Source organism: Aythya marila, assembly GCF_965140915.1.
Source record: "Aythya marila genome assembly, contig: HAP1_HAP1_SCAFFOLD_171, whole genome shotgun sequence".
Classification (NCBI taxonomy): domain Eukaryota; kingdom Metazoa; phylum Chordata; class Aves; order Anseriformes; family Anatidae; genus Aythya; species Aythya marila.
Window position 1 is genome coordinate 366,268 of NW_028136953.1, and position 71,378 is coordinate 437,645.

Below are 71,378 nucleotides of genomic sequence, written 5' to 3' on the forward strand. Positions count from 1 at the left end.
AAGGTCTTGTGTGCCCCAAGCATCCTTGCTTGCAGGGCAGTAGAAGATGCAGAAAAGGCCTTGCCTTAGTGGAAGCACTGCCCTGCAGGAGCTCCAACATCCCTCTCAGCAGCACACTGTAGCCCCCAAATGCCCCCGAAAGGGCACATTTCAGCTACTGGGAAGGAAATGAGCTCGCTCAAGGTGAGCTACCCGCTCAAGGCCCAGGTGTCTGTGAGGCGGTGTTGGCAAGGAGTCCTGTTGTGTGAGTCCGTTCTTTGTGGGTGCTCCGTCCCCACAAGGCTTGCTTTTCAAGGCCCAGGAGAGTCTTGTGGGCACTGGCCTGGGGTCCCAGGCTGAGCCAGCTGCTGGCTGGCAATCAGGGAGGCTCGCTCGGTGTCTTGGCTTGGGTTTGCGTGGCCAGGCTGTGGGAGCGGGGGGCTGCAGGGGTGTCCTCTGTGAGGAGAATGCAGCAGCTGCCCCATGGGAGCTCAGGGCCGCTGCCAGGAGGCTCCTTCCAGGAGGGACCCACCCGCTGCTGCCCAGAACGCAGAGCAAAAGGATGATGTTTGCGCCTGGGGGAGAGCCCATCTAAGAAAGGGAACAAAAGCTGCTGCCCAGCAGCGTCTGGCTCAGGGAGGAGTGAGAAAGCTCTGTGCAGCCCCCAAGGTCCGTGCAGCAGGAGGCAGGAGGTGCTCCAGGCTCCCAGCAGCAGTTCCCCTGCGGCCTGTGCAGGGAGAGGCCCCTGGTGGAGCAGGCTGTCCCCCTGCAGCCCATGGGTCCCCCGTGGAGCAGATCTCCACGCTGCAGCCCCCCTGTGGCTGGAGGAGCCCCCGGTGGAGCAGGTGGCTGTGGCCTGGAGGAGGCCGCGGCCTGTGGAATGCCCCCGCAGGAGCAGGCCCCGGGCTGGACTGGAACAGGCTGTGCTGAGCCTGCTTTGCCCGTGACGCTCCTTGTGGAGTGATCTCCCTGTCCTTCTGGCAGCCCTTGAGCCCTTGCCAGCCTCTTTTCTCCCCTTGGCGTTGGAGGAGGGGCAGGGAGAGAGCGCTTGTGCTGGAGCTCAGCTGCCCAGCTGAGGAAAACCACCACGGCTCTGTCTTGCCGCTGCTGCAGCACGCTGGTAGCAGCCAGCACCGTCTGTTCTTCGAGCCTCAGCAAGCCCACAGCATCTTCCCAGAAGGGATCCCTTTCCTTCACGCCTCCAGAGGCTGAGGGCTTGTGCCCCGTTTGCAAGCGCTTTCTCAGTGCCCCCTTCCCCAGAGAAGGATCCCAGCTGCTTGGCTTCCCTGGCCCTCTGCTGCCAGGCTCCCGCAGCTGCTATCCCAGCAGCGCAGCAGCCAGCTGACAATGTGCTCACCTGGAGGACAGCTGCAATCTTGTCCCATGGCTCGCAGCTCGCCCAGGGATGGGGATCACCTGCTTCCTGCTGCTTTTCTATCTAATCTCCTTTCCAACAGCCTCCTGTGCCCTGGGATGGCCCTACCTTGGGGTAGGCTGCCTCGCCTTCCTCTTGCTCCTTCCCCTTCTTGGGAGGACTTTCTGCCCTTCCGAAACGAGATGACTTCTGCATGCATTCCTTCCCCTTGTGTGTATTGGCGCCTGAGACAGCAATGGGGTCGTCCCCAGAGCCAGCTCTCAGGGCCTGTGCCATGCTTGGAGGGGCTGCAGGGAACATGCCAGGGGCTGGAGGGGCTGCAGGGAACATGCCAGGGGCTGGAGGGGCTGGATGTGAAGTACTATCAGTAAAGAATTTCTTCCTAACATATATCAGAAATCTAACTTTTCAGTGTAAAGCTATTAGTCCATATCCTGTCACTCCAGGCCCTGATAAAGACCCCCTCCCCAGCTTTCCTATAGGTTGCCTTTAAGTACAGGAAGGCTCTCAGCCTGGCTGAGTGATGGCAGATCCTTCACAATATTATTTGAATTTCACGGAAATAGAACAGACTATCAACTTACTTAGGAGAAGTAATACAATTTCAGAACTATTCAAAACCAAAGGCATTCCAAACTAAGTTTAAGTTCAGAGGAAATCCAAAGAAAAAAACTAATTTTGAAACTAATAATCAGAGACCATAATCTTCTTCAAATGATAGATTTTCCTCCTGTACTGGGTAATTTTGATCTGTCTTTAATGATCATCCATACATGGCTTTGACACCGAGTATCTTGCTTTGCCTCTGCATTAAGTCTTCTTCTCATGTGAGGTAAATGTCCTGCTCTTATGGGATGGGCCTAGGAGACATACGCGCTGTGTCTCATGATGCTTGGATATCATCTTAATTCTGGGTGAAGATGAAAGGTCTCACTGCTTCCTGAACAGGGAAGTGGATGTCTGCAGTTAAGAACCCTCTGTCTAATCTAGAAACATGAAGGAAGGAGTTTGCTGGATTGCAAGTGACAGTGAAGAAAGCCACAGGTGACATATCAAACTGATTAAAATGTTATTTAGCTCAGGGCATGGCTAATGATGTGGAGCTGGAATAGTTTGATGACTGTAATTACACTCACTATCACTGTGACTTGTTTATAGGATGGTAATGCCTAAAGGTCCCACTGGAGCCTGAAACAAGGTTGTGCTGGGTGCTGCACGTGCATATCTCAGTAGCGCTTTGATAGCTAGTGATACAAACAGACAAAACAGAGATTGAAAGGAGAAACGGGGGGACAGAGATAAGAAGATCTTCCTGCAGGTCATTTAGGGTATGAGCCAGGACTTCAGTGCATCCAGCTCTCTAGTGCTCTGCTGGCCCAGTGAGATGAATGGAAAACATTGCAGCCTTGGAAAAATAGTGCTTCTTCTAATTCTTTGGCCAGTTTTGACGATTTAGGACTGTTCTATTTATTTATTTATTTATTTTACTTTCCCCATTTGTGCTGGAGAAGGTGAACTTTTTAAATACCTATTCTGAATTCAAATATCATTTTCATTGTTATGTTTCTGTTTTGTTGGCACTATTCGTAATGACTTCTACCCTTCAGTGGAAGCAAAAGCTTATCATACCATAAAAGTGGAAAGGTCACAGAAAACTTCAGAGCTTTTGAAGAAAGCTGAGGAAAATCCATTCCCTGTTCTAGGCAGAGAGAGTGGCTGATTTCCAGACAGGTAAATGGGCAGGATAAGGCCACTTCATGTCCGCTGATGGCCAGTTGTATGGACCGCGAAGATAATGGACTAGCAGCACAAGAGACAGTGCCAATAATCTAATCCAATACAATCTATTTCAAGTGGTAGAGACCTGATACTCTACGACAATGTGAGGAAGACCAAACTGTCAGGCAAACTTTGAGATGATCATGTTCAGGATCTAAAACTCTTAAGACAAGTGTCAACACAGGAAGGGTGAAATAAAGGCATGAATGCCATACAAGTACTGATAAATCTCAGGAAGTCTGGAAACCAGGGCAGATGGATGGAATAAGATGGTGCTTTGTGTTAGCAAGAAGCAGAGGTTAGGGAAATGTTATGGGTCAGCAATAGAGTGGTTTTGTGCAAATCGCTGCTAAAGAAAGACAGCCTTGCTAGCCTGCTCTTTGCTCTTAGCTCCAGTCTACAGTTATCAGACACATAAACAATAATGGGAATTACGGGAGACTTCAACTTCCCAGCAAAAGACTGAAAGATGATTACCACTTATTCTCATACAGATATACTATGTGATGGATTTCTTCACAAAAGTGAAAAAATATAAGACCATTTTAGACTTGGCTCCTGTACGGGTTTAAATGTAGTAAGATTTGAATAAAGTCTGATCATGAGCTGACTTTTCTCATTTTACATTTCAAGACAGACAACACCAGGCTTAGAACGAAGGTTTTGAGGCTTACAAATGCAAACTTTGAAATCTAAGGAAATGAATCATTGAGTCTGACTAAGCATCTCTGGGACTGGAGTGCAGAGAAGGCAGAGTTAAAATTCAAAATTCAGATGGGAAAAAAGCAATGAGAAAAGGTACATTTCAGAGGTTAAAAACTGCAAAAATAAAGTACGAATGACCCAAAACCTCCTTCACGTAGGAAATTAAACAATAATAGTAAATGATACTTAAGCCACAGAAACCAGGGGGAACAAAGAGAACAAATTAGGACAGTTGCATACTCGAGGCAAAAATAGATCAAAAGTTAATGATGTCTCAAATGCTGCAAATCTTATTTCCTGCATCTAACAGCAACAACAATGTGATATTAAGGGCAGTGACAGGATTCCCATTGCAAATGAGGGTAGGGCACTAGGCACAACATCATCTGAGGTGAAATAAAAATCTACAGTGATTCAAGTGAAAAATGACAAGCTGATATCTACCTAGCCTATTAACAGCATTGGCACACAGAACAACAAGTCATGTAGGAAAAATACATCACAACTGTGCAAATCAGGGATAGTCCCCAGAATGGGAGAGTAACAAATATACTTCTGTCCAGGAGAATGTAAAGAGTGATCCAGACAAGTGCAGGCCTGTTAGTTTGACATCAACGCTGAGCAAAGTTTTGTAGCAAGAAGAGATAAGACTAGGAAAGTAGCGGGTAATGTGGAATTTACAAGATAATTTATTAAAGCTAATTTGTTTCCAGAGAATTTAGTAGCTTGCCTTTGTAGGACCAGTGCTCCCCTACACAGGGGATGAACTACATCTATTTCACTTTCTGTGAGCTTCTGATACATTATCTATGGATTTGGGCTTTGGGGCTGCAAGTGAATCAAGGGAGTTTGCAATTGTTCACACTGTTCGAAGAGGGAATTACCGGCAAAGGAGAGGTTCCCTGTAGTGATTCTCAGAGACAGTTCTGAAACTGCAGCTGCTAAGGAGGCAAAGACTCATGGAGAAATGTAGGCTGGAAGGGACCTCTGAAAACCCAACCTCCTATTCAGAGCAGAGATGACTTCAAATTTAGGTATGTTCAGTATGGACATGGTGGCCGAAGACTAAAAATTACATATGAGCTTTGAGATTTCCAGGTGACATAAAGTTGGGAAGTACTACCGAGCCTGAGAGAAGGATATCCCTTGTGATTGAAATGGTTCAGGTGAAGTGACATTTGATAATACAAAGCAGAGCCATGCTAAGAGATTCTCAACCAAGGGTGGTTTTTTTTTTTTTCTTTTTTTTTTTTTTTTTTTTTTGTCATGTTTGCTATATGGCAGTCAGGAGTTTAAAACAAACAATAAAACAACAAAACCCCATGTTCATGCACTGTTAACAGAAGAACTGAAAAAGTTGAGTGGTTATATGGTGTGTATGGCTATTCTTTTTTTTTTTTTTTTTTCTCCAGTATAAATACACCTGACAGGGCAGCCCTGCCACACATTTAAGACATGAGGCAAAATTCTGCCACTTGTATTCACATTGAACTTAGGAGGAAGTGTTCAGAAGACAGAAGGAACAAGTTGCCTATTGTGTGGAAGGGAATTAAAGGACATCATTCTGCTCAGCCAGATGCCAGTTGAGAGAAAAATATGATGTCTCTGTGAAAATGCATTTCTTGAGTAAATATCAAGGAGAATTAGGAAATGTGTAAGTTGGGAGATACATCTGAAATGATGATTGCAGTTGGCTTATGAGGAACTTTGGACAGGAAATTGGTAGAAACTTCCCATTTTAAGAATAAAGTGCACCATAGATATGAAGTCAGCATTCACCTAAAGAGTAGAGGCCAACTCAAAGCCCCCACAACAAAGCAGTGGACAAACCAGAACACTAACATGTTGTGGTCTAGAGTCACACAGATATACATAAGTTTACTATACCTAAACATCTGAGGGGTTCCTTTGAGAGGCGGAGGGCTTGTGCCCCATTTCCATTTCCACTCTCAGTGTCCCCTGCCTCAGAGAAGGATCCCAGCTGCTTGGCTTCCCTGGCCTCTGATGCCAGGCTACCAGAGCAGGTATCCCAGCATCGCAGCAAACAGGTGACAATTTGAGTGCCACAGCAGTCCTCAATGCTAGCTGGACACTCAGGGCATTTGTGGCCACCCACCTTTGTGAGCTCCAAGGCTGACAGTGACTCTCTGCTGAGCTGCCACAGCTCTCAGGCGTCCCGGTGACAGAGCTTTCGGCGCTAAGCTGACTGCCAGGAGAAAAGGCTGCCGTGAAATGGCTGCTCCACAATGCCAGGAGCAAGGTCTGCTGGGCTGGGGGTTCGCAGGGGAGCTCAGCCTTGGGCCTGGCAACTGCGCCTGGAAGCCAGGGACGGCCTTGGTGTGCAGCTGGACACCTGGGCCTGAGAAAGCAAGGTCTCTTTCCAGACACTTGGCACCATCGTCACCCAGTGGCTGTCTCAGGGGGACGAGAGAAATGCACAACATCTCTTCCTTCCCTGAAAAAGGGACGGATTTGGACCCCAAAGCAAGCTCCTTTCTATCAAAAGCATCACGTCCTCCTGTCTTTCTTGTATTTGGCTATGACTTTAGGAATCCCTGCAATCCCTGCAGCTGTGTCCCCTGCCAGCTTCTTGTGTGCCCCAAGCATCCTCGCTTGCAGGGCAGTAGAAGATGCAGAAAAGGCCTTGCCTTAGTGGAAGCACTGCCCTGCAGGAGCTCCAACAACCCTCTCAGCAGCACGCTGTAGCCCCCAAATGCCCCCGAAATGGCACATTTCAGCTACTGGGAAGGAAACGAGCTCGCTCAAGGTGAGCTACCCGCTCAAGGCCCAGGTGTCTGTGAGGCGGTGTTGGCAAGGAGTCCTGTTGTGTGAGTCTGTTCTTTGTGGGTGCTCCGTCCCCACAAGGCTTGCTTTTCAAGGCCCTGGAGAGTCTTGTGGGCACTGGCCTGGGGTCTCAGGCTGAGCCAGCTGCTGCCTGGCAATCAGGGAGGCTCGCTCGGTGTCTTGGCTTGGGTTTGCATGGCCAGGCTGTGGGAGCGGGGGGCTGCAGGGGTGTCCTCTGTGAGGAGAATGCAGCAGCTGCCCCATGGGAGCTCAGGGCCGCTGCCAGGAGGCTCCTTCCAGGAGGGACCCACCCGCTGCTGCCCAGAACGCAGAGCAAAAGGATGATGTTTGCGCCTGGGGGAGAGCCCATCTAAGAAAGGGAACAAAAGCTGCTGCCCAGCAGCGTCTGGCTCAGGGAGGAGTGAGAAAGCTCTGTGCAGCCCCCAAGGTCCGTGCAGCAGGAGGCAGGAGGTGCTCCAGGCTCCCAGCAGCAGTTTCCCTGCGGCCTGTGCAGGGAGAGGCCCCTGGTGGAGCAGGCTGTCCCCCTGCAGCCCATGGGTCCCCCGTGGAGCAGATCTCCACGCTGCAGCCCCCCTGTGGCTGGAGGAGCCCCCGGTGGAGCAGGTGGCTGTGGCCTGGAGGAGGCCGCGGCCTGTGGAGAGCCCCCGCAGGAGCAGGCCCCGGGCTGGACTGGAACAGGCTGTGCTGAGCCTGCTTTGCCCGTGACGCTCCTTGTGGAGTGATCTCCCTGTCCTTCTGGCAGCCCTTGAGCCCTTGCCAGCCTCTTTTCTCCCCTTGGCGTTGGAGGAGGGGCAGGGAGAGAGCGCTTGTGCTGGAGCTCAGCTGCCCATCTGAGGAAAACCACCACGGCTCTGTCTTGCCGCTGCTGCAGCACGCTGGTAGCAGCCAGCACCGTCTGTTCTTCGAGCCTCAGCAAGCCCACAGCATCTTCCCAGAAGGGATCCCTTTCCTTCACGCCTCCAGAGGCTGAGGGCTTGTGCCCTGTTTTCAAGCGCTTTCTCAGTGCCCCCTTCCCCAGAGAAGGATCCCAGCTGCTTGGCTTCCCTGCCCTCTGCTGCCAGGCTCCCGCAGCTGCTATCCCAGCAGCGCAGCAGCCAGCTGACAATGTGCTCGCCTGGAGGACAGCTGCAATCTTGTCCCATGGCTCGCAGCTCGCCCAGGGATGGGGATCACCTGCTTCCTGCTGCTTTTCTATCTAATCTCCTTTCCAACAGCCTCCTGTGCCCTGGGATGGCCCTACCTTGGGGTAGGCTGCCTCGCCTTCCTCTTGCTCCTTCCTCTTCTTGGGAGGACTTTCTGCCCTTCCGAAACGAGATGACTTCTGCATGCATTCCTTCCCCTTGTGTGTATTGGTGCCTGAGACAGCAACGGGGTCGTCCCCGGAGCCAGCTGTAGGGCCTGTGCCAGGCTTGGAGGGGCTGCAGGGAACATGCCAGGGGCTGGAGGGGCTGCAGGGAACATGCCAGGGGCTGGAGGGGCTGCAGGGAACATGCCAGGGGCTCGAGGGGCCGCAGGGTGTGTGACAAGGCTTTGAGGGGCCTCAGGTCCTGCCGCAGTGGTTGAAGTCGATGCAGGGAACATCAGAGTTGTTGGAGGGGCTGCAGGTAAAATGCCAGGGCTTGCAGCAGCTGCAGGCTGCGTCACAGCTTTGCATCAGGTCAAGACGCATTTTCCTAGAACCATACATTTCCTCCTGAAGGGGCTGAAGAGCATGGAATGGTCTTCAAAATGCACAGAGCAGACCCCAGCAAATGTAGAGCTGCTGCTAGCAAGTAGGTAACTTTATTGTTCCTGTTGTTAATTTTGTTTCACAACAACAGATGCAAATATGTATCTTGAATGAGGGCAAAGGTGACCTTGGATCTGAAGCACACAGGCGTTCGCTAGTGTCCCCCCATCCGGAGTGAATCCAGAACGACTCGGAAGGAAAAATAAAATCCAAACCAGTGCGTTGTGATAAAGAGAGTTTAATAGGGTAGAAAAGGAATAAAAACCAACAAAATAATAAATAATGATACTTACAGTTTATAAGATATTAATATATAAAAATATTTAATGCTATTAAATACTTATAATTTTATAATAATAAAACAATGCCGTACTGTACAACACAGTCAATAAAGTGGATTTAATTAAATAAATAAGAAAACCAATAAATTAAATGAAAATTTTAAAATTTAAATTTAATACAAATAAAACCCATTTGTCCCATTCCAATGAATTGCTATCCCCATCATCACTTCCCATCCCACTGATCATTTGCTATCCCAAAGACCTCCCAGTTCTTATCCCCTTGGCATGCCAGTGCAAGAAGAAGTGCTCTGCAGGCAGAGGCCTTGCTGAGTGACCACCTAAGGAGAGGAATTTAATCCAGAAGGCAGGAAAGAAGAGCAATGCCCCGAAAGAAGAAGCAAGTCTTGTCTCTCAGCCCTTTGGTGTCCCAAGCAGCAGTTGCCATGGCCAAGCTTTCCCAGCCCAGCTGCTGCCAGCATCTCCCCAGCTTGCCATTGCCACCTTCCTGGGTGAGGCGCGCGCGCATTTGCCATTGGCGCTGTTGCCATCCCTGTGAGTGGCAAGCCCATCCCCTAGCTCCAGCACGAGAGAGGGGAGAGGGCAAGCGAGAGGGGCAAGGGCTGAGGAGCGTGGCTGAAGCTGGAGCAGGTGCCTGCAGAGGTCTCTGTGCCTGCCTGGGTGCTGCGGGGGCCGTCGAGGAGAAGCCCGAGGTCGGTCACGGGTGGCTGTAATAGTAGGCTATGGCGTGATCCTTCTGTCGCTGCACGAAGAATTGCACGGGGCCGATCTTGGTCTGGTGGGCCGCCCGCTGCCGCTCCTCCTGGGCCAGCTTCTTCAGGCGCTCCCGCTCGGGACGCTGCTGCGGCGTGATGGGCACCGACTCCTCCTGCTCCTCCAGCGGCGTGGGCGCTGCGTCGCGGCCCGCCCAGGGCCCCACGCAGGGCACGTAGTCCACGCGGGGCTGCGCCGGACGCTGCAGCGTGCGCGGCTGCGTGGGCAGAGCCGGACGCTGCGCTTGGCCCCCTGCGGCTGGCAGGCCCCACACTCTGGGCGCCTGCTCTGGGGGAGCTCTCTGTGCTCCTGTGCTGCCTGGTGGTGCCAGCAGCGCCTGGGCCTTGTGGCCAGCTGGGGGCCGGGGGGCAGCGGGCACAGCGCTGGAGCCTGGCAGCGTCGGCCGGGCCCTGGGCATGCCGCTGGAGGTGGGCTGCGGCTGCACACAGGGCGGCTGGCGCACTGGCCCCAGCGCCTTGGCCCTGGCCCCCAGCGGCTGCAAAGTCTCGCTGGGGGTCTTTGTCCCCGGCTGCTGGCGCTGCAGCGTCTTGGCCCCGCTGGCTTGGGGCCGGAGCCTGTCCTGGGGCCGCACGGCACGGGCACGGGCACGGGCACGGGCACGGGCATGGGCACGGGGCTTCATGGGGAGGGGCTCCGGCAGCAGCCGCGCTCTGCAGAGAGGCGGCGCCGCTGCTTCTTGCCCCCCAGCAGCCCCCGGGCTTCGCGCTCTCTTGCTGGGCGCCCTGGTGCTGTCGCTCGCTGGCTGCTGCCTGCCGCTGCCCGCTTGGCTGCTGCTGCCAGGCAGCGCGCTGTGGCCAGCCGTCTTGCCCTGGCGCAGCGTCTTGGGGCCTTGGCCAGCCTGGCCCAGCAGCAGCGTCTTCTCCTTGCCGGGGGTCTTGTCCGTCGTGGGCCTCCTGTGCTGGGAGCTCTGCGCTGTGCTGGGGGTGCTGGTGGGCGCGGGGCGCTTGGCCCCCCACTTGGTGCCGGTGGGCGCAGGGGCAGGCGGGGGGCTCTGGAGGGGACTGCGAGGGGGACTGGGCAGGGCTCTCCTCAGGGCTGGGAGAAGTTGAGGCCTCTTGAGGGGAGCCAAGGGAGGCTGGGGCAGGGTTCTCTTGCGGGCAGGGATGAATTCCTGCTGGGGGGGCCTTTTGGGGAGAGGCTTGGGCAGGGGTCTCCTGCGGGCAGGGTCGGGGGGGCTCTGGAGGGGACTCAGGTGAGGCTTGGGCAGGGCTCTCCTGAGGGCAGTGAGGAAGTCAGGGTCAGGGGGGCTCTGGACAGGAGCCGAGGGAGGCTTGGGCAGGGGTCTCCTGCGGGCAGGGTCAGGGGGGCTCTGGAGGGGACTCAGGCGAGGCTTGGGCAAGGCTCTCCTGAGGGCAGTGAGGAAGTCAGGGTCGGGGGGGCTCTGGACGGGAGCCGAGGGAGGCTGGGGCAGGGTTCTCCTGCGGGCAGGGATGAATTCCTGCTGGGGGGGCCTTTTGGGCAGGGCTCTCCTGAGCTGGGGCCGGGCTGCAGGCTTGAGGGGGGAGCTGAGTGGCGGCACAGCAGCTGCAGGGGGCTGCAGCGCCCGCCCAGCCTGCACCTTGTCGGGGCGCAGCCCAGGGGTTGAGGGGACCTCACCCAGCGCTCTGGTGGCTGCCAGTCCCTGTGTGCTCGGCTCCTCGATGTCCTCGCAGAGGTCGGGCAGCTGCGAGAGGAAGCGGCTGAGGGCAGGACTGCTGGGCAAATCGGGGAAGGCGTCCTGGGGCTCCACGGCATCCAGGCAGCTGAGCTGCGCCTCCAAGCCGGAGCTGTCCAGATCGGCCGGAAGCTGGTCCTGCACGTGCTGCAGCTGCTGGCTGTCCCCTGCCAGCTGGGGAAAGGCCTCAGTGAAGGCATCGGGTCCCAGCTCCAGCAGCTCCAGGGGCTCCTCAGGCACCTCTGCAAGTGTCGCCGCTGAGGAAAAAGCAAGCCAATGCAATCCCCCAGGCATCCCCCGATGCCAGCTTTGCCATGGCTCCTGGGTGTGGGGCGCCCAGCGGCCGGCTGGGCCAGCCCCAAACTCACCGTCGGGCGTTGCCGTCTGGGTGCTGGCGGTCCTTGGAGCCTGGGCAGACTCGGGGGCAGTGGGGCCAAGCAGCGGGGGCCCCTGGTCCTCGCTGAGCCCCACGGCGTGCAAGCAGGGCTCCGGCAGCTGCCCCCGGCTGCTGCTCAGGGTGCGGGGCGCGGGGAGCGCCTGCGCCCACAGCGGAGGCCCCGGCACGAGGAGTGGGGGGGGGCCGGGGTGGGCAGGAGCCTGCAGCAGGCAGGTGCCTGCGGGGTGCAGGAGCTCCCCTTGGAGCACGGCCCTGGGCCCCAAGCAGAGGGGATCCTGGGGCACCAGCGTCTCCGTCAGCAGGGGCTGTCCCCACTGGGAGACACTGGGGGCACAGGGAGGAGCGGTGTGGGGGAGCTGCCCCACAGCAGGGAGCTGCCCCCCGGCGGGGAGCTGCCCAAGCTGCAGGTGGTGCCCCTGGGCTGGGAGGTGCCCCCCAGGTGGCAGCTGCACCCCGGCGGGGAGCTGCAGCACCTGCCCCTGGACCCCCGGCACCACGTGCCAGACGGTGGCCTGGGGCAGCGCGGAGGGGAGGGTGGGTACCTGCGGGGGCTGCAAGGGCAGCGCCGTCGCTCCGGGGAGGGAGGGCAGCAGCCAGGCAGCCACCGTTGGCGGCACGGCTGGGACGACGAAGGGGGAGTTTTGCGTCTGCGCAAGCCGCGGAAGCCGTCTGGGGAAACCCTCTGTGGGAAAAAGGCCGCTGGGCTGAGCTCTGGGGCGCTGGGCTCGCCAGCAGGGCCGCAGCCCCGGGAGGAGCGGGAGCCGGCTGCTGGACCTGCCATGGTGGCTGGAGAGTGGGGCGGTTGCTTGGGGAACCCGGGCAACGGGGGTTCCGTCCCAACGGCTCACCAGCCCCTCGCCGACATCTTGGGGAGGACTGCAGGCATTGGACCCAAGCAGGCTGCCCAGCGCAAGACTTGGCCATCCCCAGCAGGCTTGCCCTCCCACGCAGCACTTGCCATGCCCACCACGCTTCCACACCGCCTCTTTTCCCTGGCATTTCCCATGCCAGGACCAGCTTTCATCCTCATGGTCATTTCCCATCCTGACAAGTTCACATGAGAACAGATTCCCAGACAAAAGATTTCCCATCAACACGAAGCGTTTCTTCATCCAAAGAGATCTCGTCCCAAAGAATTTCCCTCTCTTGGATGACTTTTCCAAGTATTTCCTTCCTCAGCGAATGTTACCCACCCCTTTCAAGACTTCCCATCCCAATGTTTTCCCATCCCAGGAGCGATTGCTCATCCCAATGCTTTTGCTTCCCAGTGCTTTCAAAGCCCGGGAACATTTCCCACCTCTCTCATTTCCTAGCCCAATGCCTTTCCACGCCAAGGAAACCTTCCCATCCCAGCAAGGATTTCTCGGCCCACTCAGCCTTCCCCATCCCAAGCGTTTCCCAGCTTCACCATCCAACACACAGCTTGGCCAGCCTACAGCTCTAGAGAGGGATTTGGACGATGCTGATAGACACAAGGTCACGGGGATTTGCTGTGCTGATGATTGCTCTTTATTACAGATCAACACAGATCCCCAGTCCCAAGGGTGCTAGGATGAATCTGGCAAATATGTAGATACGAGGCTCTTCCATTTCTTACCGGGAAAGAAAGAGATCTGTGCGTTTCTCTCTCTCCACCTTAGGAAAAACATAGGAAGGGGAGAGTACTAATGAACAGGAGCATGCTCAGCTCAGCCACCACGAAGGAGGCTGCCCGCTCCTCAGCACCTCTAAGCAGCAGCACCTTCAAGTCTCCTCCTGCAGCAGCAGCACATCAGTGTCTCTTGTCCCACCAGCAGGACAGTGGCGTCTCCCATTGCACCATGCCGACCTCCACGCCTCGAGTGCCAGCACCAGTCCTCAATGCGAGCTGGACGCTCAGGGCACTTGCGGCCACCCACCTTTGTGAGCTCCAAGCTGACAGTGACTCTCTGCTGAGCTCCCATGGCTCTCAGGCGTCCCAGTGACAGAGCATTCGGCGCTAAGCTGACTGCCAGGAGAAAAGGCTGCCGTGAAATGGCTGCTCCACAATGCCAGGAGCAAGGTCTGCTGGGCTGGGGGTTCGCAGGGGAGCTCGGCCTTGGGCCTGGCAACCGCGCCTGGAAGCCAGGGACGGCCTTGGTGTGCAGCTGGACACCTGGGCCTGAGAAAGCAAGGTCTCTTTCCAGACACTTGGCACCATCGTCACCCAGTGGCTGTCTGAGGGGGACGAGAGAAATGCACAGCATCTCTTGCTGCCCTGCAGTGCTGCTGTCCTACGCCCTTGGGGGTCTGCGGGATAGAAAAAGGGATGGATTTTGACCCCAAACCCAGCTCCTTTATATCAAAAGGATCACGTCCTCCTGTCTTTCTTGTATTTGGCTATGACTTTAGGAATCCCTGCATTCCCTGCAGCTGTGTCCCCTGCCAGCTTCTTGTGTGCCCCAAGCATCCTCGCTTGCAGGGCAGTAGAAGATGCAGAAAAGGCCTTGCCTTAGTGGAAGCACTGCCCTGCAGGAGCTCCAACATCCCTCTCAGCAGCACGCTGTAGCCCCCAAATGCCCCCGAAAGGGCACATTTCAGCTACTGGGAAGGAAATGAGCTCGCTCAAGGTGAGCTACCCGCTCAAGGCCCAGGTGTCTGTGAGGCGGTGTTGGCAAGGAGTCCTGTTGTGTGAGTCCGTTCTTTGTGGGTGCTCCGTCCCCACAAGGCTTGCTTTTCAAGGCCCAGGAGAGTCTTGTGGGCACTGGCCTGGGGTCCCAGGCTGAGCCAGCTGCTGGCTGGCAATCAGGGAGGCTCGCTCGGTGTCTTGGCTTGGGTTTGCGTGGCCAGGCTGTGGGAGCGGGGGGCTGCAGGGGTGTCCTCTGTGAGGAGAATGCAGCAGCTGCCCCATGGGAGCTCAGGGCCGCTGCCAGGAGGCTCCTTCCAGGAGGGACCCACCCGCTGCTGCCCAGAACGCAGAGCAAAAGGATGATGTTTGCGCCTGGGGGAGAGCCCATCTAAGAAAGGGAACAAAAGCTGCTGCCCAGCAGCGTCTGGCTCAGGGAGGAGTGAGAAAGCTCTGTGCAGCCCCCAAGGTCCGTGCAGCAGGAGGCAGGAGGTGCTCCAGGCTCACAGCAGCAGTTCCCCTGCGGCCTGTGCAGGGAGAGGCCCCTGGTGGAGCAGGCTGTGCCCCTGGTGGAGCAGGCTGTCCCCCTGCAGCCCATGGGTCCCCCGTGGAGCAGATCTCCACGCTGCAGCCCCCCTGTGGCTGGAGGAGCCCCCAGTGGAGCAGGTGGATCTGCCCTAGAGGAGGCTGCGACCTGTGGAGGACGCCCCAGAGGAGCAGGGTGTTCAAGGACAGGTTGGAGCTGGTGCTTAGGAACATGGTTTATTGGGTGACATTGGTAGTACAGTGATGACTAGACCGGACAAATGTGAAGGTCTCCTCTAACAATTGTGATTCTATGATACCTCCAGCACGTCCTCCTCCACCACTTCCTCCTCATCATCCACGGCCTTTTTCTTGTCCACTGCCTCCTCCTCATTCGCTGCCTCCTCCTTGTCTACCGCATCCTCCTCGTCCCCCGCCTGCTAATCCTATTTCTCATTTTCCTCCTCCTTCTCCTCCTTCCCTGCCTCTTGCACCTCCAACACCTCCTCCACCTCCACTGCCTCTTCCTCCTTCTCCTTCTCCAGCCCTACGGACTATTCCTCGTCCACAGCCTCCTCCACCTCGGCAGAAACTTCCTGGCCAACTTCCTCTGCATGCTCCTTGCTAAGGCATGCTGGTAGCAATGATGGTGAGCCCAGAGATGTCAGGAAAAGTTGCCACGAACCAGGTGTGCCAAGGCGGCTTCTCTGGGAGGCTCTGGTTGTGAGCGCTACCCACCGCTCCTAATTCTAGTTCCATTTGTCACCCCACAGGACCGTGGCACCGTGGCCCTGTAAGGTAGCAGCTGGCGGCTCCTATCATCTTGATGACGCTCTGTGATGCGTTGCTTGTTGCCTGGGTAGCGATTGTTAGCTATTATGCAAATGGCTTGTCATCAATCAGGGGTGTGGCTGCTCCTCCCTATAAAAGGGCCAAAGGGGGGCAGTGGGAGCCAGAGTGCTGGAGAGGGGAGATGGGAGAAGATGGAAACAGAAAAGGAGGACGATGAGGAAGAGGCATAGGTGGAAAAGGGGGGGGGGGTAAGAGGGGAAGGGGGCAGTGGAGGTGGTGGCGGAGAAGATTGAGGAGGTGGCGGCATTTCTGGAAAAGGAGACGGATGAGTACGAAGCGGTGACAAAAGAGGAGGTGAGCAAGGGCTAGGCAGAGGGACACGATGGAGGTGGAAGAGGAGAGAAGAAGGTGGAGGAGAAATAGTAGAATGTGAGAGAAGGAAGTGGCAGCAAAAAAAAAAAAAAACAAAAAGGAGGAGGTGGAGGAGGACTAGGAGGTGGTGGAGGAGGAGGCCAAAAAAAAACAAAAAACAAAAGAGAAGGAGTAGAAGGTGGAGGAGGAGAAGGAGGTGGAGGAGGAGGTGGTTGAGGAGGAGGAGGCGGAGGACTCCAAAACAAAACACCCTCTCTGGCGCTGAGCGTTGACCACCGCTCCTAATTCTAGTTCTGTTTGTAATCCCACAGGACCATGGCACCGTAGCCCTGTAAGGTAGCAGCTGGCGGCTCCTAGCAACTTGATGACGCTCTGTGATGCATTGCTTGTGGCCTGGTTGCCTGGGTAGCGATTGTTAGCTATTATGCAAATAGCCTGTCATCAACCGGGGATGTGGCTGCTCCTCCCTATAAATGGAGAGGAGGAGGAGGAGGAGGAGGCGGTGGAGGAGGAGGAGGAGGCGGTGGAGGAGGCGGAGGACTCCAAAACAAAACACCCTCTCTGGTGCTGAGCGTTGACCACCGCTCCTAATTCTAGTTCTGTTTGTAATCCCACAGGACCATGGCACCGTAGCCCTGTAAGGTAGCAGCTGGCGGCTCCTAGCAACTTGATGACGCTCTCTGATGCATTGCTTGTTGCCTGGTTGCCTGGGTAGCGATTGTTAGCTATGATGCAAATAGCTTGTCATCAACCGGGGGTGTGGCTGCTCCTCCCTATAAATGGGGGGGGGGAGGAGGAGGAGGAGGCGGCGGCGGTGGAGGAGGAGGAGGAGGCGGTGGAGGTGGAGGAGGAGGAGGAGGAGGAGGAGGAGGAGGCGGTGGAGGAGGAGGCGGTGGAGGAGGAGGCGGTGGAGGAGGAGGAGGCGGTGGAGGAGGAGGAGGCGGTGGAGGAGGAGGAGGCGGTGGAGGAGGAGGAGGCGGTGGAGGAGGAGGAGGCGGTGGAGGAGAAGGAGGCGGTGGAGGAGGAGGAGGCGGTGGAGGAGGAGGAGGCGGTGGAGGAGGAGGAGGCGGAGGAGGAGGAGGAGGCGGTGGAGGAGGAGGAGGCGGTGGAGGAGGAGGAGGCGGTGGAGGAGGAGGAGGCGGTGGAGGAGGAGGAGGCGGTGGAGGAGGAGGAGGCGGTGGAGGAGGAGGAGGCGGTGGAGGAGGAGGAGGCGGTGGAGGAGGAGGAGGCGGTGGAGGAGGAGGAGGCGGTGGAGGAGGAGGAGGCGGTGGAGGAGGAGGAGGCGGTGGACGAGGAGGCGGTGGACGAGGAGGCGGTGGACGAGGAGGCGGTGGACGAGGAGGCGGTGGAGGAGGAGGCGGTGGACGAGGAGGAGGAGGCAAAAAAAATCGAAAAAATAACAAAATAATAGTAGGAGGACGTTGCGGAAGGAAAGGTGTTTGAGGTTGAGGCCAAAAAAAAAGAATCCAAACAAAAGAAGCATAGGTGGAGGAGGTGGCGGAGGAGAAGGTTGTGGAGGAGGAGTCCAAAATAATAATAAATAAAAAAAAATATATATATATATAGTAGTATGTGGTGGAGGAGGAGGAGGAAGTGGTGGAGGAGGAGTTGAAAAGGAGGAAGAGGCCAAAATGTAAAAGACAAAAAAAGAGGAGGAGGAGGACGTGGAGGAGGAGGAGGTTGTGGAGAAGGAGGCCAAAAAAATCACAAATACAAAAAAAGTGGGTGAGGAGAAGGAGGTGGGAGAGGAGGAGGCCAAAAAATAAAAAACAGAAAAATCCTAGAAAATGAGGAGGGGGAGGATGTGTTGGAGGAAGTGAAGGTGGAGGAGAAGGCCCCAAATAAAATATATGAAAATATTTTAATTTGAAAAATGGATGGATTTGGACCCCAAAGCAAGCTCCTTTCTCTCGGAAGCATCACGTCCTCCTGTCTTTCTTGTATTTGGCTATGACTTTAGGAATCCCTGCAATCCCTGCAGCTGTGTCCCCTGCCAGCTTCTTGTGTGCCCCAAGCATCCTCGCTTGCAGGGCAGTAGAAGATGCAGAAAAGGCCTTGCCTTAGTGGAAGCACTGCCCTGCAGGAGCTCCAACATCCCTCTCAGCAGCACGCTGTAGCCCCCAAATGCCCCCGAAAGGGCACATTTCAGCTACTGGGAAGGAAATGAGCTCGCTCAAGGTGAGCTACCCGCTCAAGGCCCAGGTGTCTGTGAGGCGGTGTTGGCAAGGAGTCCTGTTGTGTGAGTCCGTTCTTTGTGGGTGCTCCGTCCCCACAAGGCTTGCTTTTCAAGGCCCAGGAGAGTCTTGTGGGCACTGGCCTGGGGTCCCAGGCTGAGCCAGCTGCTGGCTGGCAATCAGGGAGGCTCGCTCGGTGTCTTGGCTTGGGTTTGCGTGGCCAGGCTGTGGGAGCGGGGGGCTGCAGGGGTGTCCTCTGTGAGGAGAATGCAGCAGCTGCCCCATGGGAGCTCAGGGCCGCTGCCAGGAGGCTCCTTCCAGGAGGGACCCACCCGCTGCTGCCCAGAACGCAGAGCAAAAGGATGATGTTTGCGCCTGGGGGAGAGCCCATCTAAGAAAGGGAACAAAAGCTGCTGCCCAGCAGCGTCTGGCTCAGGGAGGAGTGAGAAAGCTCTGTGCAGCCCCCAAGGTCCGTGCAGCAGGAGGCAGGAGGTGCTCCAGGCTCCCAGCAGCAGTTTCCCTGCGGCCTGTGCAGGGAGAGGCCCCTGGTGGAGCAGGCTGTCCCCCTGCAGCCCATGGGTCCCCCGTGGAGCAGATCTCCACGCTGCAGCCCCCCTGTGGCTGGAGGAGCCCCCGGTGGAGCAGGTGGCTGTGGCCTGGAGGAGGCCGCGGCCTGTGGAGAGCCCCCTCAGGAGCAGGCCCCGGGCTGGACTGGAACAGGCTGTGCTGAGCCTGCTTTGCCCGTGACGCTCCTTGTGGAGTGATCTCCCTGTCCTTCTGGCAGCCCTTGAGCCCTTGCCAGCCTCTTTTCTCCCCTTGGCGTTGGAGGAGGGGCAGGGAGAGAGCGCTTGTGCTGGAGCTCAGCTGCCCAGCTGAGGAAAACCACCACGGCTCTGTCTTGCCGCTGCTGCAGCACGCTGGTAGCAGCCAGCACCGTCTGTTCTTCGAGCCTCAGCAAGCCCACAGCATCTTCCCAGAAGGGATCCCTTTCCTTCACGCCTCCAGAGGCTGAGGGCTTGTGCCCTGTTTTCAAGCGCTTTCTCAGTGCCCCCTTCCCCAGAGAAGGATCCCAGCTGCTTGGCTTCCCTGCCCTCTGCTGCCAGGCTCCCGCAGCTGCTATCCCAGCAGCGCAGCAGCCAGCTGACAATGTGCTCGCCTGGAGGACAGCTGCAATCTTGTCCCATGGCTCGCAGCTCGCCCAGGGATGGGGATCACCTGCTTCCTGCTGCTTTTCTATCTAATCTCCTTTCCAACAGCCTCCTGTGCCCTGGGATGGCCCTACCTTGGGGTAGGCTGCCTCGCCTTCCTCTTGCTCCTTCCCCTTCTTGGGAGGACTTTCTGCCCTTCCGAAACGAGATGACTTCTGCATGCATTCCTTCCCCTTGTGTGTATTGGTGCCTGAGACAGCAACGGGGTCGTCCCCGGAGCCAGCTGTAGGGCCTGTGCCAGGCTTGGAGGTGCTGCAGGGAACATGCCAGGGGCTGGAGGGGCTGCAGGGAACATGCCAGGGGCTCGAGGGGCCGCAGGGTGTGTGACAAGGCTTTGAGGGGCCTCAGGTCCTGCCGCAGTGGTTGAAGTCGATGCAGGGAACATCAGAGTTGTTGGAGGGGCTGCAGGTAAAATGCCAGGGCTTGCAGCAGCTGCAGGCTGCGTCACAGCTTTGCATCAGGTCAAGACGCATTTTCCTAGAACCATACATTTCCTCCTGAAGGGGCTGAAGAGCATGGAATGGTCTTCAAAATGCACAGAGCAGACCCCAGCAAATGTAGAGCTGCTGCTAGCAAGTAGGTAACTTTATTGTTCCTGTTGTTAATTTTGTTTCACAACAACAGATGCAAATATGTATCTTGAATGAGGGCAAAGGTGACCTTGGATCTGAAGCACACAGGCGTTCGCTAGTGTCCCCCCATCCGGAGTGAATCCAGAACGACTCGGAAGGAAAAATAAAATCCAAACCAGTGCGTTGTGATAAAGAGAGTTTAATAGGGTAGAAAAGGAATAAAAACCAACAAAATAATAAATAATGATACTTACAGTTTATAAGATATTAATATATAAAAATATTTAATGCTATTAAATACTTATAATTTTATAATAATAAAACAATGCCATACTGTACAACACAGTCAATAAAGTGGATTTAAATAAATAAGAAAACCAATAAATTAAATGAAAATTTAAAAATTTAAATTTAATACAAATAAAACCCATTTGTCCCATTCCAATGAATTGCTATCCCCATCATCACTTCCCATCCCACTGATCATTTGCTATCCCAAAGACCTCCCAGTTCTTATCCCCTTGGCATGCCAGTGCAAGAAGAAGTGCTCTGCAGGCAGAGGCCTTGCTGAGTGACCACCTAAGGAGAGGAATTTAATCCAGAAGGCAGGAAAGAAGAGCAATGCCCCGAAAGAAGAAGCAAGTCTTGTCTCTCAGCCCTTTGGTGTCCCAAGCAGCAGTTGCCATGGCCAAGCTTTCCCAGCCCAGCTGCTGCCAGCATCTCCCCAGCTTGCCATTGCCACCTTCCTGGGTGAGGCGCGCGCGCATTTGCCATTGGCGCTGTTGCCATCCCTGTGAGTGGCAAGCCCATCCCCTAGCTCCAGCACGAGAGAGGGGAGAGGGCAAGCGAGAGGGGCAAGGGCTGAGGAGCGTGGCTGAAGCTGGAGCAGGTGCCTGCAGAGGTCTCTGTGCCTGCCTGGGTGCTGCGGGGGCCGTCGAGGAGAAGCCCGAGGTCGGTCACGGGTAGCTGGAGCCTGGCACTGTCGGCGGGGCGCTGGGCATGCTGCTGGGGCTGCTGGAGGTGGGCTGCGGCTGCACACAGGCCAGCTGGCACGCTGGCCCCAGCGCCTTGGCCCTGGCCCCCAGCGGCTGCAAAGTCTCGCTGGGGGTCTTTGTCCCCGGCTGCTGGCGCTGCAGCGTCCTGGCCCCGCTGGCCTGGGGACAGAGCCTGTCCTGGGGCCGCACGGCACGGGGCTCCCCACTCGGAGTCTCCGGCAGCAGCCGCGCTCTGCGGGGAGGTGGCGCCGCTGCTCCTTGCCCCCCTGCAGCCCCCGGGCTTCGCGCTCTCTTGCTGGGTGCCGTGGTGCTGTTGATCGCCAGCTGCTGCCCGCTGCTGCCTGCTTCCCTGCTGCTGCCAGCCACCGTGCTGCTGCCACCCGTCTTCCCCTGGCACGGTCTCTTGCGGCCTTGGCCAGCCTGGCCCAGCAGCGTCTTCCTCTCCTTGCCGGGGGGGTTCTCTGTCGTCGGCTTCCTGTGCTGGCAGCTCTGCGCTGTCCCGGGGGTGCTGCTGGGCGCAGGGCGCTTGGCCCCCCGCTTGGTGCCGGTGGACGCAGGGGCAGGCGGGGGGCTCTTGAGGGGACCCAGGGGGCGTTTGGGCAGGGGTCTCCTATGGTCAGTGCGGCCCTTGGGGTTGGGGCGTTTCTTGGGGGAACTCGGGGGGGATTTGGGCTGGGGTCTACTAAGGGCACTGCGACCCTTGGGGTTGGGGCGTTTCTTGGGAGAACTCGGGGGGGATTTGGGCTGGGGTCTACTAAGGGCACTGGGGACCTTGGGGTTGGGGCGGGTCTTGAGGGAACGCTGGGGGGGTTGGGGCAGGGGTCTACTAAGGGCACTGAGGAGCTGGGTGTCAGGGAGGCTCCTGGGGGGACTCAGGGGTGGACTGGGTAGGGGGCTCCTAAGCGCACTGGGCAGGGGACTGGCTGCAGGGCTGAGCGGGGGGCTCACTGCTGGCACGACGGGGGACTGCAGCGACAGCCCACCCTCAAGCTTCTCGGGGCGCAGCCCAGGGGTTGAGGGGACCTCACCGAGGGCTCCTGTGGCTTCCAGTCCCTGCGTGCTCGGCTCCTCGATGTCCTCGCAGAGGTCGGGCAGCTGCGAGAGGAAGCGGCTGAGGGCAGGACTGCTGGGCAAATCGGGGAAGGCGTCCTGGGGCTCCACGGCATCGAGCCAGCTGAGCAGCTCCTCCATGCCGGGGATGGGGATGTCCAGGTCGGCCAGGAGCTCGTCCTGCATGTGCTGCAGCTGCTGGCTGTCCCCTGCCAGCTCTGGAAAGGCCTCGGCAAAGGCATCAGGGCCCAGCTCGGGCAGCTGCGGGGGCTCCTCAGGCACCTGCGGGGCTGTCGCCGCTGAGGACGAAGCAAGAAAATCCCCCAAGACGGGCGATGTCAGCTTTCCCATGGCCCCTGGGTGTGGGGCGCCCAGCGGCCGGCTGTGCCAGCCCCAAACTCACCGTCGGGCGTCGCCGTCTGGGTGCTGGCGGTCCTTGGAGCCTGGGCAGGCTTGGGGGCAGTGGGGCCGGGCAGCGGGGGCCCCTGGTCCTCGCTGAGCCCCACAGCGTGCAAGCAGGGCTCCGGCAGCTGCCCCCGGCTGCTGCTCAGGGTGCGGGGCGTGGGGAGCGCCTGCCCCCGCAGCGGAGGCCCCGGGACGAGGGGTGGCGGGGGGTTGCGCTGGGCGGGGGCCTGCAACAGGCAGGTGCCTGCGGGGTGCAGGAGCTCCCCATGGAGCACGGCCCTGGGCCCCAGCCCCAGCGCATGGTGGGGTACCAGTGTCCCCGTCACCATGGGCTGTCCCCACTGATGGACGGGGGCACAGGGAGGAGCGGTGTGGGGGAGCTGCCCCCCGGCGGGGAGCTGCACCAGCTGCAGCTGGTGCCCCATGGTTGGGAGCTGCACCAGCTGCAGGTTTTGCCCCACAGCGGGGAGCTGCACCAGCTGCAGCTGGTGCCCCCCGGCGGGGAGCTGCCCAAGCTGCAGGTGGTGCCCCTGGGCTGGGAGGTGCCCCCCAGGTGGCAGCTGCACCCCGGCGGGGAGCTGCAGCACCTGCCCCTGGACCCCCGGCACCACGTGCCAGACGGTGGCCTGGGGCAGCGCGGAGGGGAGGGTGGGTACCTGCGGGGGCTGCAAGGGCAGCGCCGTCGCTCCGGGGAGGGAGGGCAGCAGCCAGGCAGCCACCGTTGGCGGCACGGCTGGGACGACGAAGGGGGAGTTTTGCGTCTGCGCAAGCCGCGGAAGCCGTCTGGGGAAACCCTCTGTGGGAAAAAGGCCGCTGGGCTGAGCTCTGGGGCGCTGGGCTCGCCAGCAGGGCCGCAGCCCCGGGAGGAGCGGGAGCCGGCTGCTGGACCTGCCATGGTGGCTGGAGAGTGGGGCGGTTGCTTGGGGAACCCGGGCAACGGGGGTTCCGTCCCAACGGCTCACCAGCCCCTCGCCGACATCTTGGGGAGGACTGCAGGCTTTGGACCCAAGCAGGCTGCCCAGCGCAAGACTTGGCCATGTTCATTAGAACATTACTAGCCTCTAAGCCTCATGGCATCACCTTCCATCTTGACTGCTGAACCTCCTTGCTCCCTACTATCTTCTTTGCCAAGATACAGCTGTCCACATTTACTTTTCCTACTTGGCTGGACTGTATTTAAGAAGGGAGCTTGCAACTCTTCCTCTTGTTTGCCACTTCATCATCAAACCAAATGAAAACCATTTGCCTTTAACCTCTTTATTTCAGGCCTTCTTTCCTAGTGGCCATTCAAAACTGGGAAAAAAATAGTCTACCAAGTGGGGTTTTTTTTTGATTTGATAATAAATCTGCAGACTGTTAAGTCATCAAGCACTTCAAGACTGTTTGAAATAATCTCGAGATTAATATAAAAGGAATTCCTCACACACGCTGCGGCCGCTTACCTTTAGTATAGTCGTTGGATGCGATGGAGCAGTATTTCTTGCTTTCGCCTGCACTGGAAGTCTTCCCTTCCTTGTAAGGTTGTTTACTGCTCTCACTTCTGCATTACTGACATGAAGAGCCATCTGGAGGATGGCATTCTTCCTTCTTCTCCCGCGTTATCTTCTGGAAACGAGGATCTAAGTGTTCCAAGGAGCCTTTTGCTTTCCTGGTGTTTCTCCTTTTTCTTCTTTTTCTTCTCCTTTTTCTTCTTTTTCTTACGCTTGCGATTGGCATTGTCAAAGCGGAGCGCACAGAAACACAAATCATGAAGTCTGAAAGAAACATGCAAGTTAAAAAGGGAAAAAAAGATGTGGCACTTGTTGCCTATATGAAACCTGATTTATTTTACCACAGGTGATGATTTGCAGCATGTCAGCTATTTTGTGGTGCTTTGTGCACACGCAACTTACTTTAGATGCAGCAAACTTAAGCCGTCAGATTGAAGGACCATAGGTCCTGGTTTGTACACAGATCATTAACAACGGCTAGCTCTGGAATACGTGCAAGCAGAAAAAATCTTTTAACCTAATCTGGAATGGTGTACGGATGTGATTCGAACTATGTGGTCCAAAGCTAGTGCTCTGACACAATTCAGCAAGAGCTTTCCTGTCTTCACTGATCAACCTAACAACATGATCCCCAGCCAGCTGGTGCTATCTAAAGAACTTAGAAACTACCAGAAAAAAAAAAAAAAAAAAAAAAAAAAAAAGACATGAGAAGCACCCAGAAAAGAATTAGGATAAAAAATGCGGAGTATGCTGGAATCCTTGCTTACTTGGAATCCTTCTCTCCATCTTTATCCTTAGACTTCTTTTTCTTCCAGAACTTGTGATATTTTTGCATTTTTTTCACCACCTACAAGCTCCTTTTCTATCTTTCTGTCTTTCCTTTCTATTTCACTTTCACTACCTTCTGCACGGGTATATTTTCTTTTTCTGTTTCCTTCTGTTTCAGTTTTCTGGCGACAGTTCTCCAAATGAGCTGACACAGGTGGAAGCGCATGTCTTTCACGAGAATGTCTTCTGGAATGTTGCTGAGGTACCGAGCAACGATGCAAGTCTGCTCGGGGTGTGCTAAAGCAACGTACATCTTCCTCTCTCAAGAGGGAACCGTGAGGCCATCCGCTTTTGTAATGATAATGCTTATGTGACCTGCTGTAGTAAGTTGCAGTCAATCTGTCAAAGGCTGAATCGCCATGAGAGAACTTTCTCTCTCTACTGTCTCCTGTCGCATGAGGTGAATAGTAATCCTTGTAATAGCCACATCTTTCCCATCTCCGTGCTTCGTCTCGATAGTATCTTTCTCTGCTCCAACTTCTTTCCCCTTTGGATCGGTAGTACCTATTGCTACCTTGTTCTGATCTTCCTCCGCTGCCAGATCTGTACTTTGAATATTTGACTGCTCTTCTGCCATTCTCAGGGCTGTTTCTTTCACGAGGGAAAGATCTGTACCTGCTTCCCTCCCAGTACTCCTGCTTGTGACTCTTTTGCTCAACAAATTCCACGCTCTGAGAACACCTCCTCTTGCTGGAAGGACCTGCTTTTTGACTCTCCTTCTCTTCACTAGGAGCATGTTCCCTCTTGCTTCGGTAATGCTCTTTCTCAGTGGTTTTAGTCTTGTCCTTTGTATCTTGGCGTCTATCTGCAATAGCTAAGGAAGAAAGATTGTTAGAGCTACATTCAGTGTCAGACTTGAGAGAGGAAGTTTGCCGCAATTTCTCACCAGGCTCACAAGACTCTTTGCCGGACAAAACATTTTCTTTTGAAATGAGGTCACGTTCTTTTGATCTTCTTGGTTTCTCCTTGTCTCCACGGTCATCACATTGGTACTGGGCGAGGTATTCATCATTCCCAGGAGATTTCGGAGGTTCCGCAACACTGCATAAAATAAAAACCCATTTCTCACTTCTGCTGAAGGACGTGAATATTAAGAGTAAAACCTTCCAACGTCGAGCAAACAAACAAAAACCTCCGGACTACAGGAACGCTCGCAAAGATATGCCATTTAGAAACCTCTCCTGTGATTAGGACACCTTCTTCAGCTCCCAGAGAAAGTGCTTTTTCCCCTCTTGCTTCTGAAGCCATTGCACTAAAAAAGCAAACGCATCTGTCTCCTTCCACCTGCTGCTCTGAGGAAAAAGGCATAGGGGCGAGCGGGGAACAGCCAGTGTTTCTCCAGACAGTGGAGAAAAATGGAAAAACATTCTATAAAGGAACACAAGTTCTCCTTGAGGCACCAACCTGCATCAGAGTGATATGCTCAGTGCTGATCATTAGTTCTGTTCGTGACACTGGACACACAGTATGGAATTGTACTAATTTAAATCCTTCCATTAAATACTATTAGTAGACAGATAAAACTGTAACGAACTTCCATAAAGTCTTGTCTTAATCAGACTGTGCTCATTTTACCTCATTTCCTCTGACAAGCTGTTCAGCTGGCTGGCTCTGAAGGACTCCGTGATGACTTCTCGATTGACTGAAGGCATAGCTCCAGGCATCTGCAATTAAAACGCACAAGTCAGCAGACAAAAAAATACTATTTGTAGTAGTACTGAGGACTAGTCTTGTCAGAATGTCTCCATTAAATGGTAAGCAAGACCGCTGTGAGTTGTATGCATTATCTACACTTCAAAGATAACCCCAACTCACCCCCCAAAATCTACTTTATGAAACTTAGGAATTTTTATCTCAGCTGAGCTTAAGTTGACAAGTTCTAATGTAAGCTCAGGTCTGCAAATTCTAAGGAGATAATACCACAAAGTCTTACGATCACATGTGTGCTGTGTTTTCTCAGTATTTCACCTGAATTAGGAACACAATAAACACTCCCGAATACATCGTAGGTGAGAAATTCTCGATGGAGCAAATCTATGTTTCAAGCAATCCATTTGTTTTAGAAAAGAACATCTCAGAAGGTTTAACAGGTTCAACTCGGCAAGTGGAATCATCAAGTTTCAGTCCGTTTTCTTTAGATTCATTAACTAACCTAATAGCACCATTTAGTGAATCTGTTTTTGGCAGCTCATGCTGGGATCTTCCTTTGTCAGCATTCTGACAGGAAGAATTGGAATGCTGCAATGTACGGACTACCTTTCCAACCAAAATTCCATTAGAGGACATTGCATTGCAATTCCTTTGAAATAAGCCCTTTGACTCCTCCTCAGATTTTCCTGAAGATTCTGCACCATAAGGGACTGTGTTATCAGAGCTGAGTTTAGGATTTTCATTCACTGTTGGCTCCACAAAAATTTCATCAGAAACTTTTTTGTTTGTTTGCATTTGCTTCATTTGCATTACCGAATTTGTAATTGTGGATGAAGGAACAGCCTGGTAGAGATCTTCATCCTCCACAGCACTGCTAAGACAGTCAGGCTGTGACACAGTCTGACGAGCAGGCAATTTATTGTGAATACTGATGGTGATCTTCTGTTTTCTTGACATATCAGTCATTGAAGGCCTGGTAATTGCCTGGTTTTGAACACAGGCCATTGGTGGTGCTGAAGATGGCCTTTTTAGGGTGACACCAGTGGTCTTTGTGTCCTCTTTTATGGATCCATTTCCATTTAAACGGCTTGAATTCTGTATTTAAAAAGAAGAAATTGCAAGATGGATTAACGCAAACACTGCATGTAACATTTTGAAACACAAAACTCTCCTACTGAGTGTTTCTACAAATGGTCTTAACACCTAAAAAGAAAAACACACTGCCCTTTAAGGATAAATGCAAGTCCAATAAGCGTATTCAATTCCTGCTTTTGGTTTACTGCAGATTGGTATCAAATTAACATCATCTTTGAAAACCAGCCAAGCAACTTAACATTACCTGCTGCTATTCCCAAATATATTTATTTTCCCCTTTAAACATACCCTGAAAAGCCTGAAGTAATCGTTCTGGTGCTCAGGAATAAGACATTTAGTTTTCCCTGTCTTAGCTAAAGTGACGAGGATAGGAAAAACAAGTCCTCTTTTAAATGATTTGAGGATTAGTACACTCTGCTTAAATTGTCAAAGAGCGTAGCTCTCTGTGCTTTAGAAAGCTCTCTTGGAGCTATAAAGTAATGGAGTCGCATGGCTGCACAATTTAGCAGTAACCACTGTTTGAATGACTCTGGCTGTAGCATGAGGGCTGTGAAGAAAGCTGCAGCGTGGGAAGGAAAACAAAACTAAGATGCCGAAAACCAAACAAAAAACCCCACACCAAACCCCAAACCCACTAGCAGTTTGGTGCCGTTATCTGCCCTCCCGCTTCCCTGAATTACCTTAATCATATGAGGAAGAAGTCGTGGTCCCAGAAATCCAGCCTGCTTACTATTAGCCCCCTGCTGACCAGGAGGGAATGAACAGGGATAAGATGGTGCTGGCAAGTAAAACGCACGTTCTCCAAGTGTCAAATCATAGCGCCTTCAGAAAAGAGCAGTGATCGTAGTTTAGTTTTTCTTTCAGCCTACTCTTGGATTAAATCCCATCCTATCATTTTAGAGGAACAGCTCATACGATATGGAAGCCTTCTCTACAGAAGGCTTCGCCAAGACTACAGACTGAAAAGTAGAGAACAGTCTTCCTACTAAGACTATCACTTGCAGAGCAATAATTCATTCTTACACCACAGATGACCTTCATTTCTCTCCTTCTCTAAAGTAGCCAGCTACAGATAACACATAGATAGCAATTTACACAAGTGCTGCAGTTTAAGGCCAAGCAACAAAAGATAATAAACGACACAGAGAATTTCAGGTTAGACAGAACTGAATTAGACAAATAATAATCTTCTCCCGGGATAGCAAGAAAAACACTTGCAAAACAGAAAAATATCAATAACAGGAAAGGAAATCTCTTCTGAACACATTTTAAGATTTGTTATTACCTGATATAAAAAAGTATGTAAGCTTGCTGACCAAGAACTCTTTTAATGTCAGTACGCACTACTTTAGCATCATTCATCTGATACCAAAGTCCATTACCAGCCTGCAAATAAAGACAACGATTTCTTTAGGTGAATTGCACGTTTTCCACTTGAAATCACGGATAGGAACAAAATACACACATGTCAAATAAAAATATAATGAAATCTTTTTCCCTAGAAACAGTAGCTGCTAGTCATGCTTTAATTGGTTTGCCAGCACAACCTTTACCCTGTTAGAAATGCTGTTGACTTCTACCTTTACATAGCATATATAGTGTCCTGAGTGACAGCTGACACCGTGATGTACCAGCACCGCGTATAAGGCATAGAGCAGTGGTTCTCCCATTGACTGCGACATGTAGGCTCTCAGGTCCAAATACTCCGGATATTTCACCTCCTAAAGAGACATCAAGAAGATAGAAAAATTATCCCAGAGTACTTCGTGGACTAGCCAGAGAAAAACACTTCCAAAAAACACAGACTAGAATTGATTTCTAGAATATATTTCTCAAATATATTTCTTGATTCACTACAAATAAGTCTTCCCATAAACAACGGTTAAGACTAGAAGTTGCAGAGAACTGTTTCCTGATGAATCAGCCTTCTCAGAGGAAAGCATATGCTTCTTGTCAAGCGGGAACTTTATTGATATTAAGAGAAAGAATAAGCCATAGTCGTTAGTCTACAATTATTGTCTGAAAATATTAACAACTTTCAGCTTTGGGGGATGTCCCATTACACAATGATATAGTTGCATTTCAGTGGTAAATATACCTTGTTGATCTTTCCACCTGTGAAATCTGCAAATCTTTTCAGTGATATTGTGAGAACCTTGGAATAACGGTGTATGGTAAATCTCTTGGACGCAGGAACCATCTTTTTACACCTTAAAAACAAGCAGAGATAAGTGTTTGAAGGCATCTTCAAACACAAACAAACTCCTTTTAATGTCTCACGCATGCCTATGCTATTTGAATGATATTTACTTGCATAATAGGTTGGTCTTTTTTCTTTTCATAAACCCATGCACTGCGTGTCAGGTTTGTTAATACACAGAAGAAGGTCAATTTTCCCAACAACTCAGAGCATAGCGGGAACAGGAATCTCTCACAAAAGGGTATGACCAGGTTGGATGGCAAGGTACCATTTCTTGGTCTACAAAAGTGGCTATTTGAACTCCAATCCTGGATACATTCTTTCAGCTTTCAAGGGAAATACAAATACTGAAAGCGGAACGAGAGAGCCTTGGTCCCCAGGGCTAGAAATTGCAAATAATCTCCAACATAGGTCGACTATCAACATCAAAAATACAACAGAAGCACATGGTCATTCTACAGGAGGGAGACATTTAACAGTAGGAAGTCTTCATGTACTGAGCTTGTCTGGAAAGACACTGAAACCATCTGCCATCCTTTGAAACAAAATAGTTCAGTTTGACACATTGCCCGCTCCAAGGTAGGACCTACGGTGTAAGCAGTGAAAATTAGCCACTAGCCCAGAGAACAACGGAAACTGGGCAGTTTACATCAAGAAAAGTACTGTCGAGAGCTAATAAATAGAAAGAACAAAAGTAGCTCTTTTTGAATTCTGATGGCAAAATACAAGCCAGAGAATTGCAAACCCATAGGGAATGCCTATGAACAAGACTTCCCCCCTCCAAGGAAACAAAAATCCAAGTCTTTTATAAACTTCCACAAAACTTGTAAGTAGATCCAAAGTTTAGAGGTAGTCCAACAGAGTCATGCAACATAGAAAACTGACGTCAAAATCTTACTCGCTACATTTATAGCAATTCTCTCCATCCAGCTCTTCAGGTTTCACAAAGAGTTCCAGAGCTCTGCTAACAGACGAAACCGCCTAGAGCAGCGAGAAAGAAGAGCGTAAAGTCACCGTAATTCAGAATTCCAGAGACATACTAGTAGTTTATAAGAGAATCTTACTAACATACTCAAGCGATCTACTAGGAGCACTGTGAAGAAGGAGGCAGAAAGAGCATGCTCAGCATTGACCTCACCTGGAAGGCATTTGACTTTGGAACAAATACTTTTCCAGTAGCCTAGACAGCATCTACAGTGTACTTTGTCATCAATACTGGGGACAAATTCATCAGTCTAACAATTAGATGTACATTGAGGTAGAACAACAAAGAAGTATGACAGCATTATAATTTTTGCAGAAAGAGAATTCTTTCCCCTTAAACCCAATGCAAATGTGGAGACTATTTACATGGGTTCCACGGAAGGACAAAGTCCAATCCACTTCCTTAGCACCACCAAGCTCTTACGTTTTAACATTATATGTGGTTTGGTTTTTTAAGTTAAACAAGTTTAATTTAGAAAGTTATGCATGTACTTAAACATCATGAATTATATTTAGAAAACATCTTACCTTTATATCCAAAGTGATATCAAGAAATGCCTCATACGTATCCGAAACTGCTTTGCAATTCAAGCACTTCACTGGAAACAAAATATAAATGCTTAACATTATGTGAAGGAGACTAACTGTCCAAATTCAAGTTGTTGACAGATACTACTTTAGACAAACTACAGACTGCTTTACTACCGACAAAAGACACAGATCAGTTCTAAGGACAGGAATATTTTTTCAAGTACCTCTCGATCTTAGAAATCCTCCAAATATTTGATGAATGATGGTGGTAGCTTGAGAAGATCTGTCCAATCTGGAAATAAATTATAATCAGACCTCAGAAGATTTAAGGCACAGAATTAACTCTTCAAAGAGTTTGATGAAAACCAAGGATGATGTAGACTTGCGTTGCTGATAGTAAATAAGGCACTAAAAGGTGCTAGAGATCATTTCTGAGAGTAAATAAAGGACTAGAAGGTGCTAGAGAATGTATGAAAGTGAACTTGTTTATGCTTACTCGGTGCTTCCGTTCAAGCACGCTTCCTGCATAGCATCAACAGTATAGCGCAAGAACTCGTGTGCGTCTTCTTGACTGCCAAAACGGAAATGTTGTCCTATTCCTAAATAAGAAGATGATAGTATTGACCTCATTTAAAAATGAAATCATTCTTGTATTTCTAAAATCTCTCTTCATTGGAGTGTTAAAACCACTTAGACACATCAAATAATTATTTGAAGATTACAAGCTATCGAAAAGAAACACATCTGAAGCCACTTACGACTGAGATTACTGATAACATGCGTAGGCTCGATGGCATCAACAGTGCAACGCAGGGCCTGGTTAATGTGAGTCTCCATCGTGCACATCATGCAAAAATCTTGTTCACGACCTGAAGAGTGAAAGAGCAAAGCATCCCAGTCCAGCGAAATATCCAGAACTACAAACATCTAAGTACAATTTAAACTATAGATACAATATCCACTCTCCTTGCTACATTCTATTCTCCCAAGATGCCAATGTCCCAACAGTCTTGTAACATTTCATTTCACACAACTTGACAGAAGAAAAATATCCACTAAGCCTGTATTCAAATGCATGTTGTGATGAGAAATCTAAAAGACTACTGCAAAGTCGCAGTTGTAAAGGCTGACAGGAATGTGAACTCCACAGGCTGCAAAATGTATTACTCTCTAAAATTACTACCAAATGCATTACTGTCCAATGCACTTCATTATTCCCATGAAGCAATAAATAATCCTTTAATAAACAAACAAACAAACAAACAAATAACTAACTAAATAAATAAAACATGGTGCATTAATTGCACTCCATATGCTATTCGGAGCCCACTGCTAATACAGTGCTCAAAGCCAGCTGCTACAGGTAAAATCAGGCAAATAAGCTTATCTCACAGAATCACTGCTGTTCTTTCACCTTCAGAGCTATCCAACAGATTCAAAATACTGTTAGAAAGTACTCACATGACTGGCTGTGCTCAAGAGAAAGCATGTAATTGGCAAGTGGGGGTGTGTAGGTCAAACACTGTAGAGTAGCATTAAGAAAACATGTGTTGCCAAGATTGTACAGGCCAACTCCAACACTTTGTGTTTCTCGCCAATCCATACAAATCTTCTCAGGTGGAAAAAGAATGCTCTGTGGCGGAGCAATTCCATCATTAACGACTGCAAGAAAGTTAAATTTAAAAAGAGATCTTGTTTGTTTGTTTCGAAGAAAGGTATTTAAAAAAATACTATTCTGCAGGAGCACCTAGAGGAGCTAGCTACAATCCAAACCAGAAAAACTTATTGCAGACAGCTTTAATACCACCAAATTCAAATTGGCTGGTCAACACAATGTTTTGGGGAAAAAAAAAAAAAAAAAAAAAAAAACAATTTTAGTCAACCATTTTAATTCTTCTAAGGCAAGGCTAACTGCCATTCTGTTTGTAGCACCTAACGCCAAGTTCCTCTCCATCTATAATCTTTAACCTGATTAACTCAACTACTGTTTTTTTCCTTATTATAACTTTAACCACAAACTTAGACTTGAAATTATACGGTAAAAACGTAAAAACTAGGAACTAGGAATGACGGTACCCCTACAGATACCAGATTTTTTCCTGAGCAATGTTATCCTTCAAAAAACCTGTGAAAAATGGAAGCTGTGAATAGCAACAATCAAACACTTTTCTCTGCAAAACAGAAAAGACATGGAGGAATCTGTGCATTACAAAAAGCTCCCCGTATTTCTCTGTTGACTGCAAATATATCAAAATTAATTTCTGTAACATCAGTCACTTCAGTTGCCTTAGGGGATTCGCTTTTGAAGTCTTTCTTCACAGTAGTCCCCTTCTCTATCAGTGCAACAAGTAAGAACTGCATTTTCTACTTTTGCTTTGAAGACAATGGAGGCAGGATAGAACGCACACTTACTTAGATCTCTTGGGGCAAAAGCCTTAGATTTTTCAGATGATCTACAGTAAATAGCACCTCCACGTCCTTGGGCCACAGAGACTTGGCTTGAATCTTCTGCAGGCACTATCCGGCCCCAGTTGGCGGTGCGTGACATCAGTATTTTAGGACTTGGTTTCTTGGATTTGCCAGACCGCCTTGAAGAGGGCTTTTTAGGCTTTGAAGATTTGGGCTTCTTAGCTACGGTCATTGTTCACATCTGCGACAGAGACAGAAGTTCTGGTTGACGTAAGACTATCAAGAAGCACTCCAAGAAGAAAAGAGTAACAGAAGTCCTGTCACTTAATCTCAAAGAAACAGCCTTAAGAACTAAATCGCTGGTATGAATGATTTAAAAAGAATCCCCAAACTAAACACACAAAGTGAAAATTTCCATCTAAACTCTATCAGTATTACTTTTCGCTTCTGCAGAACTAGTGGCTGATGCCATTTCTTTCCCTTCCGTAGGATTTTAATCCATTACAACTCTGGAGTCTTTTTAATATAAAAATGTAGAAGACATTCTCTGAGGGGAATCAGTTATTTATTGATTTCCGGAGTTGCGCAATTATCTGTTAATTAGTACCTATGATCTAATAGATAATTGTTGCAATTATCTATTGCTGGCATTAGTAACGGAACACTATTACTTCACTGCCTGCGTTTTTCTGTTTCGTCTGCACAAAGGTACCCAGAACTCACTGCTACTTTTCTTCTGTCTTTCCAGGGCTCGCCCTCTACCTCACTGTCTACTGCACCAGTCATGAGGGGTTTGTTGTGATTCTATAATGAGCCTAGCTTTTAAATACACCTTTCATGGGCGTCACTTGGTGATAGCAAGTTAATCTGTGAGGGCTCCTCAGTCTACATCATGCGGTCGCTTTTTCCAGGTGAAAAAGCGGAGCTGTAAGTGGCAGTACACCAAAGCCCTGGCATGCTGAGATCCAAGAGGAGAGATGTTTGGCCCTCCTTTTCACTCCTGGGAACCATATACCTCAAAACCCACAGAGGATGGGCTATATCTCAGAGAAATCTTGGGAAAGGAGAGCATGAAGAGCATGTTTGCAAATTCATTTCTCCCTGGGCTTCTTCTGCTTCTCCAAGAAAGACGAGTTTGAATATAACTTTGGCAGCAGTACTTCTGGTGTTTTACTCCTACCACATTTAAAACTCCTACGACAAACTGAAAAGTTAGACTAAAAAGCAGCTCTTTCCGTTCTCCTTTCTAAAGTTGCACGCTTTCCTCATGCAAAACAACAGGGGAATGTAAGCTAGAAACGGAAATGCTGAATGTAAAACAAAACAAAACAAACCTCAGCCCTCCAGGACAAAAGCCAATAACTGCTACAAAGTCCTTTTTAAAATGCTGATTAGGTTTCAAGGTGATACCGCTTTAAATAAGCGTAGTTGTGTGTCCATAGGCAGAAGCTGAATAATGACAGGATGAACTTCTATACTTCATGTTTTGTTACTGTCTTACTGTAGCACACAGGGACTTGTTACCTTTAGGGAAACCACTAACCTCATGGAGGGTTTAAAACATAAGCTAGTTTGTTATACCAAAATGACGGAGAGAACAAAGCATATAGTGCTTTCAGATTTCTAGCACGCCTTGATTGCTGTCTATTAAACTTCAGACACGTTAAACAAAACACAGTAAATAAGAAAACTCCTAGTCCCACAGCTGGCAAATTGTGTGCAGAGGTTGTAATTAGAACTTTTTTGCCTTGACGTTTTACATTTAAAATTGATTTTAAATCCATTCTATACACACTTTCCATTCCTGAAAAAACAATACGCAAACCTGACAAATGCATTTACATGAGAAATGAAGTCGTCCTTGTCCGACTGGAAGAATAAGGTGACAGCTCCTGGGCTCAGGGATAAGCTCCGATCTTCACCAGTGACAGCTCCTTTTTTAGGATTGAAAGGGAAAATGTTTCAGCAACACATTGGAAACATACTTAAGGGACAAGAACAAAATCAAGACTGCAGTGAGAAGGAGAACAGAAAAACAATACTGCGGGGAAAGAAAGGAAAGGAAAGGAAAGGAAAGGAAAGGAAAGGAAAGGAAAGGAAAGGAAAGGAAAGGAAAGGAAAGGAAAGGAAAGGAAAGGAAAGGAAAGGAAAGGAAAGGAAAGGAAAGGAAAGGAAAGGAAAAAAGAAAAAAAGGGAAGGGAAGGGAAGGGAAGGGAAGGGAAGGGAAGGGAAGGGAAGGGAAGGGAAGGGAAGGGAAGGGAAGGGAAGGGAAGGGAAGGGAAGGGAAGGGAAGGGAAGGGAAGGGAAGGGAAGGGAAGGGAAGGGAAGGGAAGGGAAGGGAAGGGAAAACCTTGATCTTTATACTGACCAATGAGATAAGCCTTACACATTTTTAAGTTTATTTTTGACAACTGATTGAGGTGTTACCAGCTATTAAGTACGATTCAAGAGCAAATATTAACACTAGAAAGAAGAAATCCAATCCACCACCACTGTTTCAAAATACATCCATTTCTCATTTGGAGATGACGTCTCTCTGGCAAGGTAGTAGAAAAACTGTAAATACCGATAGAGCTTCCTCTCCCGATGTTCCATATACATACCGATGCTGTTCCTACACCTACGCTCTGAGCATAAATTTATGTTGACATGAGTGACAAGAGAGGGTGTTACTCCTCTCTTTGTTTGCCTTGAGAGACACACCTCTTGTCCATTGAAAAGTAAATTCAAGATTCCAGATCACTTAAGACAGTTGCTATCCCCCCATTCAGAGTTCTGCAGCAGCACTCTTCAGATGTGTTTAGCAGTCTCTTTAGAAAATGTTATCACTTAGGACCTGCTTCTCAGTAGGTCCACGTTTGGCCTCCGCTTAGCAGAGAGTCAATCCCAGCTTAAGCTTTCGTACAAGAGCCCCTTCACGAAACGGAGTTGAACCCTGACATAACTGAGTTGAACCTTTAACCTTGAAGCTTCCTTAAAGAAGAAAGCAGCACCCAGGCCAGGAAATAGAAATTAATCGTCACTTTACCCTGAAACGCAGTGGGCTATTCTGTGCTGGCAGGATTGCTGCCGGGCTGGCCGACGAGGCGGCGGGCAGCTCCCCGGGGCCACAGGGCCTGGCACAGGGAGCCGCCGGGGGTCTCCAAGGTCCGGGAACAGCGGCAACAGCGGCAACAGCAGGGACAGAGGGGACAGCAGCGACAGCAGCAGCCACCTCAGCCGGGGCCGTCTCCACAACCGCCACAACGGCCTCGGAACGCCGCCGAACTCGGAGCTCCAGCGTGACGCCTTGTGAACCTGGCCGCGCTGCTCATGGCTAAAACCAGAGCGTTTCCTCCGGCGTGTGTTTACTGTCGGTGCCGGATCGGCCCTCACCCCGAGCTCTCCCTGCCGGGAGGGCTTTGGGGTTGGGGTTTCCCTCCCGCCGCCGCCGCGGGCAGGCCCCGCGTGCAAGGGGTCCGCGCTGGGGAGCAGCATCTCACCCACGGCGAGAGACCGAGGGCACGACATGAAAAAGCCCCGACACAAAAATGCCACGACATGCGGCCGAGGCGGCGGGGAGACGGCTCTGAGGGAGCTGCCACTTCGCCCCGCCGTCCTCCCCTCCCGGGCCGCCCCGCCGAGCCCCGTGCGCCTCAGGCGCTGCGCTGAGGGGGTGGCTGGCTACTGAGACAGCTGCCCAGGGCACTGCTCATGGCACCGAGCCTGACGGAGGTCAACAAGTGTTGAACAATGCTCTCAGACATCGGGTCTCACTTTGGGGTGGTCCTGTGTGGAGCCACGAGTTGGACTTGGTGATTATTGGGAGTCCTTTCCACCTTGGGATGTTCTCTGATTCTAGGTCAGCAATCCAGTAGCTGATGAGAAGTGTGGAGTCATTCAAAGGGAAGAGAGAGCACAACACTTCTCGTTTGCAGAAGCGGCTATTTGGTAACCAAACCGACGATTCCTTTGCTTCTAGAGCAACTAACAGCAGGGATCCGCTTTACAATGGAGGGAAAAGAGTCGTTGGCATGTCATGTGAAGTAAGCTTCAAATCCCAGAGGATGATTTTGTTGGAACTTTATTCAGCTGAAAACACGGAAGCCTTGCTTCTGCTTGTGTTAGTTACAGCTCCAGTTTACTTTGGTTGGGAGGGAAGGCATTCCAGGCTAATGTGCTGTACCTGTTCCTTCAGCTCATTGTCCATAAACGGAGGAGCAAACGAAATCAGTTTAATCTCCATTAAATGCAGCAGACAAAGCGGAGTAGAGGGCGATCTAGCACTTAATTTTTCCTGTAAGCAGGAAACCCAGAACTCAACAACACTTTTCAAATCTTGTCCTGCAGTAAATGACCAGCTGAGTGAAGCTTGCATTTAGAGGATGTGCTCCTCCAGTAGACGGAAATAGCTTTTCCTCTTCACAAGTGCAACTGAGTGGTGGACTGGCAGCTACGTGGTTAACTAGTTGTGCCAAAGGGGTTGTGTTGAATGCACAGAAAAATATGCAGGAATAAATAAACAGCAGAGGGTTGTCTGTAGGCATGACACCGAGTACAGATGTTGTCTGCAGGTTCGTGCAGAGTGCACCGCGCCAATAAGCACCCAGAGTCGGAATGCACACGAAGGTCTTTTAATTATATAATTACTTATAGAACTCTGCAGAGTCAGGCACTTGGCCATCTTTCGCAAAGCAAGCACACCTCTGACTCGAATCACCGTCATTTATACACAGGAAACTTGTGAAAACTCTCTCTTTGGCTCCTTTGGATTGGTTATTACAGCTCACCTAACTTATCTCCACTGAGCTTGTGCATTACAGAGGAATACCGGGGGGGAGGGGGAACAGGAGAGGGGGGACACACACCGAATCCCACATTAGCATAGATTAGCATTTTGACAGGTGTGATTTTTAATGTGCTAATGACCCTTAATGAGAAAAAGGTTACTATAGGTCAGTCTGGAGCTGGTGTTCTCCTTCCTGTTTTTTCCCTTTTAGCCCTTCTCTTCCTTGCTTCTGCTAGCTCAAGGCTACCTGTCTCTCTCCTTCTTTATTTTCTCAGCTAAAAGACTGCACAAGCTACACGCCTCCCTATTTGCTTCAACATTTCCTTGGTTTTGTTTTTGTTTTTTTCCCAGCTTTGGGACGACACAGGTGTGGTTTGATATTTGCCAGTATAGCTAAAACTCACGCCAGTCTGCTCACGCACAATAAGTAGTAAGATTTAAGGACTGGTTTCATCGGCTTCTTCCATACTAACATCCTTCTTATGTTTTAGATATGCTGTAGTTAAATCAACACTAAGTTACTACTTGTGGAGTAATCGCCTTAAGCGACTAGGCATCATAAGCACACCTCCATCCCAAAAGCTACCTGCCTCCAAGGTGCAACCACCCCTCACTGAGCACGCCCTCGGAATTTCTCACAGTCTGTACCTTTAAACGCAAGTGAGATCATTTCTACCAAGCACAACCAAGATATGCACGACTAGAGTCACTCAAGCTCCACCTTAAAGATAGAAAATAATACCAATTGGTTTAAGAGAAAGGGGATGTTAGGGAAGATACTATCAGGAAGGATTCCTTCTGACATCACTCGACAGGCTGAGCCTCTCACTCCCCCACCCCCACTCCATTGGGACGCCGTGGGGTAAGATCTGAACGCTTGCTTATACCAGGCGTCTCTGTGGAATCTTAGAAATCTCTAGAGTTTTGATGCTTTTTAATGTCTTAATACCTAGGCTGTGTACCTGTGCATTTCATGCATGCTAGCTTGCTTTTGCAGACAGTGAATTTATCACTGACAATCCAAAGAACCTGTGTACCTGTCGCCGTAAGAAATTGCACTTAATTGCATTCTTCCTAGCTGTGAGAGTTCTCCTTGAATGCGACTAGAGCGAGGCCGTACTGCGTTGTTGGTGAATCCGTGACCGTGATAGTTCAGCACCCTGAATCCGACGGGACCCATGACGGTCAATCAGCTACACCCCTTAACGCGACACTACTAGACGAAGAAGATGACAGGGCTTGCATGCACTGCATTAGGCTTTGCATGTGAAAACACCCCCAAATAATTTCACGTGCATTTAACGTTTTTAAAGGGAAAAAAACAGGAAGGTGTAGTCTCTCTGTAAGCTACAGCCCTACATAGTTAAGGCATCAGCATTCATTCCTTTGCTTGATAGCAAAGTATGAACATACAGAAGAGTTAAATATTTTCTTTGCATTCTTAAAGGCGATTTTTCAGACTTGGGCTTCAGTTGTTGGAGTTGAAGAGATCAGTAGACATCCTTACTTTTACGTTAAGACCAAAATCTTTATCTAAGATTGTGTTATCTAACGCAACTAAACTCCCACCCCCACATGGTTTTTTTGTAACTTCGCAATGATCTTGCTGCAGTCCCACTCTGATGGTCTTTCAGTAACATGCAAACTGCCGTGGCAGATTCTGTTACAGTGCTTTTCTATTGACAGTGTGCATAACACTCAAGGTAAAGCCCCTCATTTCGCAGTGGGGACATAAAGTGTTTCTTTGGACCCTGCTGCTTCTGTTAGTACTCATTTTTTCACAAACTTGTTGAACCTGAGCCGTGCCTACTGAGCCAACGAATGCTTTGATGACACAGTATTTTGTCAAAGCAGTTTTGCTTCTTGGAGCTACAGAAGCAGCTCTGGCTACGTGATAGCGAATTGTGCTGCATTGGCAAAACCAGACTTAGCTACAGACTTACAACACTTGCTAACTCGATCTATTTCAAATCTCATTTTAACTTTAAAGGACAATCAGTTTTGTGGCTCCTGTCTTACTAATTTGCCTTGTTTTGCATGGAAGGGCAGCCTGTGAATGTTTTGCTTTATTGCATGCTTCAAAAAAAGGCTGAGGAAGAGACTGGAGGAACCTTTTCTATTCTATGGACTTTCCCCCGAGAGTGTGGAATTGCAGGCTACTTGGATGAATGTTCCAATGTGAGTAAGGGAGCAGACCTCAGCCAAAGGAGGTGGAATCCTTGCTTAATAGTAAGTATCAGTGTGGGGACATCTTTGCTTAACGGGAGCCATTTAAACTCTTCATAGAAACAAAATAAGCTGGACATCTTATGCTTGGAAAGCAGTATGGTTACACAGCGGCTAACATAATGACTTGAGTCTTCTGCTCTGCAACTTCAGGTTTTGTTTTCAAGAAGTGCATACATCAGTTTAAGCTTTGGACAAGGAGATTTGCAATGCAAATAGTGATAAACCAGAATCAGCGGCGCTGACGAGTGTAATGGTGAAATGCAGCAAATCAAGTATTCCTGGAGAAATGTGAGATTACAAAACTAGCAAGCCATGAAGCACTTTTGTTGTTGTTGTTGGTTGTTTTTTAAATCAATTCTTATATGCTGAAATAGCACCTTCAAGAAAATCTGTTTATCTAGCCAGGTAACGGTGTCTCCCTGTAAACAGGAAGGAAATGCCAGGAGCAGCCATACCTCTTTGCTGTCAAAATAAAGAGCAAGTCGAGGCCAACATCATGCCATAGTGCAAAGGCTTGCTAAGAAAGATCATTCTAAGAGGTCTGCAAGAAAAGATGACTTACTTTGTCATAAGTTTGTCAAATAGAATGGACGAGTTAGTAGTCGAGTACCGACTGTGTCCGACTCTACAGCTGCGGCGCAGCTCCAAGTCCCTGTTTTCTCCGTGGACTCGTCTCACAGTTTTTGCACCAGCTCTACTCCTCAATGTTCTGGTGACTGAAACGCAGAAACAAAGGATTTTGAAACAGTGAAGATGGGATTCTCCTTATTTCACCGTTGCTCTTGTAAAATGGAAACAGACAGACAAAAAAGGCACCCTGAAGTGGATTGAGTTTTCTTTACATTTCAGGTCAGAAGTTGGTGTCACAACCACTGCATTCCACTTCTTTATCGCTCTGCACGTTTAAACTGTCTACTTAAAACTGGGACCTGTAGGGAAATTTTTAAAGAGACTGAAAGCTAGACAGACAAAAACAAACGTGCAACTTTTGTTCCATGCAGGAGGGAAATCTACTCCACTTATTTCTGTCTTGGAAAAGTGAGAACAATCAACACCTTTCTCTAAGGTGTTTTCACTCCATTCATGTCAAACTGTATCTAACAGTGCTCAAAACAAACACTAGGACATTGCAAGCCTCTTCCTAAGAGGTGTATGTTTGATTACTCTGTTTATGCATGCAGCACTTCCATTTCCTGCATTAGGATCTAACAGCTCAAGGAGGGAAGAATCGTTTCAAGAGAAACACCCAAACACCACATAACTCAAACTCGTGCTTTTTAGAAAAAAGCCTGCCCATTGTTTGCCATACAGCACCCTTTGGCACAGGTTGGTTGCTTGCACTGTCATTAAAAGAGCCAAGAGGACAAGGGGAAGGGAAGAGCTACACCGCTGTGCTGCTAGGATCACAGCTAAGGTTTACTTTTGTGCTTGCCAGCTATAAAACTGAGTTTGAACTTACCAAGTATCGATTTACTTTGCACAATTAGAACAGTTTGCTTTGTGCCTACCAAGCTGCAATTCACACTGCTCCCTCCCCAAGGAATTCATAAAATCTCCTATTTGCACCTACCTCTCTTCACAGAAAAGTCACTGAGGAGTGAATTCAGCTGACTACAGAAGGCTTTGGGGCCAAATGAAAGCCATGGAGTGACCAAGTGCCATCCTCTTCAGTAACCTGCGCAAATAGGTATCCCGGGGACTTACAGCCACTTACCTGTGCTATATTCTTTTTTTCGTTCCAATTTTGGCTTTCTCAACTGCCTACATTAAGAAAGAGGACACGGCAGAGAAGGGAGAAAAGACTTGTTGTATTAGACCCATCAAGGATGGGAAATTTCACCATGTTTACAAGCCAGTGCTCCATGGTATACAAAGAGAAGCCTGTAGGCCTCACGCAGGATCCACATCCCAAGTCTGTTGCGTGCCATATACACGCGGTTCTGTATGTACCCACATTTCCTAGCTTGCTCATGTTGAATTCTCAAAATTATGAGCAATAGCACCCAAGTGGAAAAGATACATGTCCTGGTTTCAGTTAGGACAGCGTTAGTTCTCCTCCTAGTAGCGGGTAGGTTGCTATGTTTTGGCTTAGAATGTGTGAAAGGATGTTTAGAAGAGTGCTGATACCACCCCGATGTTTCAATTGCTGCAGAGCAGTACTTACAACAAGCCAAGGACCTTTCGGTGTCTCACTGTCCTACTGGCGATCAGAATCGGCGCACAGCAACAGCTGCGAGGGGACAGACTCAGGATGGCCGACCCCAACTGGCCAAAGAATTCTATGCCTTATGGCAACACGCTGCACCATGGATAGGGCGGGGCAGCCGGGCTGCTAGGGGTTACGCTGGGCACTGGTCAGCGGGTAGTGAGCAACTGCATTGTACATCACTTGTTTTGTACACATTACTAGTAGCAGTACTATCATCATCACCATCATTATTATTATTTTCCTGTCTTAATAAACTGCCTTTATCTCAACTCGCGGGCTTCACTGTCCCGTTTCTCTCCCCCATCCCAGAGAGGGAGGTGGGAGGGTTGCAGAAGGGCTGTGTGGTGTTTAGCTGCCGGCCGGGTTAAACCACAACAACACCTCAAAGGGGTTGGGGAAAAAAACAGGTTTTTTTAGAAAAGCAGAAGACTTTCACTGAGAAGAGGGATTCTAGTTTTAAGGTACTGGTACGCCATCAGCATGCTCATAGGCCTCTGCTGATTTTAGCCGGAGGTTTATCAGGCCACAACTCACTGCACATGCTTTCTCTCTTGCTTTTCAATCTACAAATCGAACAGAGATTGAACATATAGAAATACAGTACCTTGAAAAGCATCTTCTCTTGACATTTCCCCTCAGTACCGCCATACTTTCTTCAAAGCTGGAGACTGAACACCGCAGGATGCTTTTGCTCATTGATCTTAAACGGTGTCCGTTGAAACATTCAATACTGGGAGAAGAATAATCCTAGGGAAAGAAGGAAACAAGAATATATTTATGTGAACCACGTAGACTCAGATAAAGAAATTCTGCCTCACGCAAGTTTAATTGACCCTCCTGACTTGGTAGTGGGGCAACTAATGGCAGGCAGACACTGAAACGCTGCTGTGCTCAAGAAAAACCGGGAGAGAAAAAAAAAAAAAAAGCTTTCAAAACTAAAGCTTCCCTTTCCCCACCGTTTTCTTGTGGATAACTTAAGCTTAATATCCTTGGAAAAAAGATATTGCAGCAAAACCTTTCACATAAACTTAGTGTTTCGTGAAAAACTACAACAAAAACAAAAAACTTTATATTCAAATGAATTTAAATTAAAAAAAATAAACTAATTAATTTAAATTAAAAAAAAAAATAATTCAATTGACTGTTCAGAGGAACAGTCAAGCTTGACATTATACATCCTAGAATTAAAATCTAGTTTGAGTTTTTCTCCCATCTCCAGACCTTGCTAAAGATGCTTATTAGGAGCTCTGTCAAAAAAAGTGTAAGGCTTGTTATATCAAAGCTTCGAACCCTTCTTACTGCCCTTGACCTTCTTCACATTGCTGCTCCTACAAGGGTGAGTACTATCATTTTTAGTACGGGAGGGAAGCTGTGATATCCTTGAGTGGGGGGTCGTTCTGTTTACAAAATGAAGTTCCAGTAAGAGTACATCAAATGAACCAACTTTCTTTGAACTTTAATTCATCGCTATATTGAATGAATGACCTCTGGATTTCTCTCTCCCATTTGGAAGTCAATTTGAAAACAAACTACCTCTGCCATAAAGAGCCAGGCATCAGAGACACCTGTTGCGCCTCAAGAACAGAGAAGGTATGAACGACAAGAGCAGCTGAATAAAATGCAACTTGCCATTACAAATGGGTGTACTGGCATCTACAGGTGCCGCTGGCATCTCCTCATCTGGTTTCTCGTCTTCAGTAGCAGGGTTCTGCTGTGGTGACTTGGAGTTGTCGCATGGAGCACACGCTGCAGAGGTGCGACCTTGCAAGAAAGAATAGATCCCAAAGATCTTCGTCGTGCATTTTCAGTTACAAATGCAGAGACAAGTCTTCAAATCCTTAGCGTTAAAGCACGTACCTGTTTTCTCACGAGATTCTTTAATTTGTTCACAAAGTCGTCTAAACTCTGTATCCATTTCGTTCCTCACCATTGAATATGCAGTGTCTTCCAAAACATAGGCGCTGTGACTATCTGAAATTTTACACACTTTAACTGAATGTTATCTACCAACCAATGAAACTGTTTTGATCACAGAAAAAAATTGCTTTCTTCATAGGTTTGTTCCAAAAGGTTCTCTCAGTGAATATTTTCAGCATAACAACATCGAAGTTAATTAAAACAAAAGCACTAGTTCCTTGGGAACACTTATATCACAATTCCATGCCCAAGTAGCAAAATGATAAAATATTTACAGTCTGGACGTCCAAAATCATCTAATCCATCCGAAGTCTATTGTCCGCACACAGCATTTATCCATCTATATGTTTGACAGATTTTTTAAACTAGGGCTAAAAAGCACATCCTCACCTGTAGATCTTTGATCCAGGTAGTACTCTAAGGCATTGTTACAGATTAGATCGATGTCCTTCAGCTAGTCTCCTGCAGCGAGGTACTGGCGCGAGTCAATTTGAGTCAGAACTGTTGAAAGATCCATCGGCTCTTTAATCCTTGTGGCATAGTCAGGTACCTGCAGATCAAATACAAGCATTCAGAGGTTTTCTTAACCTTGCACACTGTCTACCAAAATTATTCTGAAGACTTTAAATAAACGACTTCCTAAAAACTCTGAACATTTGCGATGCATCAGAAGATGCTGAAATTAACCAGTTTGCTTCTCAAAAATGGAAGGGCTTTTTCATTTTTCATTAGAGCGGCCACGAGAGGACAACAAGAAGTAGGGAGGTCAGAAGCACGTGCATGGTAGAGAAGAAACACTGAGGGTGGGAGATTCATTTCACTTTGCTTCAGAAAATCACAACAGTGAAAGCTGAGCAAGCCATCCGGCATTCTCTTTGTTGTCGACATTGAGGAAAAGGTGCATGAATTGCACCTGTGAAGTACCTATTGCAGGCATCTACTTTAGAATGAGATAACTGGGCCCTGAGGTGCTCATTTCTTCCCTCAGACCAGAAGAGGAGACTAATGACCAGTTCAGATGAGGACATATGTATCTGTCTAGATTTTTCACAGCTCAAGAACCTAGGAGAAAAGGGGAAGAAAAGCCAGTGGAGGCCCACATGAAGACGACTTTGCTGATCCCCAGGTATATTCAAGTTACATCTGTCTTTGAAATATACGCCCCTAGTTTAGGCTTATCTCATAAATTAAGGAGAAAAAGGCATCTAAGCAGCCAATTGGAGGAAAAAGAAAACACACTGCACTTATGGTTGATTCCTATTGAGGAGTTCCAGATGAAACAGAGAACAGGATCTCAAAACTTATTTTTACAAACTGCTGCTCCTATTCCTGTTCCCACAGGAACTGACAGTCCAATAAAGGGCTTTAGACTTCATTCAAGTAGTCCTGTAAATACTGTTTGTCATTATAAGGAAAGATCTCTGTGCTTTTCAGTGCTGTGACATGCCTACATATCAAAGCCTTTTCACGAGCAAACTGTGTTGGCATTTGGACTGGCTTTTTAGAATGAAACCAGGGCTTTCAGCAAATAATCCCATAAGAGACATTTGAGAGTCAGCAGAAGTAAAAGCACTGCCTCTGCTTCTTGCAAAATCCTAACAGTGCAGCCCTAAAAACAAAGTTGAACCTTCCCCAAAACGCTGAGAAGTACAAACACTGAGAAGTTACAGACACACACGGATCAGCACTACTTTACCTTCTGTGGGTCAACGGGCTTTGCAAATTCCCTGAAACGTCTGTCAGTGGCAAGTCTGTGAGTAACGTCCCTCAAGAAAATTCTAAGGTCACGCAAGGTATCCTCCTCTTCCTCCTCCAGCATCCCTACTTTTGTGGGGATCACTCTTGTGGCTTCTGAGGCTCAGCTGGTGGTGCTACAGGCAATGTCTTCCAATGTCCAATCAACTTCAATTCATCAGGAAAAATTGGCCAATTTACAGTACTCAAATACAAGCATATGACAAATTACTGACAGAAAATGACCACCAAAGCAAAGCCCAAAGAGCTAGTAACTTCGATAGGAAAGTTTTAGATGTACTTCTCATATCCTCCTCACCTCTTTTCTTTACAGGAGGCTTAGCCACTTCATTTAGAATTAGGTCCTCAGAAAAAGGCTGCTCTCTCTGCCCTACCAGGCAACTCAATATTGCACACTTCTCCAAATTCCGTATTAAATCATTTTTGCATCTAAAGCAGAAGGAGGAGAGACATTTCAGAATTAAGGCCACAAAAAACTCATCTTCTATTCCAAAAAGATGAGTACCTTTTCAAATTAATTATAACCTGAAGAACACAAACTGAAAAAAGTTATCTTCCTGGCCTTAAAAGGCTACATTTTCACAGGTTGGCACGGCAAATTCAAATATCACCTTTAAGAATCACCTGTAGAATTAAAGCTCGCTGAAGGGATTGTACGCTACACTGGTAAAGTAATGGCTTTCACCACATCCAACAGCGCCTCCTTTGTATTTACTTGCCTTGCTGCAGCCTTTACTTAGAACCTTTATGGCTATCGAGGGAAGAGACAGGCTTCAGCAGACAAGTGAGGGCTTTTTGCTGAGTTTTTATTTCTCTACCAAAAGGTGTCTGAAGTAGCTAGTACCTCTACGTCTTCCTCCATTTTCAAGTTCTAGTATTAAAAGGTAGGTGAGGAATTTCACTACTTATTTTAGAAGGAATTTACAGCCTGTACAAAAACTTCTGTGGGAACTCAAGCACTTTCAAAGCAGTTGATAATAAACACGTCTAGGTAAGACCCGTTCTCTTCCCCCAGTGACTGAGACCAAATCATCAGAATGAGAACAGTGTGGTCCTGTTTTGGGCACCTTCCCTTAATGTAAACTCTCAGAAGTCAATGAAGTTCTGCACGTACTTTTACTACAGTTTATTTAGGATTACAACTAGAATTCGATTCCAAAGTTACTTTAGCAGAAATTGGAACTCAGCTTTCCAGCTTGGAAAGCTTTGGCCTATATGAAGAAAGAAACTGATTTACTTATTTTTTTTTAATCAAAGTGTTTCAATTCTCTACTAAATTGCATTATTAGCAGTTTACCCAACGTAGCATGGAATGGCAGACTGTCAGAAGAAATCTCTTCAGTAAAAACATCCTCTTGTAATTTCAAGCACTTCATATTCTTGACTAAACCACTTTGTAGCCATCAGAATTATTGTATTAATTTATTATTTGCATGTGTGAGAAGGGGGTGAAAGTCACTTGCTTGACTCAGAAAAAACCTTAAGCAGATGCTTTCACAGTATTCTTTTTCTCTAAGCAAATTTTAAGTGATTTGTTAGGGTGCCTGAGTAATAACAGCATGCATTTAAGAAAGCACAGCATTTTGATGCTGAAAGCATTCATAAATTACAAGACACTGAAGAAATAGTAAGGAAAGTATTGACAAATACCTCTTCTGGGAGATCTGAGTGACGTACATCAGACGGAGCAAGCAGCAAAACTGGCAAAAATGCTGGAATGTTAAGTAGTAGAGTTAGAAAAGTAAGTTTCAAGGCAGGTCCAGCGTTGTCCCACCATAAATGGATATCTGGGACATAAATTGTGCTTGGTGCTGTCTTCTGAGCATTTCGGATCAGCTAGTGAAAAGGAAAGCTTGCGTAAGAAAACTAAAACACGTACAAGAACCTCTTAATACATAGCTACATAGCCATCTGACTGCCCCATGAAATGAAACTACGTGAACAGAGTGGCAAGCATCCTTTCACATAAGGAATTTCTCTGTGCACCCTTTCAGATTATCAGTATTCGGAGAACTCTAGTCAGAAGATGGGAAGGATATATTCAGGCAGTGGCTAGACACCGTAGCTATATGGCCACAGCCACAATCATCACATAACAAAGAAAGGAAACGTCCCTCTTAAGGGACACATCAGTATTCAGTCGTGTAACATGTCTGTCCTTACTTGTTTGACTCTCAAACGTTTCCACTAAAGGTAAAAATATTTTAAGGTAGTGATGCCAAACAAGAAAATGGATTTCCTGCCTAAAAGTAAAAACACCAAATCTGGTCATTTTTTCTAGTTAAAACCACATCACCGTGCAAATGAAGTGTTTTCTGAATGTTAATGCTTTTATTGCACATACTGCAACAGCACAAGTTGTGTATGTCCGTGCGAAAGCAAAATAAACAGAAGCCCCAAACCTCGGTTGCCTTACTAATATAATTTAGAAGAAGCCTACAAAAAGTAGCCGACATGCAGTCTGATACAGAGCCATCTACTGGGAGCACACAGTCTTAGGAGGCAATGAGAACTACTTTCTGGATCCCAGTGACATGAACAGCATTTCTTTCCACAAAGAGATGTTTATTAGCAACACCGCCCAGCTTCCTGAGCTGCTAGCAACAGCCTCACTGTAAAACTGGGTATGGAAAATGTGGACATGTACAACATCCAGATTGTTTGTGGTGCTGTCTAAAAGAAAAGGGGATTTTCAGACAGAAGCAAACATCCCAGCGCATTAAAACAAGGCCACCTCCATTACCAATTAATTTTGCTCACCTTACTTGCAACTCGATTGATCCTTTACATACAGTCAGTGAATCCGATGAGAAGAAAAAGAAAAAAAGGTACCTGTCCGCAGATTTCTTCTGGCGATGCAACGTTTGTAAGCAGAACAGAAAGGTCCAGGGTGTGAACGGGAAACTTCTCCAAAGCGTGCAACACCACGGGTGCCACGTAAGAAACCTGGCCGTACCCTTCTTTTCCTACTATTAGCAGACGGGGCAGACGGGTTCGCAGAAAGCACTCCTAGAACAAGAGTTAAGAAAACAAGCTTATAAATGAGGTGCTGAATAGACACACAGATGTTCCAAGTAATTTTCCTATAGACTTTCTTTTCCCTCCCCAAATAATCCAAATGGCAGCGGTACATTAAATACATGTAAGATTTCCAGTTAAGTTATTCACTCATTCCAATTGTTTCACCTTCTTCCCTTGTGTTTCCTATTCTTTAGTAAACCAAGACTGCAAATTAATATCCCTGCAATCTTGCTTTACTTTATTATAAATTTATTATTTATTATATATTTATTATTTACTTTATTATAAATTTATTTTTATTTAAAAATAAATTGGTGAGGAGCATTTGTTTCCCCACTACAATCAGGCTGTACCTCTGCTGGCTTAAATCAAAGATGCTAGAGACTTAGCCTTGCTCTAAAGCACAGAAAATCTTCTGGACAGCACAGCAATAGAGACGGAGAAAAATAACTGATCCAGCTGTGACAACATGATCTAACTTTCCAACTGTGGGCTTGCATGACTTCCATACTAAAATATCACAAGATTAACACAACTTGGTGGCTTAACAAATAAAGACACCATTCAATTTTTTCTCAAGGTGTTTTAACAAGCCATTTCTCAGTTTTCTTTCTGCTACATAATTCACTACTGGTTTAACAATCCTGGAAAACAGAAGGGCAAAAGGTGGCAACACAAACCCATAAAGTTGGGGTATTTTTAGCTAAAAGGACAGACAGCACATTTATGTGGTCTTGAGTCTTTCAAAGAATGCCATGGATTAAGTCAACGTGTTCTGGTAGTCTACTAATCACTTTGGCTTACAAAGAGAAGCCTGGGCTTTTCAATTTGGTCATTCAGAGCAACTTCGTTACAACTTTAGTCCCTCCACCCTTTCTTCTTGTGAATACCAAGCACCCCTTCAACACACAAACTTGATGTTGCCCCTTCCTCTACCACCCCTCGCACTTTTAACAGCTGGAACTGTTCACAAAGACTCAGCAGACCTGAGAATTTAAACGTAACAGGGACCTATCTTTCTTTACCTGCTGAAACAGAGGCGTTTTTTCTCTGGTCCGTCAGGCATTCCATCTTTTAATTCATCTCCAGAAACCAAGGATGCATCGTCATCACTGTCAAACATATCATCTTGTAAAATAGGATTGAAATGCTCTGAAAGGCAAAAGAGGTTTGTTAACTTTCCTGAATAGCCTTTGTCTCTTTCTCTTCCATTAATACAGCTTCTAAATCAGTGCCAAAACCCTTTCTTCATTTGAGAGCACACACTGAAAGCTATTTCCTAGAGTTCAGCCCACCACAGATCTAAGGAGATGGCACAAGGCCCTACAAAGCTCTACTAAGTCCCACTGATGTGTACGTGTAAGGTACGCTACTCTTGGTGATTTTTTTCTCCCCCTTAGAATAAAGGAGATTACAAACACTTTCTGCAGTTGCTTAATAGCTAAAAAAGAAACAAACAAGACCATTTCTTTCTGGAGGAGGTTCCCACAATGAAAGCACAGGGATAAAGGATGTGATGGCCACAGAATTCCATTCATCTAGTAAGTATCAATGCTAATTGATCTCACGTGTATAGTACGATCCACAAACATTTAAATTAGGAGACTGGTTAAAAAGGACGATAGCTAAAACAATATTTAGCTTAGACCAGTTATACTTGTATCCTGGTTCTGACATTCTTCAGAAAGGAATTAGAAACATTGACCTAGAAATGCTTCCCCTCCAAAGATCTGAGTTTTGATTTTTTAAAGAAAAATAGGTGCCTTATACTTCAAACCTCAAGTCAACCTCTACAAATGCTAATTATCTTAGCTGCCCTCAGAAGCAGGATGCTTCAGTAGAGAACGCATCGTCCTTTACTGTGTATTGAGTCATTCAGAGCTTCCATTTGGCATTTCAGTTTTGAATCCACAATAAAACCTATGTGTTATATTCCAGACTTGCCCAAAAAAAAGACACGCACATGCAAATAATAAAATTCTACCACCATTATGTCTGAAAGGTTTAAGTTGATTGCACAAACCACAAGTTTTTGCTTTAGCAGAATTATAAAGAAGTGGATGCTGTGGTTATACCTTGCTGTCGGTCCTCCTTTAGTGCAAGCTGTGCATGCGGGAAGATCTTCTGCACAACTTGTAAAATATTCTCTACTGATCTTTGAAAAAGTGGCTTGAAAATGGGTGAGAGTGCTTGTATGGGTGAAGCCTTGATCCTGTTTGAAGCTGGAACAACCTTCTTCATAGCCATGAAAAAGTCCTTTGCTTTTATTTTAATAGAATTAACGTCTAGTAGCAACTTCTCCCTACTTGCATAAATCTGAGGATAGCATCGGCGTAGAGAGCACAGCGCAGCTTCAGTACATAAAGATTTGATATCTGCACCACAGTATCCTAACAAACAAAAATCAAACGTTACATCAGACAAGGCCCAGGTTTACAACATGCAACATTTAAAGAATTTGTAATGCCAAAACCAAACAGCATAACAGGGAATTCAAAGTGCTACCGCTCTGCAGGGAAGTTTCATGTTGCTCACTGCCTGATATCCTGCGCTTATGCAGCTGAAGCAGACTCCTCATCAAAAACTATACTCTTGAGGAAGATGCCCCAGAACCATTTAACGTTCTTAGACAACAAGAGGAACGACAACAAAGAGTAAATAGATGAAAGCATCTCACTCTGATTGCTATGAAGGTGTGCCAGCTGCCTCGTTGACTACTTGTGCAGCAAGGCACAAGAGCATGGGTACTGCCTGGTACAAGCTAAGGTTCTTTACAACTTGGTCACAAGCAAGAATCCGTTTCTGTTTCAGTCTTACCAATGCATTTCTCAGCTAGTTCATCAAGCAACATGTCCGGTGGCTGAGGGGTCCAGTCACGAGTATGAATCTTGACAATTTCTTTTCTAGCCTGGAAGCAAAATCATTGCATTTTAGCTTGTCCCAAGTTTTCCTTAAAAATACCAACAAGAAACAAACAAACCAAAAGGCAAACAAGTAAACAAAAAACAAAACAGTCCTCCCTCAAAACCCCTCATCTATTAATACGCTTTTCTTACTTGCTCAACTTTCAAGTATTTTACAGTTATTTAATATACACTCTGCATTGTCAACCAGGAAATTGAACTTTTTCTAGGAACCTACAGTGAAAGAAAAGGCATTTATAGCTTCAATAACAAGTTTCCAAACTACGAGACCTAAGGACCCAGAAGAAAATACTGTAATGAAAAATTTATCCAGAAACATTTCTTTGCTGTCCAAAAAACTTCTCTAAAACTTAGCAAGCTTTCATTGGGACAGTCTCATTACTTCATCACATTTGATTTTCAGTCAGTAAATTCACAGAAAGCACTTCTGGCACAATGCTTCCAATTGCTACAATTACTATAAAGAAGAAAAGAATTATGACTCAAACTACTACCACTGATCCGGGGCACAATCAAATGCAAACACATCCCCTATTCATTCATAAGCGAAGGATTGAGACCAAAAACACAACTTCATGATGAAAACACCCAAGTGGACTAAATAATTAAGCAAACAGGTACAACTTGGGGAATGAAAGGTTTGATTATAGAACTAACTACTTAGTGGTATCATCCTGACCATATATATCCAGTACCAGATTTGCCCTCCATGGAACAATGCAGTGTCTCCACATATCACTCGTTTGTTCAAGTTGTCAATTATTTTTTTCCTATAAAGTTGGACTTTGCCATGGTAGCACTAACGTTGAATTTAAGTTCTCACCTCTTTATTTGGCAAGTTGAAGAAGAACTCTCTGCCAAAGCGTCCTGGTCTTTGTAAAGCAGGATCTACAGAATCCAGTCTGTTGGTAGCTCCGATTACCACGATCTCCCCTCTGTTATCTATGCCATCCATAAGCATCTGAAGAGTTGAAACAATGGAAATAATAGAAAAATATAAGTTTTACTTACTGGTTCAGTACATTTTGTTACATTCCACATGACTTTCTTGATGCCGGAATAACCTTCTTCCTAGTGGTCATTCAAAACTGGGAAAAAAATAGTCTACCAAGTCGGGGTTTTTTTTGATTTGATAATAAATCTGCAGACTGTTAAGTCATCAAGCACTTCAAGACTGTTTGAAATAATCTCTACGTTAATATAAAAGGAGTACCGCACACTTCTGCTCAGGAAGAAAATCACGGAAAATGTCAACTTTGATTTTAGATGTTGAATTTGTTGCAGTGAGATCTTCCTCATCGCATGATTCTATTTGGATTTAAACCATATTATGTATGGAGAGACCAAGATTAGGACAAGAACAGCACAGAGTTCAGCATGAAGCCAATCAGGAGCTCAAGTTTGTATTCTTTGTATTCAACTTTACCCTTCTCTTGCTCGAAGGATCTGCTTTTTGAGTCTCCTTCTCTTCACTAGGAGCATGTTCCCTCTTGCTTCGGTAATGCTTTTTCTCAGTGGTTTTAGTCTCGTCCTTTGTATCTTGGCATCTCTCTGTAACAGCTGAGGAGGAAAGGTTTTTAGAGCTACATTCAGTGTCAGACTTGAGAGAGGAAGTTTGCCGCAATTTCTCACCAGGCTCACAAGACTCTTTGCCGTACAAAACGGTTTCTTTTGAAATGAGGTCACGTTCTTTTGATCTTCTTGGTTTCTCCTTGTCTCTACCGTCATCACATTGGTACTGGGCGAGGTATTCATCATTCCCAGGAGATTTCGGAGGGTCCGCGACACTGCACAAAATAAAATCACATTTCTCACTTCTGCTGAAGGACATGAATATTACGAGTAAAATCTTCCAAAGGCAAACAAACAAACAAAAACCTCCGGACTAAAGGAACGCTCGCAAAGATATGCCATTTAGAAACCTCTCCTGTGATTAGGACATCTTCTTCAGCTCCCAGAGAAAGTGCTTTTGCCCCTCTTGCTTCTGAAGCCATTGCACTAAAAAAGCAAACGCATCTGTCTCCCTCCACATGCTGATCTGAATAAGAGCCAGAATATTCAAAGCCACTCTATTTGTTCTCCCCACATAGCCAAAAAAACACCAGTTGAAAGAGTTTTCTACCTCTCTCCACGAATTTACATTCACATATCCTATGACTGCAAAAATAGAAGGCGGGGCTCAGGAGGAACAGCCAGTGCTGGAAATGAAAAAAAGCAGCCTGTTTCTTCAGAGTCTTAAGTCTATGCTACTAGGAACAAAACAAAACAAAACAAAACAAGAGGAGAGGAGAACAACAGCGGGAAATTTACCTATTCTCCAGGTGTTCAATTGCAAAGCCTCCTCTGGAGGATCAACAGTTGTGAATTCAGTGTGCTTAGGAGAAATCAGATCTACATCTGAACCACAACTATTTCAGTAGTATCACGAACTTCTGTTACTCTGAAGAAGCAGTCAGCACCGTTTCTATGTTAGGAAAGAGCTGAACAGAGTCTGTTATTCACATCAAGTAGTCAGGCAGGTTTCTTCTTCTTCAGGCTGGGTTTCACTAGAACATGACTAGCCTGTAAGCCTCATGGCATCACCTTCCATCTTGACTGCTGAACCTCCTTGCTCCCTACTATCTTCTTTGCCAAGATACAGCTGTCCACATTTACTTTTCCTACTTGGCTGGACTGAATTTAAGAAGATCTTGCATCTAAGAAAGGGAACAAAAGCTGCTGCCCAGCAGCGTCTGGCTCAGGGAGGAGTGAGAAAGCTCTGTGCAGCCCCCAAGGTCCGTGCAGCAGGAGGCAGGAGGTGCTCCAGGCTCCCAGCAGCAGTTCCCCTGCGGCCTGTGCAGGGAGAGGCCCCTGGTGGAGCAGGCTGTCCCCCTGCAGCCCATGGGTCCCCCGTGGAGCAGATCTCCACGCTGCAGCCCCCCTGTGGCTGGAGGAGCCCCCGGTGGAGCAGGTGGCTGTGGCCTGGAGGAGGCCGCGGCCTGTGGAGAGCCCCCTCAGGAGCAGGCCCCGGGCTGGACTGGAACAGGCTGTGCTGAGCCTGCTTTGCCCGTGACGCTCCTTGTGGAGTGATCTCCCTGTCCTTCTGGCAGCCCTTGAGCCCTTGCCAGCCTCTTTTCTCCCCTTGGCGTTGGAGGAGGGGCAGGGAGAGAGCGCTTGTGCTGGAGCTCAGCTGCCCAGCTGAGGAAAACCACCACGGCTCTGTCTTGCCGCTGCTGCAGCACGCTGGTAGCAGCCAGCACCGTCTGTTCTTCGAGCCTCAGCAAGCCCACAGCATCTTCCCAGAAGGGATCCCTTTCCTTCACGCCTCCAGAGGCTGAGGGCTTGTGCCCCGTTTGCAAGCGCTTTCTCAGTGCCCCCTTCCCCAGAGAAGGATCCCAGCTGCTTGGCTTCCCTGCCCTCTGCTGCCAGGCTCCCGCAGCTGCTATCCCAGCAGCGCAGCAGCCAGCTGACAATGTGCTCACCTGGAGGACAGCTGCAATCTTGTCCCATGGCTCGCAGCTCGCCCAGGGATGGGGATCACCTGCTTCCTGCTGCTTTTCTCTCTGCTCTCCTTTCCAACAGCTTCCTGTGCCCTGGGATGGCCCTACCTTGGGGTAGGCTGCCTCGCCTTCCTCTTGCTCCTTCCCCTCCTTGGGAGGACTTTCTGCCCTTCCGAAACGAGATGACTTCTGCATGCATTCCTTCCCCTTGTGTGTATTGGTGCCTGAGACAGCAACGGGGTCGTCCCCGGAGCAAGCTGTAGGGCCTGTGCCAGGCTTGGAGGGGCTGCAGGGAACATGCCAGGGGCTGGAGGGGCTGGATGTGAAGTACTATCAGTAAAGAATTTCTTTCTAAAATATATTAGAAATCTAACTTTTCAGTGTAAAGCTATTAGTCCATGTCCTGTCACTCCAGGCCCTGATAAAGACCCCCTCCCCAGCTTTCCTATAGGTTGCCTTTAAGTACAGGAAGGCTCTCAGCCTGGCACACAGTAAAAGTGATGGCAGATCCTTCACTATATTATTTGAATTTCACGTAAATAGAACAGACTATCAACTTACTTAGGAGAAGTAATACAATTTCAGAACTATTCAAAACCAAAGGCATTCCAAACTAAGTTTAAGTTCAGAGGAAATCCAAAGAAAAAACTAATTTTGAAACTAATAATCAGAGACAATAATCTTCTTCAAATGATAGATTTTCCTCCTGTACTGGGTAATATTGGTCTGTCTTGAATGCTCATCCAGACATGGCTTTGACACCGAGTATCTTGCTTTGCCTCTGCATTAAGTCTTCTTCTCATGTGAGGTAAATGTCCTGCTCTTATGGGATGGGCTTAGGAGACATACGCGCTGTGTCTCATGATGATTGGATATCATCTTAATTCTGTGTGAAGATGAAAGGTCTCACTGCTTCCTGAACAGGGAAGTGGATGTCTGCAGTTAAGAACCCTCTGTCTAATCTAGAAACATGAAGGAAGAAGTTTGCTGGATTGCAAGTGACAGTGAAGAAAGCCACAGGTGACATATCAGACTGATTAAAATGTTATTTAGCTCAGGGCATGGCTAATGATGTGGAGCTGGAATAGTTTGACGACTGTAATTACACTCACTATCACTGTTACTTGTTTATAGGATGGTAATGCCTAAAGGTCCCACTGGAGCCTGAAACAAGGTTGTGCTGGGTGCTGCACGTGCATATCTCAGTAGCGCTTTGATAGCTAGTGATACAAACAGACAAAACAGAGATTGAAAGGAGAAACGGGGGGACAGAGATAAGAAGATCTTCCTGCAGGTCATTTAGGGTATGAGCCAGGACTTCAGTGCATCCAGCTCTCTAGTGCTCTGCTGGCCCAGTGAGATGAATGGAAAACATTGCAGCCTTGGAAAAATAGTGCTTCTTCTAATTCTTTGGCCAGTTTTGATGATTTAGGACTGCTTTATTTATTTATTTATATATTTTATTTTTTCTTTTCCCCATTTGTGCTGGAGAAGGTGAACTTTTTAAATACCTATTCTGAATTCAAATATCATTTTCATTGTTATGTTTCTGTTTTGTTGGCACTATTCGTAATGACTTCTACCCTTCAGTGGAAGCAAAAGCTTATCATACCATAAAAGTGGAAAGGTCACAGAAAACTTCAGAGCTTTTGAAGAAAGCTGAGGAAAATCCATTCCCTGTTCTAGGCAGAGAGAGTGGCTGATTTCCAGACAGGTAAATGGGCAGGATAAGGCCACTTCATGTCCGCTGATGGCCAGTTGTATGGACCGCGAAGATAATGGACTAGCAGCACAAGAGACAGTGCCAATAATCTAATCCAATACAATCTATTTCAAGTGGTAGAGACCTGATACTCTACGACAATGTGAGGAAGACCAAACTGTCAGGCAAACTTTGAGATGATCATGTTCAGGATCTAAAACTCTTAAGACAAGTGTCAACACAGGAAGGGTGAAATAAAGGCATGAATGCCATACAAGTACTGATAAATCTCAGGAAGTCTGGAAACCAGGGCAAATGGATGGAATAAGATGGTGCTTTGTGTTAGCAAGAAGCAGAGGTTAGGGAAATGTTATGGGTCAGCAATAGAGTGGTTTTGTGCAAATCGCTGCTAAAGAAAGACAGCCTTGCTAGCCTGCTCTTTGCTCTTAGCTCCAGTCTACAGTTATCAGACACATAAACAATAATGGGAATTACGGGAGACTTCAACTTCCCAGCAAAAGACTGAAAGATGATTACCACTTATTCTCATACAGATATACTATGTGATGGATTTCTTCACAAAAGTGAAAAAATATAAGACCATTTTAGACTTGGCTCCTGTACGGGTTTAAATGTAGTAAGATTTGAATAAAGTCTGATCATGAGCTGACTTTTCTCATTTTACATTTCAAGACAGACAACACCAGGCTTAGAACGAAGGTTTTGAGGCTTACAAATGCAAACTTTGAAATCTAAGGAAATGAATCATTGAGTCTGACTAAGCATCTCTGGGACTGGAGTGCAGAGAAGGCAGAGTTAAAATTCAAAATTCAGATGGGAAAAAAGCAATGAGAAAAGGTACATTTCAGAGGTTAAAAACTGCAAAAATAAAATACGAATGACCCAAAACCTCCTTCACGTAGGAAATTAAACAATAATAGTAAATGATACTTAAGCCACAGAAACCAGGGGGAACAAAGAGAACAAATTAGGACAGTTGCATACTCGAGGCAAAAATAGATCAAAAGTTAATGATGTCTCAAATGCTGCAAATCTTATTTCCTGCATCTAACAGCAACAACAATGTGATATTAAGGGCAGTGACAGGATTCCCATTGCAAATGAGGGTAGGGCACTAGGCACAACATCATCTGAGGTGAAATAAAAATCTACAGTGATTCAAGTGAAAAATGACAAGCTGATATCTACCTAGCCTATTAACAGCATTGGCACACAGAACAACAAGTCATGTAGGAAAAATACATCACAACTGTGCAAATCAGGGATAGTCCCCAGAATGGGAGAGTAACAAATATACTTCTGTCCAGGAGAATGTAAAGAGTGATCCAGACAAGTGCAGGCCTGTTAGTTTGACATCAACGCTGAGCAAAGTTTTGTAGCAAGAAGAGATAAGACTAGGAAAGTAGCGGGTAATGTGGAATTTACAAGATAATTTATTAAAGCTAATTTGTTTCCAGAGAATTTAGTAGCTTGCCTTTGTAGGACCAGTGCTCCCCTACACAGGGGATGAACTACATCTATTTCACTTTCTGTGAGCTTCTGATACATTATCTATGGATTTGGGCTTTGGGGCTGCAAGTGAATCAAGGGAGTTTGCAATTGTTCACACTGTTCGAAGAGGGAATTACCGGCAAAGGAGAGGTTCCCTGTAGTGATTCTCAGAGACAGTTCTGAAACTGCAGCTGCTAAGGAGGCAAAGACTCATGGAGAAATGTAGGCTGGAAGGGACCTCTGAAAACCCAACCTCCTATTCAGAGCAGAGATGACTTCAAATTTAGGTATGTTCAGTATGGACATGGTGGCCGAAGACTAAAAATTACATATGAGCTTTGAGATTTCCAGGTGACATAAAGTTGGGAAGTACTACCGAGCCTGAGAGAAGGATATCCCTTGTGATTGAAATGGTTCAGGTGAAGTGACATTTGATAATACAAAGTAGAGCCATGCTTAGAGATTCTCAACCAAGGGTGTTTTTTTTTGTTTTTCTTTTTTTTTTTTTTTTTGTCATGTTTGCTATATGGCAGTCAGGAGTTTAAAACAAACAATAAAACAACAAAACCCCATGTTCATACACTGTTAACAGAAGAACTGAAAAAGTTAAGTGGTTATATGGTGTGTATGGCTATTCTTTTTTTTTTTTTTTTTTTTCTCCAGTATAAATACACCTGACAGGGCAGCCCTGCCACACATTTAAGACATGAGGCAAAATTCTGCCACTTGTATTCACATTGAACTTAGGAGGAAGTGTTCAGAAGACAGAAGGAACAAGTTGCCTATTGTGTGGAAGGGAATTAAAGGACATCATTCTGCTCAGCCAGATGCCAGTTGAGAGAAAAATATGATGTCTCTGTGAAAATGCATTTCTTGAGTAAATATCAAGGAGAATTAGGAAATGTGTAAGTTGGGAGATACATCTGAAATGATGATTGCAGTTGGCTTATGAGGAACTTTGGACAGGAAATTGGTAGAAACTTCCCATTTTAAGAATAAAGTGCACCATAGATATGAAGTCAGCATTCACCTAAAGAGTAGAGGCCAACTCAAAGCCCCCACAACAAAGCAGTGGACAAACCAGAACACTAACATGTTGTGGTCTAGAGTCACACAGATATACATAAGTTTACTATACCTAAACATCTGAGGGGTTCCTTTGAGAGGCGGAGGGCTTGTGCCCCATTTCCATTTCCACTCTCAGTGTCCCCTGCCTCAGAGAAGGATCCCAGCTGCTTGGCTTCCCTGGCCTCTGATGCCAGGCTACCAGAGCAGGTATCCCAGCATCGCAGCAAACAGGTGACAATTTGAGTGCCACAGCAGTCCTCAATGCTAGCTGGACACTCAGGGCATTTGTGGCCACCCACCTTTGTGAGCTCCAAGGCTGACAGTGACTCTCTGCTGAGCTGCCACAGCTCTCAGGCGTCCCGGTGACAGAGCTTTCGGCGCTAAGCTGACTGCCAGGAGAAAAGGCTGCCGTGAAATGGCTGCTCCACAATGCCAGGAGCAAGGTCTGCTGGGCTGGGGGTTCGCAGGGGAGCTCAGCCTTGGGCCTGGCAACTGCGCCTGGAAGCCAGGGACGGCCTTGGTGTGCAGCTGGACACCTGGGCCTGAGAAAGCAAGGTCTCTTTCCAGACACTTGGCACCATCGTCACCCAGTGGCTGTCTCAGGGGGACGAGAGAAATGCACAACATCTCTTCCTTCCCTGAAAAAGGGACGGATTTGGACCCCAAAGCAAGCTCCTTTCTATCAAAAGCATCACGTCCTCCTGTCTTTCTTGTATTTGGCTATGACTTTAGGAATCCCTGCAATCCCTGCAGCTGTGTCCCCTGCCAGCTTCTTGTGTGCCCCAAGCATCCTCGCTTGCAGGGCAGTAGAAGATGCAGAAAAGGCCTTGCCTTAGTGGAAGCACTGCCCTGCAGGAGCTCCAACATCCCTCTCAGCAGCACGCTGTAGCCCCCAAATGCCCCCGAAAGGGCACATTTCAGCTACTGGGAAGGAAATGAGCTCGCTCAAGGTGAGCTACCCGCTCAAGGCCCAGGTGTCTGTGAGGCGGTGTTGGCAAGGAGTCCTGTTGTGTGAGTCCATTCTTTGTGGGTGCTCCGTCCCCACAAGGCTTGCTTTTCAAGGCCCAGGAGAGTCTTGTGGGCACTGGCCTGGGGTCCCAGGCTGAGCCAGCTGCTGGCTGGCAATCAGGGAGGCTCGCTCGGTGTCTTGGCTTGGGTTTGCGTGGCCAGGCTGTGGGAGCGGGGGGCTGCAGGGGTGTCCTCTGTGAGGAGAATGCAGCAGCTGCCCCATGGGAGCTCAGGGCCGCTGCCAGGAGGCTCCTTCCAGGAGGGACCCACCCGCTGCTGCCCAGAACGCAGAGCAAAAGGATGATGTTTGCGCCTGGGGGAGAGCCCATCTAAGAAAGGGAACAAAAGGTGCTGCCCAGCAGCGTCTGGCTCAGGGAGGAGTGAGAAAGCTCTGTGCAGCCCCCAAGGTCCGTGCAGCAGGAGGCAGGAGGTGCTCCAGGCTCACAGCAGCAGTTCCCCTGCGGCCTGTGCAGGGAGAGGCCCCTGGTGGAGCAGGCTGTCCCCCTGCAGCCCATGGGTCCCCCGTGGAGCAGATCTCCACGCTGCAGCCCCCCTGTGGCTGGAGGAGCCCCCGGTGGAGCAGGTGGATCTGCCCTAGAGGAGGCTGCGACCTGTGGAGGACGCCCCAGAGGAGCAGGGTGTTCAAGGACAGGTTGGAGCTGGTGCTTAGGAACATGGTTTATTGGGTGACATTGGTAGTACAGTGATGACTAGACCGGACAAATGTGAAGGTCTCCTCTAACAATTGTGATTCTATGATACCTCCAGCACGTCCTCCTCCACCACTTCCTCCTCATCATCCACGGCCTTTTTCTTGTCCACTGCCTCCTCCTCATTCGCTGCCTCCTCCTTGTCTACCGCATCCTCCTCGTCCCCCGCCTGCTAATCCTATTTCTCATTTTCCTCCTCCTTCTCCTCCTTCCCTGCCTCTTGCACCTCCAACACCTCCTCCACCTCCACTGCCTCTTCCTCCTTCTCCTTCTCCAGCCCTACGGACTATTCCTCCTCCACAGCCTCCTCCACCTCGGCAGAAACTTCCTGGCCAACTTCCTCTGCATGCTCCTTGCTAAGGCATGCTGGTAGCAATGATGGTGAGCCCAGAGATGTCAGGAAAAGTTGCCACGAACCAGGTGTGCCAAGGCGGCTTCTCTGGGAGGCTCTGGTTGTGAGCGCTGCCCACCGCTCCTAATTCTAGTTCCATTTGTCACCCCACAGGACCATGGCACCGTGGCCCTGTAAGGTAGCAGCTGGCGGCTCCTATCATCTTGATGACGCTCTGTGATGCGTTGCTTGTTGCCTGGGTAGCGATTGTTAGCTCTTATGCAAATGGCTTGTCATCAGTCAGGGGTGTGGCTGCTCCTCCCTATAAAAGGGCCAAAGGGGGGCAGTGGGAGCCAGAGTGCTGGAGAGGGGAGATGGGAGAAGATGGAAACAGAAAAGGAGGAGGATGAGGAAGAGGCATAGGTGGAAAAGGGGGGGGGTAAGAGGGGAAGGGGGCAGTGGAGGAGGTGGCGGAGGAGGAGGTGGTGGCGGAGAAGATTGAGGAGGTGGCGGAGAAGATTGAGGAGGTGGCGGCATTTCTGGAAAAGGAGACGGATGAGTAGGAAGCGGTGACAAAAGAGGAGGTGAGCAAGGGCTAGGCAGAGGGACACAATGGAGGTGGAAGAGGAGAGAAGGTGGAGGAGAAATAGTAGAATGTGAGAGAAGGAAGTGGCAGCAAAAAAGAAAAACAAAAAGGAGGAGGTGGAGGAGGACTAGGAGGTGGTGGAGGAGGAGGCCAAAAAAAAACAAAAAACAAAAGAGAAGGAGTAGAAGGTGGAGGAGGAGAAGGAGGTGGAGGAGGAGGTGGTTGAGGAGGAGGAGGCGGAGGACTCCAAAACAAAACACCCTCTCTGGCGCTGAGCGTTGACCACCGCTCCTAATTCTAGTTCTGTTTGTAATCCCACAGGACCATGGCACCGTAGCCCTGTAAGGTAGCAGCTGGCGGCTCCTAGCAACTTGATGACGCTCTGTGATGCATTGCTTGTGGCCTGGTTGCCTGGGTAGCGATTGTTAGCTATTATGCAAATAGCCTGTCATCAACCGGGGATGTGGCTGCTCCTCCCTATAAATGGAGAGGAGGAGGAGGAGGAGGTAGTGGAGGAGGTGGTGGTGGTGGAGGAGGAGGAGGAGGAGGAGGAGGAGGAGGAGGAGGAGGCGGCGGCGGCGGTGGAGGAGGAGGAGGAGGCGGCGGTGGAGGAGGAGGAGGCGGTGGAGGAGGAGGCGGTGGAGGAGGAGGAGGAGGCGGTGGAGGAGGAGGAGGAGGCGGTGGAGGAGGAGGAGGAGGAGGCGGTGGAGGAGGAGGAGGAGGAGGCGGTGGAGGCGGAGGAGGAGGAGGCGGAGGAGGAGGAGGCGGAGGCGGTGGAGGAGGAGGCGGTGGAGGAGGAGGCGGTGGAGGAGGAGGAGGCGGTGGAGGAGGAGGCGGTGGAGGAGGAGGAGGCGGTGGAGGAGGAGGCGGTGGAGGAGGAGGAGGCGGTGGAGGAGGAGGAGGAGGAGGCGGTGGAGGAGGAGGCGGTGGAGGAGGAGGAGGAGGAGGCGGTGGAGGAGGAGGAGGAGGAGGCGGTGGAGGAGGAGGAGGAGGCGGCGGAGGCGGTGGAGGAGGAGGCGGTGGAGGAGGAGGCGGTGGAGGAGGAGGCGGTGGAGGAGGAGGAGGAGGCGGTGGAGGAGGAGGAGGAGGCGGTGGAGGAGGAGGAGGAGGCGGTGGACGAGGAGGCAAAAAAAATCGAAAAAATAACAAAATAATAGTAGGAGGACGTTGCGGAAGGAAAGGTGTTTGAGGTTGAGGCCAAAAAAAAAGAATCCAGACAAAAGAAGCATAGGTGGAGGAGGTGGCGGAGGAGAAGGTTGTGGAGGAGGAGTCCAAAATAATAATAATAATAAAAAAAATATATATATATATATATATATATATATATATATATATATATATATATATATATATATATATAGTAGTATGTGGTGGAGGAGGAAGAGGAAGTGGTGGAGGAGGAGTTGAAAAGGAGGAAGAGGCCAAAATGTAAAAGACAAAAAAAGAGGAGGAGGAGGACGTGGAGGAGGAGGAGGTTGTGGAGAAGGAGGCCAAAAAAATCACAAATACAAAAAAAGTGGGTGAGGAGAAGGAGGTGGGAGAGGAGGAGGCCAAAAAATAAAAAACAGAAAAATCCTAGAAAATGAGGAGGAGGAGGATGTGTTGGAGGAAGTGATGGTGGAGGAGGAGGCCCCAAATAAAATATATGAAAATATTTTAATTTGAAAAATGGATGGATTTGGACCCCAAAGCGAGCTCCTTTCTCTCGGAAGCATCACGTCCTCCTGTCTTTCTTGTATTTGGCTATGACTTTAGGAATCCCTGCAATCCCTGCAGCTGTGTCCCCTGCCAGCTTCTTGTGTGCCCCAAGCATCCTCGCTTGCAGGGCAGTAGAAGATGCAGAAAAGGCCTTGCCTTAGTGGAAGCACTGCCCTGAAGGAGCTCCAACATCCCTCTCAGCAGCACGCTGTAGTCCCCAAATGCCCCCGAAAGGGCACATTTCAGCTACTGGGAAGGAAATGAGCTCGCTCAAGGTGAGCTACCCGCTCAAGGCCCAGGTGTCTGTGAGGCGGTGTTGGCAAGGAGTCCTGTTGTGTGAGTCCGTTCTTTGTGGGTGCTCCGTCCCCACAAGGCTTGCTTTTCAAGGCCCAGGAGAGTCTTGTGGGCACTGGCCTGGGGTCCCAGGCTGAGCCAGCTGCTGGCTGGCAATCAGGGAGGCTCGCTCGGTGTCTTGGCTTGGGTTTGCATGGCCAGGCTGTGGGAGCGAGGGGCTGCAGGGGTGTCCTCTGTGAGGAGAATGCAGCAGCTGCCCCATGGGAGCTCAGGGCCGCTTCCAGGAGGCTCCTTCCAGGAGGGACCCACCCGCTGCTGCCCAGAACGCAGAGCAAAAGGATGATGTTTGCGCCTGGGGGAGAGCCCATCTAAGAAAGGGAACAAAAGGTGCTGCCCAGCAGCGTCTGGCTCAGGGAGGAGTGAGAAAGCTCTGTGCAGCCCCCAAGGTCCGTGCAGCAGGAGGCAGGAGGTGCTCCAGGCTCCCAGCAGCAGTTCCCCTGCGGCCTGTGCAGGGAGAGGCCCCTGGTGGAGCAGGCTGTCCCCCTGCAGCCCATGGGTCCCCCGTGGAGCAGATCTCCACGCTGCAGCCCCCCTGCGGGTGGAGGAGCCCCCGGTGGAGCAGGCCCCGGGCTGGACTGGAACAGGCTGTGCTGAGCCTGCTTTGCCCGTGACGCTCCTTGTGGAGTGATCTCCCTGTCCTTCTGGCAGCCCTTGAGCCCTTGCCAGCCTCTTTTCTCCCCTTGGCGTTGGAGGAGGGGCAGGGAGAGAGCGCTTGTGCTGGAGCTCAGCTGCCCAGCTGAGGAAAACCACCACGGCTCTGTCTTGCCGCTGCTGCAGCACGCTGGTAGCAGCCAGCACCGTCTGTTCTTCGAGCCTCAGCAAGCCCACAGCATCTTCCCAGAAGGGATCCCTTTCCTTCACGCCTCCAGAGGCTGAGGGCTTGTGCCCTGTTTTCAAGCGCTTTCTCAGTGCCCCCTTCCCCAGAGAAGGATCCCAGCTGCTTGGCTTCCCTGCCCTCTGCTGCCAGGCTCCCGCAGCTGCTATCCCAGCAGCGCAGCAGCCAGCTGACAATGTGCTCGCCTGGAGGACAGCTGCAATCTTGTCCCATGGCTCGCAGCTCGCCCAGGGATGGGGATCACCTGCTTCCTGCTGCTTTTCTATCTAATCTCCTTTCCAACAGCCTCCTGTGCCCTGGGATGGCCCTACCTTGGGGTAGGCTGCCTCGCCTTCCTCTTGCTCCTTCTCCTTCTTGGGAGGACTTTCTGCCCTTCCGAAACGAGATGACTTCTGCATGCATTCCTTCCCCTTGTGTGTATTGGTGCCTGAGACAGCAGCGGTGTCGTCCCCGGAGCCAGCTGTAGGGCCTGTGCCAGGCTTGGAGGGGCTGCAGGGAACATGCCAGGGGCTGGAGGGGCTGCAGGGAACATGCCAGGGGCTGGAGGGGCTGCAGGGAACATGCCAGGGGCTGGAGGGGCCGCAGGGTGTGTGACAAGGCTTTGAGGGGCCTCAGGTCCTGCCGCAGTGGTTGAAGTCGATGCAGGGAACATCAGAGTTGTTGGAGGGGCTGCAGGTAAAATGCCAGGGCTTGCAGCAGCTGCAGGCTGCGTCACAGCTTTGCATCAGGTCAAGACGCATTTTCCTAGAACCATACATTTCCTCCTGAAGGGGCTGAAGAGCATGGAATGGTCTTCAAAATGCACAGAGCAGACCCCAGCAAACGTAGAGCTGCTGCTAGCAAGTAGGTAACTTTATTGTTCCTGTTGTTAATTTTGTTTCACAACAACAGATGCAAATATGTATCTTGAATGAGGGCAAAGGTGACCTTGGATCTGAAGCACACAGGCGTTCGCTAGTGTCCCCCCATCCGGAGTGAATCCAGAACGACTCGGAAGGAAAAATAAAATCCAAACCAGTGCGTTGTGATAAAGAGAGTTTAATAGGGTAGAAAAGGAATAAAAACCAACAAAATAATAAATAATGATACTTACAGTTTATAAGATATTAATATATAAAAATATTTAATGCTATTAAATACTTATAATTTTATAATAATAAAACAATGCCGTACTGTACAACACAGTCAATAAAGTGGATTTAATTAAATAAATAAGAAAACCAATAAATTAAATGAAAATTTTAAAATTTAAATTTAATACAAATAAAACCCATTTGTCCCATTCCAATGAATTGCTATCCCCATCATCACTTCCCATCCCACTGATCATTTGCTATCCCAAAGACCTCCCAGTTCTTATCCCCTTGGCATGCCAGTGCAAGAAGAAGTGCTCTGCAGGCAGAGGCCTTGCTGAGTGACCACCTAAGGAGAGGAATTTAATCCAGAAGGCAGGAAAGAAGAGCAATGCCCCGAAAGAAGAAGCAAGTCTTGTCTCTCAGCCCTTTGGTGTCCCAAGCAGCAGTTGCCATGGCCAAGCTTTCCCAGCCCAGCTGCTGCCAGCATCTCCCCAGCTTGCCATTGCCACCTTCCTGGGTGAGGCGCGCGCGCATTTGCCATTGGCGCTGTTGCCATCCCTGTGAGTGGCAAGCCCATCCCCTAGCTCCAGCACGAGAGAGGGGAGAGGGCAAGCGAGAGGGGCAAGGGCTGAGGAGCGTGGCTGAAGCTGGAGCAGGTGCCTGCAGAGGTCTCTGTGCCTGCCTGGGTGCTGCGGGGGCCGTCGAGGAGAAGCCCGAGGTCGGTCACGGGTAGCTGGAGCCTGGCACTGTCGGCGAGGCGCTGGGCATGCTGCTGGGGCTGCTGGAGGTGGGCTGCGGCTGCACAGAGGCCAGCTGGCACGCTGGCCCCAGCGCCTTGGCCCTGGCCCCCAGCGGCTGCAAAGTCTCGCTGGGGGTCTTTGTCCCCGGCTGCTGGCGCTGCAGCGTCCTGGCCCCGCTGGCCTGGGGACAGAGCCTGTCCTGGGGCCGCACGGCACGGGGCTCCCCACTCGGAGTCTCCGGCAGCAGCCGCGCTCTGCGGGGAGGTGGCGCCGCTGCTCCTTGCCCCCCTGCAGCCCCCAGGCTTCGCGCTCTCTTGCTGGGTGCCGTGGTGCTGTTGATCGCCAGCTGCTGCCCGCTGCTGCCTGCTTCCCTGCTGCTGCCAGCCACCGTGCTGCTGCCACCCGTCTTCCCCTGGCACGGTCTCTTGCGGCCTTGGCCAGCCTGGCCCAGCAGCGTCTTCCTCTCCTTGCCGGGGGGGTTCTCTGTCGTCGGCCTCCTGTGCTGGCAGCTCTGCGCTGTCCCGGGGGTGCTGCTGGGCGCAGGGCGCTTGGCCCCCCGCTTGGTGCCGGTGGACGCAGGGGCAGGCGGGGGGCTCTTGAGGGGACCCAGGGGGCGTTTGGGCAGGGGTCTCCTATGGTCAGTGCGGCCCTTGGGGTTGGGGCGTTTCTTGGGGGAACTCGGGGGGGATTTGGGCTGGGGTCTACTAAGGGCACTGGGGACCTTGGGGTTGGGGCGTTTCTTGGGGGAACTCGGGGGGGATTTGGGCTGGGGTCTACTAAGGGCACTGGGGACCTTGGGGTTGGGGCGGGTCTTGAGGGAACGCTGGGGGGGTTGGGGCAGGGGTCTACTAAGGGCACTGAGGAGCTGGGTGTCAGGGAGGCTCCTGGGGGGACTCAGGGGTGGACTGGGTAGGGGGCTCCTAAGCGCACTGGGCAGGGGACTGGCTGCAGGGCTGAGCGGGGGGCTCACTGCTGGCACGACGGGGGACTGCAGCGACAGCCCACCCTCAAGCTTCTCAGGGCGCAGCCCAGGGGTTGAGGGGACCTCACCGAGGGCTCCTGTGGCTTCCAGTCCCTGCGTGCTCGGCTCCTCGATGTCCTCGCAGAGGTCGGGCAGCTGCGAGAGGAAGCGGCTGAGGGCAGGACTGCTGGGCAAATCGGGGAAGGCGTCCTGGGGCTCCACGGCATCGAGCCAGCTGAGCAGCTCCTCCATGCCGGGGATGGGGATGTCCAGGTCGGCCAGGAGCTCGTCCTGCATGTGCTGCAGCTGCTGGCTGTCCCCTGCCAGCTCTGGAAAGGCCTCGGCAAAGGCATCAGGGCCCAGCTCGGGCAGCTGCGGGGGCTCCTCAGGCACCTGCGGGGCTGTCGCCGCTGAGGACGAAGCAAGAAAATCCCCCAAGACGGGCGATGTCAGCTTTCCCATGGCCCCTGGGTGTGGGGCGCCCAGCGGCCGGCTGTGCCAGCCCCAAACTCACCGTCAGGCGTCGCCGTCTGGGTGCTGGCGGTCCTTGGAGCCTGGGCAGGCTTGGGGGCAGTGGGGCCGGGCAGCGGGGGCCCCTGGTCCTCGCTGAGCCCCACGGCGTGCAAGCAGGGCTCCGGCAGCTGCCCCCGGCTGCTGCTCAGGGTGCGGGGCGTGGGGAGCGCCTGCCCCCGCAGCGGAGGCCCCGGGACGAGGGGTGGCGGGGGGTTGCGCTGGGCGGGGGCCTGCAACAGGCAGGTGCCTGCGGGGTGCAGGAGCTCCCCATGGAGCACGGCCCTGGGCCCCAGCCCCAGCGCATGGTGGGGTACCAGTGTCCCCGTCACCATGGGCTGTCCCCACTGATGGACGGGGGCACAGGGAGGAGCGGTGTGGGGGAGCTGCCCCCCGGCGGGGAGCTGCACCAGCTGCAGCTGGTGCCCCATGGTTGGGAGCTGCACCAGCTGCAGGTTTTGCTCCACAGCGGGGAGCTGCACCAGCTGCAGGTTTTGCCCCACAGCGGGGAGCTGCACCAGCGGCAGCTGGTGCCCCACGGCGGGGAGCTGCCCCACAGCAGGGAGCTGCCCCCCGGCGGGGAGCTGCCCAAGCTGCAGGTGGTGCCCCTGGGCTGGGAGGTGCCCCCCAGGTGGCAGCTGCACCCCGGCGGCGAGCTGCAGCACCTGCCCCTGGACCCCCGGCACCACGTGCCAGACGGTGGCCTGGGGCAGCGCGGAGGGGAGGGTGGGTACCTGCGGGGGCTGCAAGGGCAGCGCCGTCGCTCCGGGGAGGGAGGGCAGCAGCCAGGCAGCCACCGTTGGCGGCACGGCTGGGACGACGAAGGGGGAGTTTTGCGTCTGCGCAAGCCGCGGAAGCCGTCTGGGGAAACCCTCTGTGGGAAAAAGGCCGCTGGGCTGAGCTCTGGGGCGCTGGGCTCGCCAGCAGGGCCGCAGCCCCGGGAGGAGCGGGAGCCGGCTGCTGGACCTGCCATGGTGGCTGGAGAGTGGGGCGGTTGCTTGGGGAACCCGGGCAACGGGGGTTCCGTCCCAACAGCTCACCAGCCCCTCGCCGACATCTTGGGGAGGACTGCAGGCTTTGGACCCAAGCAGGCTGCCCAGCGCAAGACTTGGCCATGTTCATTAGAACATTACTAGCCTCTAAGCCTCATGGCATCACCTTCCATCTTGACTGCTGAACCTCCTTGCTCCCTACTATCTTCTTTGCCAAGATACAGCTGTCCACATTTACTTTTCCTACTTGGCTGGACTGAATTTAAGAAGGGAGCTTGCAACTCTTCCTCTTGTTTGCCACTTCATCATCAAACCAAATGAAAACCATTTGCCTTTAACCTCTTTATTTCAGGCCTTCTTTCCTAGTGGCCATTCAAAACTGGGAAAAAAATAGTCTACCAAGTGGGGTTTTTTTTTGATTTGATAATAAATCTGCAGACTGTTAAGTCATCAAGCACTTCAAGACTGTTTGAAATAATCTCGAGATTAATATAAAAGGAATTCCTCACACACGCTGCGGCCGCTTACCTTTAGTATAGTCGTTGGATGCGATGGAGCAGTATTTCTTGCTTTCGCCTGCACTGGAAGTCTTCCCTTCCTTGTAAGGTTGTTTACTGCTCTCACTTCTGCATTACTGACATGAAGAGCCATCTGGAGGATGGCATTCTTCCTTCTTCTCCCGCGTTATCTTCTGGAAACGAGGATCTAAGTGTTCCAAGGAGCCTTTCGCTTTCCTGGTGTTTCTCCTTTTTCTTCTTTTTCTTCTCCTTTTTCTTCTTTTTCTTACGCTTGCGATTGGCATTGTCAAAGCGGAGCGCACAGAAACACAAATCATGAAGTCTGAAAGAAACATGCAAGTTAAAAAGGGAAAAAAAGATGTGGCACTTGTTGCCTATATGAAACCTGATTTATTTTACCACAGGTGATGATTTGCAGCATGTCAGCTATTTTGTGGTGCTTTGTGCACACGCAACTTACTTTAGATGCAGCAAACTTAAGCCGTCAGATTGAAGGACCATAGGTCCTGGTTTGTACACAGATCATTAACAACGGCTAGCTCTGGAATACGTGCAAGCAGAAAAAATCTTTTAACCTAATCTGGAATGGTGTACGGATGTGATTCGAACTATGTGGTCCAAAGCTCTGACACAATTCAGCAAGAGCTTTCCTGTCTTCACTGATCAACCTAACAACATGATCCCCAGCCAGCTGGTGCTATCTGAAGAACTTAGAAACTACCAGAAAAAAAAAAAAAAATAAATAAAATAAAAGGAAGACATGAGAAGCACCCAGAAAAGAATTAGGATAAAAAATGCGGAGTATGCTGGAATCCTTGCTTACTTGGAATCCTTCTCTCCATCTTTATCCTTAGACTTCTTTTTCTTCCAGAACTTGTGATATTTTTGCATTTTTTTCACCACCTACAAGCTCCTTTTCTATCTTTCTGTCTTTCCTTTCTATTTCACTTTCACTACCTTCTGCACGGGTATATTTTCTTTTTCTGTTTCCTTCTGTTTCAGTTTTCTGGCGACAGTTCTCCAAATGAGCTGACACAGGTGGAAGCGCATGTCTTTCACGAGAATGTCTTCTGGAATGTTGCTGAGGTACCGAGCAACGATGCAAGTCTGCT